General features: G+C 43.4%; 4 protein-coding genes and 1 pseudogene across 7 annotated transcripts; all 5 read right to left on the bottom strand.

Moving 5' to 3' along the window:
- Positions 1-6,018: 6,018 nt before the first annotated feature.
- LOC311606138 (vomeronasal type-1 receptor 4-like) lies at positions 6,019-32,173 on the bottom strand. Of its 3 annotated transcripts, none has more exons than XM_084797207.1 (2): positions 32,108-32,173; positions 6,019-7,369 (listed from the first exon to the last, which is right to left on the bottom strand). In XM_084797207.1, the coding sequence occupies exon 2, from the start codon at positions 7,293-7,295 to the stop codon at positions 6,396-6,398; it is 900 nt and encodes a 299-aa protein (XP_084653333.1). In that variant the 5' UTR covers positions 7,296-7,369; positions 32,108-32,173; the 3' UTR covers positions 6,019-6,395. The 3 variants fall into 3 exon arrangements, 2 of the variants coding, with proteins under 2 accessions (XP_084653333.1, XP_084653334.1); XM_084797208.1 differs by lacking the exon at positions 32,108-32,173 and adding an exon at positions 11,436-11,503; XR_014782224.1 differs by lacking the exons at positions 6,019-7,369; positions 32,108-32,173 and adding exons at positions 9,483-9,546; positions 11,436-11,500.
- Positions 13,924-14,838, bottom strand: LOC311605881 (putative vomeronasal receptor-like protein 4; the record flags this gene model as incomplete). Its single annotated transcript, XM_084796730.1, has 1 exon — positions 13,924-14,838. The coding sequence occupies one exon, from the start codon at positions 14,836-14,838 to the stop codon at positions 13,924-13,926; it is 915 nt and encodes a 304-aa protein (XP_084652856.1).
- LOC311606154 (vomeronasal type-1 receptor 4-like) lies at positions 27,202-40,953 on the bottom strand (the record flags this gene model as incomplete). The annotated part of the gene is made up of 3 exons (XM_084797231.1): positions 40,662-40,953; positions 29,402-29,887; positions 27,202-27,398 (listed from the first exon to the last, which is right to left on the bottom strand). The coding sequence occupies exons 1-3, from the start codon at positions 40,930-40,932 to the stop codon at positions 27,202-27,204; spliced, it is 954 nt and encodes a 317-aa protein (XP_084653357.1). The 5' UTR covers positions 40,933-40,953.
- Positions 36,646-37,561, bottom strand: LOC311605021 (putative vomeronasal receptor-like protein 4; annotated as a pseudogene). The gene has a single exon. The product of its transcript is annotated as a putative vomeronasal receptor-like protein 4 (transcript).
- A 10,979-nt stretch (positions 40,954-51,932) lies between the features above and the next one.
- On the bottom strand, positions 51,933-52,853 carry LOC311606153 (putative vomeronasal receptor-like protein 4; the record flags this gene model as incomplete). Its single annotated transcript, XM_084797230.1, has 1 exon — positions 51,933-52,853. The coding sequence occupies exon 1, from the start codon at positions 52,836-52,838 to the stop codon at positions 51,933-51,935; it is 906 nt and encodes a 301-aa protein (XP_084653356.1). The 5' UTR covers positions 52,839-52,853.
- Between the last annotated feature and the right edge of the window lie 938 nt (positions 52,854-53,791).

The raw sequence follows: 53,791 nt of genomic DNA, 5'->3' as shown, positions 1-53,791 counted from the left end.
GTAGGGAATTTTCTTAATTAGTGATTGGTATGTGTGTGTGTGTGTGTGTGTGTGTGTGTGTGTGTGTGTGTGTTGGGGGGGCAAGCCCATTTGTGGGTGGGGCCACCCCTTGGCTGGTAGTCCTAGGTTCATAAGAAAGCAGGCTGAGCTAACCATGGGAAGTCAGTCAGCAACACCCTCCATGGCCTCTGCATCAGTTCCTGCCCTGTGTGAGTGCCTGCTCTGACTTCCTCGGAGTCTAATTTATTGCCTATATGCACATGGTTGTGGGGTCATCCACTGGGGAATGAGTAGCTACTAGTGGCCACTCCCATCCCTCTTTCCCCCTCCCCCCATGCCCCCCCCCCCATGAGACTCTCCCATCGTGCTAGGACTGCAGCCTCTGTGTAGCTCCTCCCCATCTGTGCTGTGACTTGATCTTGCTCAGGTGATCACAGCTGCTGTGACTTCATGCCTTAGCCAGGAGACAGCATTTCAGGGCAGCCCCTCCCCCACCTTATCATCTCTTCTTAAGTTTTGATCCTTCTAACCAAATGTTCCCTCAGCCTCGGGGAAGGGGAATTACTTATTCTAAGTAAGATGGGTAGATAGCAAATGAAAGTGTAATCAAGAGAACGGCATTGGTAAGTCTAGCCATTGTACTAACTAGATGGATTCAAAACACATGTGAAAACATAGCACCTGTTTCCTTATGTACAAAGTGTATAAGCAGTAATAATTCCAGTCTGATGTGTGCGCACGCACTCTCTGCTTTTATTTTTTGGTGTCCATGGCAGTGTTGATTTCTAAAAGAGGGACTGGTATATACATATGAATGAAAATGCCAAGATGAAATGAGTGACTTCAGTCTCATCTGCTCTCTTTTGCTTTCGTTTTACCCTTCTTTTCTCTTTATTCTCACCTTGATTTCTTAGTTTTTCCTTCAGTGGCCAGGAAGGAACTCACCAGGAGAAACTGCATTAAATAGAGCAAACCTGGGATTTCGCTCACACCCTAGCAACAGGGAGCACCGAGTAAACCACAGCCTTAAAACCCGAACATATCGTTGTAAGATTTAATATGCTAGAACGAAGCCGACAGCCAACGCAAGTTAGAATTGAGTTCATGGCCTCATATACGTCTCTGGCTAGACCTGAATTTACAACTACACATAAAACTTCGATTTTAAATAAAAGACCCAACCGACGAGGATGGGATTCGAACCCACGCGTGCAGAGCACAATGGATTAGCAGTCCATCGCCTTAACCACTCGGCCACCTCGTCAGAACATGCTCGGGTTGTCACGTGGCTCGGCCAGAGTATTGAGGCGCCTAGGCACATTGTGGTGCTCCTTAGGGGCAACCGTGGATACGTGGCTTGTCCCCAGAGGAACGAACTAGAAAGGAAGAAAATGAGCGGCGCGAAAAAAACTCCAACGATAACAACAAAAGGAGCTGGGATGTGCGCAGCCACCTAGGCAGGAGCATCGGGAAGGAGCGTCTGGGAGGCCCGGAGGGCGTGGCCGTGCGGGGACGGCGGGTGGGTGGGTGGGCGGGGCGGCGGTGGGCCTGACGGAGGCGAGCAGGGCCTAGCTGGCCGACAGCGCCCCCTGGAACTCAGGGCGCATGCAGGTTCCCACCCCCGTGAGTGGACTGCGGACCTTTGCGGAGCCAGAACCTTAGGAAGTGTCGCTGGGTAAAGGGTACTCTGGATCCGATCTGTTTTCTACTTAGTTAGGACTTGACCCCTGAGCTCTTCTTCCAGGCTATGGTCACTAGAGGGAACCTGATTTCTAGTTAGCGTAGCCAGCATTGGAATATGGTGCTTGACAAAGTCCGAGTACACGCATGCACACACGCAGATGCACAGGCACAGGCATGGAGAGACAAACAGGCAGAAGGAGGGAGAGGAAGGGAGGGAGAGAGAGGGCGGGTGTGCGCCCGAGCTTCAAGATGGCTCTGGAAAGGAAAGAGTTGGAAATTACTATTTCACTTGTTTTTGTTTGTTTTAGGAAACGAATAATGAATAAAATAGAGATAAATAAACATGGATAGGGATTACTGACTAATCAAAGTCGTAAATGTCCACTTGGAAATGAGTTAAAAGCAAAGTGTTTTGCTTTGTAGCCTAGGCTGGACTCGTGTCTCAGACTTTCCAGAGCTGGAATTACAGGAATGAGCAACAGTACTCCTGCTTGAAAAGTATCTTTTCTTCCTTCCTTCCTTCTTTCCTCCCTCCCTCCCTCCCTCCCTTCCTTCCTCCCTTCTTTCCGTCCTTGTCCTTTTATTTTTGTTTATGTGTGTTGGGGTATGTATGCATGTACCCGTGGATACCTGAAGAGGCCAAACAAGGCGTGGAATCCTCTGGAGTCAGAGTTTGAGGCAGTTGAACCACATGACATGGGTGCTGGGAGCTGCATTCAGGTCCTCTGGAAAAGCCAGAAGGCTCTTAAACCGCACAGAATCATCTTTCTAGGCCAGGAAAGCAAGCTTTCTAGGGGAGAGAACTGAACTTTCGGAGGAAAACAGAACAAAGGTGACTAGGGAGTTGCGTCTACAGGTCAGCTGAGGACGGAGGGAGGATGAGGTAAGTTAGTAGCTGACCACCACTATCCTTCTGTGGGCAGAAGACATGCACACGGATCACATACTTACATGCCAATAAAACAATCATACACATAAAAATGTACATTGTTATTAAGGAGAGTTGGCAGTGGTCACGCAGCATCTGCAGGGGACAGCGTTTGAGCCCGTCACTGCGGGGACTCTACTGAAAGTCTGTGGATGATTCTGTTTTTCTAAATCTTCTTTTGAGGGGTAGAAACCCCCTTTCCTCTGTAATGGGAGTTTTGGTTTCTTTGTAAACTCATGTTATGTAAATATGTTTTCATTTTAATCCCAAGTGTGGGATTTTAGTTTAGGGTGCAAGGGCTGGGACTCTCAGGAAGAAGAGTCTGGAGAGCCTGGAGAGAAGCGTGTGGTGTGTAGCAGTTTGGAGGGACCGGAGACGGAGGGTGCGACGGCTTGGAGACGGACAGGGAGAAATGTTTCAACGAAGCGGCTCAGAGGAGATCATGTGCTCCGTTTGCTGTTGATGGAGATTAGCATCGCCCCAGAGGAGCACAACTGACCCTAGACAGCCCTGAGAAGTAAACCGGTCTGCGCCCGCTCTCCCCACTAACATTTTCCCTCATACCCAGTGCTGGGGAGCAGGAGAAGGGAGATAGAAGCTTCAATACCCCAAATAAGATGGAGGTTAAAAACAGATGTCAGATGTCAACCCTCCTCCCCTCTACCTCTATCGATCCGACCATTAATCCTGGGTATTTTGGGACACGTAATCATGTCCCTAGAGAAACAGCTGCAGTCACACTGAGTAAGCCTGTGGCAGTGTGGGGAGTGGTGAGTCTTGTTTGCATACTTGTTCTGAGGTATCTGTGTCTGGTCAACAGAAACTTCAAATGTGGAAGTAATGTCTGATCAACAGAGACTTAAAAATATGGACAAGCTATATTTGATCAATAGACACTTACATGGTTCTTGGAAAGATGGTATCAGGAATTGATAGGCACATACCAGGAAAGGTTGCTTGATGCAATGAGCACATCTCTGCCTGCAACTAAAAAGTATTGTGACAAAGAGGGTGCTATTTGGTGAACGGGCTCACACCCACAAATGGTTAACCTGCCTCACCTTGCATAACTGTGTGGGTGCATTTGTTCCCAGCTGGGGACGTGCTCATGTCCACAGGGCATGGCTGCCTAGACATTTGCTTTTGGCTTGCTGAAATTCTGTTTTATAGTACAAAATGAGGGTGGGGTGGGGGTGATTGACCCAGCAGGAGTTGGGAAGGAGGAAAAGAAACTATTGGGGGCTGTTTGTAACGAGGGGGGGGGCTTATGTAGGCTGAATGTTATGGTTTCTTTAAATACAATAACCAGTGATGTCACTGCTCAGGCGAGCAGGACTGTGATTCTATAAATAAAGATAGCTTGAGCTATTCGGGGACTCTTGCTTGAAAGTCAACAGGTGGTCGGTGTCTTCGGTTTGCTCTGACACCCTTTCTCTGTCTCAGGACTTGAACCTTTGCCACTGGAGCTGATCTCCAGCAGATAACAACCATACTCACCACGTTGCTTAATTAGCCTCGGGAGCGCATTCCTCGTGTCTAATTAACTTCCCCCTGTTCTTGGGCTTGAGCTAAGGGCCTTCTGAGTGGTAGGCAAGGGCTGCGCCTCTGGTCCTGTGACCAGTATCTCCAGGATCTCCCCAAGCCTGAGTCCCCAGGCCCAGTTCCTCTGTTTTCTTAAGAGTTTAAACTCTTTATATAACTGAGATCCTGCACTAATTTCCAGTGTCTGGCATAGTTCACTGAACACGCTATCTTCCTGGCTCCTCATATTTCTCCGAATGCCAGGGTTCTTGTTGCTTTGTCCTCCTCCCCTTCCCCCTCCTTCGTTTCGGGCTATTAAGAGCTGCTTTTATTTCTCTCATCACCACCTTTATTGTGGGTTGAGTGCTTTGCTTTTTTTTTTTTTTTAATTCCCCATGTTATAAATTCTTTCCCTTTTTTGGTGATGATTATTTTTTATGCAGTTGCTTATCTGGCTCAACTTTTTATTTCACCACGCAAAACGGTTGGCTTCATTATGGCATCTTAATACCTGCTCGGTTTTGGGTGATCCTCTCCCCGGCTCCTCCTCTCCGATTGCTCCTCACTTCCACTTCCCACCCAAACCCTTAGGATGTCTTTCCTTTTAGAGCTAAGTATTTCACTTAGTTTACATATGACAGTTTGTTTATTGATCTATTGATACACACTTAGGTTAAACTCATGTGATTAGTGAATGATTTTAGAACTAAACATGGGGTTGCAAGTATCTCTAACATTCTGATTCCATTTCCTTTGGATGTATATCTTAGTAGACTTGAAAGACCTTTGCCCTGGCTGTTCCTCACCTCCTACCAGTTTGACGTGTTATTTCTGTCAGGAGGACCACTGAACAGCACCATTTCTACACCTCTCAGTCCTTCAACCAGCCATCAAAATAAAATTTGACCCAGGCAGAGTGGCACATACTGATAATTCCAGCAGTTGGGAGGTTGGGAAGGAAGACCGAAAGTTCAAATCCAGCCTCTGTCTTCAAGAAAGTTTGAGGTATATCTCAAAAACAAAAAGAAAAAAAAAGAAAAACCTCCAAGAGCCAAAATGTTTATTTTTATTTATGTGTATGTGTCTGTGCAATTGAGTGTAGGTGCCAAAGAAGACAAGAAGTGCCAGATCACCCTGGACCTGGGGTCATAAGCCATTGTGAACCACTTGATGCACTGGGAATCAAACATGGGTCCTTTTCCAGAGCAGTATGTACTCTTTACTGCTCACCTAACTCTTCAGTTTCCTCATAATTAAAAAAAAAACTCAGAAAGGCAAAAGGAAGTACTTATTAAGCTCTATTTACCTAGTTTTCCCCCAAATGTAATAATTATTGGTAGGTTTACTTTTGCAAATGGAAGAAAATTCTAATTCATATAACTGTATTACATTATTTTCACATTTTTATTTTATTAAATTAAGACACCTTTGAATATCATTCCAAAGAAATAAATTTTTGAGCTCATTGATGATTTTATAGTATTAAAATCTTTAAAGTTTTAAAAGTTACATCTATTTATGGAAGAGGGCATGCAGGTCCCGTGGCACACATGAGGAGGTCAGAGGACAAGTGAAAAGAGTCAGTTTTCTTCTTCTGCCATGTGGGCCCGGGAGGCCGAGCTGAGGTTGTCAGTGGTGTCTTCCTGCAGAACCACTGCACCAGTCCTACGTGCAGTAAAAATCTGTGGATACTGGGGATGTGTTTTGTTTTGTATTTTTCTCTTTGTTTAGATTCTAAAGATGGAGCCTCCACCTTGTCCATAGAGGAAGTCACTCTGACACTGAGTTACACACAGCCTCAGTCATTGAATATTTTCAAGTAGCTATCAAATGCATATCTGGTTTGGCATTTAGGTAATGTGTTTAGGATGATGCACACTATCTTTAACTGTGTTTCTGTAGTGAACATGTGTATCTGAAGGATTAGTTCCTAGAAATGGGGTTCCACAGTGAAAGGGATTCACTTAAGTAACTTGTGCAGATGTTGACACATTGCTCTGCTGATCTTCCTGAAGCTTGGTAGGGAAAGCCCACCCTCTATGGACAGAGTTCACACCGAACGCTGAAGGATGAAGTGAGGACATGTGTCCCCCGGGCTTCCCTGCATCTTTGTGTCAGATGTAGGCTGCTTGCCTCCAGCTGTACTGTGTGAGAACCTGCTTGAGCTTTTATTACTTGATTTAAAAAAAATATACAAGGCATAGAAAACCACACCAGCCATTTCAAGCCCCCTTTTCTGAAGAGATCGAAGCAACGGGGCTTCTCAATATCTCTGAGCATGACAGCACTCGGCCAGGTGGCCATCCCTGTGGATCAGCACGAGGGGGCTGACAACTGCATAACCAAGGGTCAGGAATTCTTGAAAATGCACTGTTAAGGAGTCATTCTTTAAAGAGGAAGATAAATATAGAGAAACAACACAATCTGTCCAGTAGAAGACAACAAAGCAGAGCATCAGAAGGAGGACACTTTGAGCAGCTCTCAGCTCAGGGGGAGTTCTGTAGAGAAGCTTGGAGCTCTGAAGGTAGAGGACATGCTGGTGGTGCCTGTGGAGAAGAAACACCATGTAGCCACTGGCCCCTCCCATGGCGCCCTGGAACACTGCGTCTCTCAGGACCAGGAGGGTGAGAAAAATGTTGTTTATTTTTTGACTTTCTTTTTTGAAATAACAATATCTGCTATTCTTGTGCAGTGGTGATGTGTTTGTCCCTTTGTCTCTGAAGGAAAGGAGGATGTTCATGCTGATCAAGGGATTGAGAATCCAAAAGAGGAGCAGTGAGAGAAGCACATGCCATGCAGACGTCAGTCTGAGCCTTCCACAGCAGGAGGCTCTGGGGCTCATGATGATGGCCTGGACCACTGTGAGGAGACTGCTTGTGCAGATGGAGAGGCCACGGGTCATCCTTTCTAGATAAACACTAACGTGACAGCCTACCTCACCAAGGAAGTGCCTCATACCTAAAGCCGCTGTTGTTGTTGGCATTCCCTTGCAAAAAAGCATTATAATATTTGTCAAAGCCAAGTGGATGACAATTAGGTGTATAGACATATTCCCAGAACCCAAAAAAATGCATGTATAATTCACAAAAACATAAACATTTGCAACAGTGCCAAGTCCAGTTAGAAGAAGGAATATTGTTATTTCGCTAGTATTCAAAACCATTTCTCACTTCTTGGGCAGAAACCTTGAGATCTTGCAAGTAGAGTTGGAGGAAAAGTAACAGAAATTATATGTACCTGTAAAATAAAATTTATGTTATAGTGTGTTTCTCATATATAAAAGAAGGCCTTGACCTGTGCAATAGAACAGATATTAACACATCTATCTATATCTAAATATTTGCTTGTCTTTATGGGACACCTTGTACTGTAAGTGGTAACTATGGGAGAAGACTAAAAAATATTTGAAATTACCAAACAGGTTTAGCCTCCTGATTTTCATATTAGTAAAATTAAATTACACATTCAAATGTGTATATATCCCATGTATTTTGAATCTCAGAATGTACTGAAATGAACAGTTTACTAACTTGAAGGTCTCCTTGCATTTTCTATTTGATTTTGTTAACACTCCTGTCAGTCAATTCCTCAAACCTGCACCTTCCTTTGCCTCTCCCCTTCATCCACACTTAGTATGTAAACAATTATTTTTAAAAAATCGTGTTAAGAATGGTGATTCATATCTGTTATCCCTGCACTTGAAGAAGGACATGGAAGGAGGATTACTGTGAATTCATTACCAGCCTGAACTACATAGTGAGATTCAGATCAGCCATGGTAACATAACAAGACCCTATCTGAAGACCGCACCCCAAGAAAACCATAGGAAACCCTCCCAAACAAAACAAAAATCCATAGAAATGAAACCAACCCTACCTAACCACATCAACATCAGCATCTTTCAGAGTGAGAGACCTTTCTTCTGCAATGTGTTTGGTTACTATGTGAGTTTTCTTTTACAATGAAAAGAGCAAAGACCTGTTTTCTCTCTTGCCTCTAGTTACCATATCTTTGATTCATACATTTTTATACTCCATAGGTGCTTTAATACACACTGTTCTGTCAATTTCACTGCTTCCAAATTTCCCAAGGTTATCTTATACCTTAACACAAAACTCACCCACACAGCACTTCTCTATTGGTGCAGCTGACAAAGCTGAAGCAAACACTGTGTTAGTGAACCTGTTGCTGATTATGCCAGGAGCAACAAGAGCCCGGAGGCTCAGCAGGAGCCCAGAGCCCTGAAGCTCAGTGGTTCTCTCTAGGAGCATCTAGAAGTGGAGCAATGAACAGCCAAAACTATCCCAAGTCTCCAAAGGCCACGCCTCTTGTTTTTGGCTCAAGTTTAAGCATCCTTTCAGAATTTGTTCAAGGATGCTTTTCAGCTGGTTGATAACCTATGTCCCCCACATGGTGGTTCGACTTCAAAGGGGATAAACATCACCTGCTCTAGTACAAGTCTTTTTCTCATCCCTCACTTGTGATCTATACACAAAACATGTTTATCTCTCCTTCTGCCTGTGATCTGAACAAAGCAGGAACACTGACTGGATGCAGCCAGACTCTGCATGAGAGCTGCTGTGGGATATTGTCTGGAAGGGTTCCAGGAGGGGGCTGCCTTCCCACAGAATGACTTCAGAGCCTCTAAGGAAACCTAGAACAGATCTGGCTAAGCTGCTTTTGTTCAGGGAGAGAAGGATTCTCAGGTGTTGTGCGATGCTATGGGGTGAATGTGGCTCGTGAGTTAGGAATCCCTAGCAATGCTTATCAATGCACTGGGGCTCCAGGGCTAAGTGAAGTGTTTACCCTCAACCAGTTGTTACAGTACTGCAACTGCCATGAAACCATATTCCCCACTGTCATGGCAGCTAGATTTACCCACATCTGTTCTCTCAGCCTGTTAATACGTAGGTTTGCTTTGATTCATATCAGACTGACTTGAGTTTTTCTGTCTTATCTTCTTTGTTCTGTAGTAATAATTCTTCCAAGTTTCTAATTAATGGACCATGATCATATATTTGTAGAGTGCAGTGTGATATCTCAACACACGTATATTGTTTACTGATCAAACTAGAGTAGTTACTGCTATATGGTCTTGGGGGAGGCTGGAAATCCAGGGGTACCACTGTCATTACCATTTTAACCTTCTGATAAGGCTCCAGGCTCTTCTCCTGGAGCCATTCACACAGTGTGTCCTGCTATCATGAACAACTGTTGTCTGCTGGGCTGAGGGACATTAGGCCTTACTCTCCTAGGACTGTCTTTGGGAACTTGCTGACTTCCCTCTTGCCCAGTGTTCCGCTTTCAGAGTTCTACATTTGTGTGATCAGTTCTCACCTGTAGGACATATATCAAAGTGCGGTCCATGCATGCTCAGTTCTCATTGCTGCAGTAAACCTCTGAACAAGCAGCATCTGGAGAGAGACAGGGCTTGCTCTGGCTCACAGTATGAAGTTAGCCCAGCTGGGCAGGGAGCAGGGCAGCAGGAGAGTGGGGCAGCTGGTCACTTTCATCAGCAGACAGGATGCAGAAAATGCTGATGCTTAGCACCGTTTTCCTATTTATTCTGGGGCCCAGACCACGGGATGGTGCTACCCACATCCAAGGCAGGTCCTCTCACCTCAGTTAAAACCCGCTGGAAACTCGCGCTAAAACACCCAGAGGTGTGTCTCTTCCATGATTCTAAATCCAGACAGGTTGGCAATGAACTTTATGCTGTGCACACATTTCCCCAGAAGTGCAGAAGGCAGGATGGGGCCATGTTGAACGTGCTCTGAGTGCTCTATGTCCCTTCTCCCCTCCTCTACATCCTATCAGCCATTGGTGTGTGTGTGTGTGTGTGTGTGTGTGTGTGTGTGTGTGTGTGTGTGTGTGTGCAGGCTAACTTCATCTTTGCAGTTTAGAGTTCTTTGAAGCCCTGGGCCTCCAGCTTCTACTTCTGGAGCAGAAGTGTGTGGGTTACAGGTGTGTGCCACTGTGCCCGCCTGTGCTCTTTTCTCTTCAAGATCACTGGCAGAGAAACCTGTGTGGACACTGGTTTATATCCAAGTCTGGGACGATGATGCCCATGAGGAGGAACATCAGGCACTGCCTTTCAGCCTCAGTTTCCTTGACTGCAAACGAGGGATGACAATCTGTGCCTATGCACTAAACAAAGCATGCTGTGCTCTGAATTCACAGCCCGTAGTGCAATAAAGCCTCAGGCATATCAGGAGAAGCAACTGTAACTAATATATTGAATAAGAGTTGGTTAAAAATTTAGTCAGAGATCCAGAATCTGGTTTGTTTTGTTTTTGTTTTTAAAAATAATGTTTGGTGTTGGGGAGATAGTTCAGGGATTAAGTGCACTGACTGCTCTTCCAGAGGACGTGGGTTCAATTCCCTCACCCACACATAGAAGCTCACAACTGTCTGTAACTTCAAGATCTGACAGATATAGTTGCAAGCAAATTACCAATGCACATCACATAAAAATAAATATACTAAACAAAATGAGTGTTCAAAACATTACCTCATACCTTCATGCCATTAATAAACACTTTTATGTTTTTCTGATTTGGGTCTGGGTTTTTCTACCTTTTTGGGATCTCTGCTTATTAAAATGCTTCCAAGGTTTATTTATTTTTTGACTGAAAAATTTGAACAGTAGCAGTGGATTTTACCTTTCTAAATACATTTTGAATCATTATTGGAAATTTTTTAAAAGGGCATGCTTTACATTGAGCTATGTAACAAGTCAGACAGGCAACTGTGCCCATTTCAGATAGAGTTTTCTCAACAAAAAATGGCCCCAGTGCTTGCTGCTTCATAAAACAAATTCTGACTTTCAGTGGATTATATTAATTTATAATCTGGCCAAAAAAAGAATAAGTGTACTTTTCAATACTAATTGTGAATTGTTTTGTCCATTAATGTAGTATATAATGATGAAGTTAATTGGGTTGTATGTTTGTATTAGAAATCAACTGAGAATGAGTTCAGAAAACCTCAACGCATGTAGAGGGGAAAAGAGAGTGGAAAGGGAGGGAAGGGGGGGAGGATGTGAGAGACAAAGACACAGTGAAGATTTTGTTAAAAGTGATTTGGTGTCAGTCATGGTATAGGTGAAAGCAGAGGCTTAGAGAAGAGAGAGGTTGTGGGACTGTTTTCCTTGAGAAGACGGAAAAGTTCTTGCATCCTTCTTAGTCTCCCCCAAAAGAAAGAGAAAACACATACAAAGACTCTCGCTGAGCTCCCCAAAGGCCCTGGCTCCTCAGCATGGAAGCCTGGCACTTACCCATCTTCCCAGCCTGTGGTACATTACCTTTGGAGATCAGGCTCAGCAAGCCCTAAGCCTCAGGAAGGAAAACCAGCAAACGTGCTTCTGAGGGAAATGTTACAGCCCCAAGGAAGAACACCAAAGAGTGGTCAGGTACGCTCCCTGCGGCAGCTGCAGCGGAGGAGAAGCTCTGGGTTAGCCCTCTGGCCCAGTGAGCCTTCAGGGTTCTATTTGAACCTTCTGGGTTTGTAGAGTTCCTGTTTGCAGTAATCTGTCACTGGGCTTCAGTTGTCGCCGTTCTCAGTGTGTGGGGGAGAAGAAAGCCCTCTGCGGAACCTCAGTCCCTGGGGTACAACTCTCTCTCTCGCAATTACTACATAGGTTTGTTCTCGAAGCTGTTTCAGACTTAATTGGAATTTAATTACTTATGTAGGAAACTATAGAAATGATCCTTGGAGATATAGTCTTGAGTTTAGCTACTTTCCCAGAAGGATGTGCAGTTAGGATGCGAGCAGCAGCCAGGTTCTCTGTCTGCAGTCCTCTCTTCACCTTCAGTAAAGTCCAAAGCCATGAATGAGATGGGGACCTGCCCTATAGGCACAGAAAAAGCAATGTCCCGCTCTCTGCTTTGACCCTTTCTATGACAAATGCCATCCATCTCAGAAGATTGCACTTTCTGAGAAAGTCTCAGCCACAGTTAGGGGAAAGAGAGAGAGAGAGAGAGAGAGAGAGAGAGAGAGAGAGAGAGAGAGAGAGAGAGAGAGAGAGAACACACACACACACACACACACACACACAGAGAGAGAGAGAGAGAGAGAGAGAGAGAGAGAGAGAGAGAGAGAGAGAGAAGGGTTCCCCTTGCTGTAGGCTCTTGATGGTTCAAGGTCTCCCAAAGAGATTGTTTCCTTCTTTGTCTCTTAGACAGCAGCTGGGACCCCCAAGCCCAATGGAACTCATGTGAAAGACTCATCCTGTCCTAAAACTACTGTCAGTTGATATGTGAGGGTTATTGACTGGCTGATTGGTGCAGGCAATAAATTTACACAGGGAGATGACCTGTAATTTACAAAATGCTGCGCCCCTTCCTGATACTGACTTTTTCTACTGGATTTCTGCTGTATTACGCCTTATGTAAAATGACAATGAACCCACAGCATGCCACAGGGTCGTGTGGCAGGGTAGGCTACAGCTTGCCACAGGGCTGTGTGTAGGGGTAGCTTACAGCTTAACAGCCAAGGAAAGGTTGCTATGGCCAAATCTGGTGGCAGATCACAGTTCCCAGTGCCATTCTCTGGCATGTTGAATCAAGGCTCTTTGGATTTATTCCAGGGCTAGTGCTGTCTAGGTGAGCAAGGCGAGGAGCAAAGTGAGCCTGGAGCATCTCACCCTGTCAGAAACTCAGGACACACCCAGAGAATCACAGAGAGATCTTGGAGCTAACAGTTTCCTGTAATACCACCCCAGGGACAGTTGTTGAGGTCCAGGTATGTTCTGTTGAGTCAGTAACAGAATAGTAATTAATACTTAATTTCCCGACTTTTGCAGCTGTCTTGTGATGATGTCAGGGGATATCTAATTTTTTTTTGTAAGTCAATACTGAAGAGTTTAGAAGAAATAAGCGAGTGCCTCTGCAGGCTGATGAGGGTGCAGCAATGCAAAAGGTGTTAGTGGTTGTTTTAAAATTGTGATGCAGTTTCTTTTTTAACCTGGCCAGCACCCAAATAATTGAGACTGGACTATTGTATTTATTTGACAAGCTTTATGGCACAAGAACTGAACAGTATTTATTCATTTTAACCCTCTAAGATAATCTGGCTTTCTCCAACCTACAATCCCACTTGCTTTTCTGGCTTTCTCGGCGTCAGCCGCTCTCTCCGTGGCCACATCTTAAGGCTGAATGCCCACTTCCTCACTCTCCTTCCTCCTCCCTTGGCTGGCAGGAAGTCCAGCCCTATTCTCTCATTGGCTTTCAAGCTTCTTTATTGAGGAATCGAGGAGAAGAATTCAGGAGCAAAGTTTAGTCAAGATTCTCAGAACAAGGAGTGCAAGCAAAAATGGGGGTGGGGTGGGGACAGAAGTCAGTTCCCAGGGGCAGCCTCTGGGCCTCCCACCCACCCCCCATGCTCAACCACTGCTGAGAGCTCAGTGCTGGTCCCAGGTGAAGCACCACTGGGCTGTCATCCTCTGCTCCTCTGCTCAAAGAGCTGCTCCTTGGCCCCGGGGAAAGATGCTACAACGGAGCTTGCTCAGGGAACTTGCTTGGAGAAACAGATCTAATGGACCCTCAATCCCTGTATATGTGTGTGGGAAGTCACATATGTATGTGCAGCACATGTGTGCCTGGTACCCAAAGAGGTCACAAAGAGGTAGCAGATGCCCAGAGACTGCCATGGTTTTGCCCAACCATTCTGTACAGCGTTCTACTCTCAGAAAACAGTAGCAATTATGTTAGAAAAAGATGGTTTTTTTTTTCTGGGTAAAATATAAATTATAAACCTTTAGTTACTGGAGAGGTTATACAGAAGGCTATTTTCTAGACTTCTCGATTGTACCAGCAGCAAACCACATGGAAATCCTTTATTAGCAGGACAAAGGGGCTGACTGCAGCATAGCCAACACCTAGAAACATTTTAGCATCTGATATTATAGAATCAAATTTCAAAAGTAAACCAATGTAGAAAGAAAATATGAAATCTCCCAAGTAATAGAAGAGGAAACAGGTCATAAGAATGAGGACACTCCATGTGGCTTGGATTTCTGGGCTGGCACTATTTGATAACCTGGAGCTGTGAAGGTAGAGGACCCGGATGTGATGTCTATACAAGTGGACAGCCAAGGACCCACTGCTCCAGCTCATCAGACTCTGAAAGATGATGTCACGAAGAGCCATGAGAGAGAGAAAGAGCCACTTAACTGTAAACCTGGATGGTAGCATATAGCAATATCCATTATACGCCCCAGGTCTAGATCTATTCCAACTGCTGCCGGCTGCGATGTGATGAAGCAAGTTGGAGCTTATGAGAGCATTAAAGATCCAAAGGAGGAGGAGAATGGCAAGAGTTTGCCCTGCAGCCTGTGGTTTGAGCTTTCTCCACAAGGAGGCCCTGGGGCTGATGGTGACAGCCTGGAAGATGCTAAGGAGACAGGTGGTGCAGATGGACAGGCCTCGGGCCACCCTTGCCAGATAAACCACAGCTTTGCAACCCACATCCCCCAGAAAGTTTTTGAAATGAACTTTTGTGGCCACATAGCTGACCCCTGAGGTACAAATAATGATTACATTTGAAAACGCCAGGTGACTGAAAATAAGGTCTATAGGTTTTTTCTCTGAACCCATGATAAATGTATGTACATGTCTGACAAGTAGAAGGATGTTCCCTAAAGTTCCAAGTCCAATAAGAGAAAGGAAGATTATTCTCTGGGTGAGGTCACTCCTGTCGTCTTTCATGGTGAGAAGTAGAGATGTGCATTTTGAAGAACACAGATGAGTGAGACTCTCATCATCTGCATGGGCTGTCTCTGAAACATGGACGGTTCTGAAATATGAAAATATACAAGGGTCTTTTCTGGCAAGCACCTGATTTTTCATTCTTTATTCTTGTTCTTTTTTTCATTGTCTTATTTTCAATGACATGGCGGAGATAGTGATATCTGAGACATAAACTCCATGCTATGCATCTACTGACTTTGCAAACAGATCTTTCTTTGTGCCCCTCAGTGCTGAAGTTTACATTGTGATGGTGAGCATTACCTTTAGAGGGTGTTTTCTGTGCTGAGAAGCCTTGTGTCACAGCCAGAGAAGACCGTCACTCAACGCTGCAAAGGAAAAAAAACCCCGCTGATCATGAAGCTCAAACTGCGTCATGGCTGGGCAGTACTTGGCTTGGGAGAGAATGCCCACCAACCAAAGCATTATGTAGCCTTTATATGGTTGTTGTTGCTGGGCAGGCAGGAACAAGCTAGCAAGTTACAAGGGCCAATGAAAAGCAGTTAGCTTGGGCCAAACCACAAATTGAAAAGAGCAGACATGGTTTCAGGTGTGATCCAGTTTGAACGACTTGGAACAGATATATCTCCTTCCTGTTATTCCAGCTTCCTTACAGCACACGGAACCTGAGCACAGAACAAGGAGCCATGGGGGAACATTTTTCTTTTTGGAGAAGACTTCTTTTTCCTAGGTCTTATCTTGTAATAACAAGATAGTTTTAAACTCGCAAGCCATGAGGAAGCTACCCCTATCTTCTTGGACATATCTTGAGAGTTGGCCTGATGGACAACTCCCTATTGTGGTTGGGTTATTCTTCAAACTGCTGATTGCTGTAAAATACTTCACTGCCTCACGATTCCTAGAAGGTAATGGCTTACAAGACTAGCAGGCTAACTCCCAAGTTGTGCTTTTTGTAGGAAATGTTTGCTGGGATGGCAGAAGCACCTGCTGGATGCCTGCTGCAAAACCAAGCTTTGCATGTACCCAGACATCTGAGCTTACCTGTGTGAAACCTCCTTGGAGGGAGGCTCCTTAAACACAGGATGGTCAGAGGGAGGAAAATTACAGGATGTGTTTAGTGGGACAGTGAGAAACATCTCATCCTGCAGGGAAGCTCATTCTTCCGATGTAAACAACCCAATAGTTTCAGAAAGTTCCTGAAAGTGATTTTCCAGTCTCTACCCCTCCATATGTGCATCTAAACAGACTCCTGAAAGACACTTTCTGGAAAAAACTCAGTTGTTTGAAAGAAGCAGAGACCAGCCAAGTTGCTAGGAACAGGCTCAGAAAAACTGGGCGTCCTGGACAAGAAACGCCCTAACCTGTTGAGCTGTTTGCAGAAGGTGTAATATACTCCTGGTTTTCAGCTTTTGTGATCTGAAACTGCTGATTGCTGTAAAATATTTTGCTGCTAAAATGGGCTTTATTGATATAGTTGATTTTGAGTCATCCTTTTGCTCTAAATAACTCCTCACCCATTCATACATATATTAAGTAACCAAAATAAAACTTATTTGTAAAATGCAAGGATTTTCTATGCCATCCCTAGCTCTTAATAATGATACAGAGACCTTTATATTTATTGAAAGTTTCAGGTACTTTAGCTGGGCAGAGTTAACTATTCTACCCCAAAATTCTAGCCTGGGCTACTTTTCAGCCATATGGCCCTTTACCTGCCATTTTAGTCTCAGTCTGGCACCTCCTTCTTCATGTGTGTTCCAATGGTGACACCCTGGTCCCCACCTGAGACCATCGCTCTGTCCCTGGGCTCCAGAAGTCCCACCTTGGCTCTCATGCCCAGCTGTTGGCCATTCAGCTCTTTACTTGACCAATTGGAAGGTGACAGAGAACAATGTTTACAGCAGATCAAGAGAGGAGATGACGCAGCATAATGACAGTCCCAAAGTCCGGATGGCAACCAGATCTCTGGGTACTAGAATCAGCATCTGAATAAACAGCATACAAAAACACCCTCCAGAACTTATTGGTTTACCAAGTTGTGTTTGGTGGTATCTATACTATGGTCTATCCTTGGTTTCTTATTTTGGGCAAATATACAGTTGTTTACATCTCTCCAAGAATATTGCCCACCGACACCACCAAATGGATAACTTGTGGCTACTGGGTTGTTTAAGTGCTTCCAAGAGCCTTTCTACCATCCTGTGTTTAAGCCGTGGACAAATCACTTTTGAGCTAATAATAAATCGCAGCTTTTCCCAAAATGTTTACTTTGCTAAGTGGAGTTATGTTTTCAAATTAGGTACAGCATAGTAGGCCTCAATAAGGTTTTAACATACATCCTTAATTGAGGGTGAACCCACTGTATTAGTTTGCTTCTCCGTTGCTGTGATAAAACACTGAGAAAAACTATTTGGGGGGAAGAAAAGGGCTTATTTGGCTTCCACATCCACATCACAGCCCATTGTAGAGAAAAAATAGATCAGGAACCGAAGCAGGAACCTGGAGGGAGAACCGAAGCAGAGACCGTGGAGGAACATTGCTTACTGGCTTACAGCACTGGGTTTTCTCAGCTGCATCTCTTACAGAGCACAGGTGCACCTGTGCTGTCTGGTTTTCTATCAACCTGACACAAGCTAGAGGGTTCTTTGGGAAACAGAAAGTTCTTCCACCAGACTGGCCAGACTGGGCAAACCTGTGGTGCGTTTCCTCCGCTGATGATTACCGAGTAGCCCCTGTTCATTATGGGCAATGGGATCCCTGGGATGGTAGTCCTGGCTGCTATAAGACAGCAGGCTGAGCAAGCCAGGAGGGAGCAAGCCAGTAAACAGCACCCCTCCGTGGCCTCGGCTTCAGCTCCTCTGTCCACGTTCCTGCCTTGTGTTCCTGCCCAACTTCCCTGAATCACCAACTTCCCCTAAGTTGTAAGATAAAATGAACCCTCTGCTCCCCAAGTTGTTCTTGGCCACGGTGTTTTATCACAGCAATAGAAAAGTAACTAAAACACATGAATCTATTATTATTGGCTTGTTCTATTGGGCTGTCTTTGTCATTCCTTATGAATGTTTTCAACTTACCATCTTTCATAAATTCCATAAAATCTCTTAATAAAGATGCTTATAATATTCAAATTGGTCAAAACTTAGCTTCTAATGCTGGCACTTTAGTTGAATCAATGAAATAATGAGCCAACACTGCAATATTCTTTATATTGCACCTTTAAAAAAGCAAGTGTGTTGAATAATTATTAGTATTTAGTATTAATTCTTATAATTATTAAGGGGGCAGTTATTCCTTAATTTGTTATTATATAAATAAAAGGCACAAACACCGGTTAGATTTTTAATAAGCCTTAATGCACTGAGGTTGAAGTTGGGCAGATATTAACCCTGTAAGCTAACTTGTCTACTTCCCATCCCAAACCCCCGGAAAAACTTGCACATGTTTTCCATTTAGGCTGCTTCTCTCAATCATGACAATTCTCAGAGCAAGATCCTCTTGGCCACATGTTTCTAGTTCATGGTAACCCATGGCAACCTGCTCCTTGTTCCTCTTTCTCCTCTTTTTCTTCCTCAAGGTCTCTCTCCAATGCACAAAGCCCATAAACCTAGGCTACATGTCACAACCCCTCCAGTGGAGTCTGTGTGACAACCGTTACCACAGAACAGAGGCAACGACCCACGCTCATGGGGAGATCCTCCTGGAAATGGGTCTGATTCTCTGGCCAGGAGTAGCTAATCACTGTCCTCCTTCTTCTCTCTCTTACCACTCATTGTTGGGAACATTCTCACTGTTTTCTCCTTCTGTCTTTGTTCTTATTTTTCTTACCAGAGAACTTTTTAGACGTAACTGCGTTACTAGGCGACCCTTGACTTGAAACTGCAGCCCAGGGTTGTTCAGTCAAGTTTACTGCTAAGTCTCATTCCACTTGTTAATGAAAACATGGCTAAGAATTAATCCTAGCTCATATTATGACTCACAAATAAAAATTTGTGTAAAACTCCAGATAGTGGTGGATGAGCTAAGAAAACAAACTGTCCTGACTCACATAAGTTCAGCATAATGAGAGAACAATGACTTTTGATAAAGAGGGCCATGCACTGATAGCAAGCTAATGACTTATGAATGATTGTACAAGATTGATGACAACATAATTGCACTGCATCCTGTATTTTTGAATTGTATGAAAAAAATAATGTAACCATGAGAGACACCCCTGTTTTAGAATGTGTATATAAACCTGGCTTTCTTGTCTCCAAAATACACTCAGACTCAAACTTCCCCTGAGTTGGTCTGTTTGTCACTCGCCTATCTCTGCCCACCGACGCTTAGAGTACTTAAATATTGAATGTTACTGCTGGGTGTGGTGGCACACTCCTTTTATCCCACCAATAGGGACTCAGAGGCAGGAGGATCTCTTGAGTTTCAGGCCAGCCTGGTCCTCAGAGTGAGTTCCAGGACATTCATGACGACACAGAGAAACACACATACACACACACACACACATGGTGTATACATATGTATGTTTGATTCATATATAATATACAATATACATTACAAAGTTATTTTCTAAGGAGGTAACTTAAAAATAGAGAAAATGACCATGATCTATGCAAAAGAAACAATGAGCCAGATGGAGACCTCTTTGAGCATCTTTGAACACAATTTGGCTTTGCTCTCAGGGTAGAGGATATACCTATGGAACTACGCAGCTAGTGGCTTCCTCGCAGTACACCAAAGCATAATAGCTCTCTATACTATGCGCATGAGGAAAATGCCATTTATTTTCTGCTGTTGTGGAAATGAATTTCAAACATTGTTAATTTTACTAATTTGTTGTATTCATGCTGGCATTTCTGATGGAATCTTGAAGAAGCTCAGGCTCGTGTAGAATGTGAGAATACAAAAGGAGAGCGGAGAGAGAACGTTACATCATGCACACCTCAGCTTTTGCTTTCCCAAACTGGAGGTTCCAGGACCTGACAGTGATGGCCTGCGCCACTGTGAGGAGTGTGTGTGTGCAAACAGAAAAGCCCTGGCTTCACTGGCCATGTAAATAACAGTTCCGTAGGGACCTGAGAGATGGATCAGCAGTTAACAGCCCCATGGCTGCTGTAGAGAACCCTGGACCAGCACTTAGAGCCATCATGATGGATGACAACCAAGTGTATTTCCAGTTCTAGCTGATGAGGTGTGCCCTGTAATCACACTTGGAAATTGTGGGATGCTGGTCACAGACGTGCATGCAGGTGAAACATGCATACTCATAAAAATAAACACATCTTTAAGACAATAACAGTCTCACAGCCTGCGTCATCTAAGATATTTGTGAATGGTGAGAGGATGTGTCTTCTCAGCACCTGCCCCAAACCAAACATAAATCTCAAAAGGGATGTGTTTGCCATGGAACCTAGCTCTGCTAGAAAGGTTAGACTGTTCCCCTGACAGCCATGACCTTTGAACTCCTGGTTTCTTTCTTCCTGCTCAGAAATACTTGTTTCCAGCCAGCACCTTTTTGAACTACTCACCAGGAATGATGATATGTATCTGCAAACACTTTCATGTCATAGGTCTTTACTTCTATATGAGCAGAATCAAGACATATTGAATGATGGATATCTTTGTCCTAAGAGCCCCATTCGTATGTCGATGGGACTCTGTGGGTCATTGCACTAGTCCCAAATTCTGTCCTTAGGTATGTCTTCGTCGTCGTCGTCATCATCATCATCATCATCATCATCATCATCATCACCATCATCATCATCACCATCTTAGCAAAACCAATATACTTGTAGAAACTCTTATATATTTCACTAATAGTTTTAATATGGATGATTTGAAGCCAAATTCTGCCAACCAGAATTTTTTCTCATCGTTTCACTTCACCCTATCATATGCTCATTCTGAAGTTACAAATGTCCAGGGTACATGCTTCACCTGTCTCCCTCTCTACAGCAAACACACAGACACTTGGGAAACCCTGTTGCTTCAATTTCGACTTTTCACAGGTTTAGCCACATTTCATCTTTCCTACCGTCTCTAACATTGCCCATTATTCCCTTTGATCTTGCATTTGGAGAAACATAATTTTCAGAGTGGTTTTCTGAAACAACTCTGGGGGTGGGGAGAGTGGGGACGGCCTCTGACATGAGCTCTAGTGCCCATGATTTGATCACTTCTGCCTTGTCATTATTACCCCCTACTTATCAACTGACTGCAGCAGAGGGTTCTGTCCTGGAGGTTTCTGGACAGAGCTGCGTCCCTGCTTGCCATTAGGTAGCCCCAGGCTTTCAGTACACAAACTGCTCTTTTTGATCTTTGTCTCTCCTGACCAATTAAAGAGACTATAGGCGGGACCAGTGCGCTATGACAGGTCCAACTGAGGCTAAATCTCTCATGCAGTGCAGAATGTGACCAGCTTTAACTAAGCACATCTGTTTTAACTAATAAGTCTGGACTATAAAATGATTATTTTGTCACTCCTTATACCTCAATGCCCTTATGTACTAATCAACTATTATCTTGTGTCTTATTTTTTTCTGCCTTTTCTGGGGTCACTATCTTTTTATCTCTCTCATCCTTCCAACTGTCCATAGCTCAGGATCATATTTATTATTAACTTGAGATATCTAAGAAGTTACTGTTTCACTATCATAGAATAAAAATGAAGAACGTCAGAGAGGGAACGTCAAATATCACTGTAAATGTTTTCTTTGTTTTTCTTTTTGGCTGCTCTGGGGATTGAATCTCAGGCTTCATGCATTCAAGCCAAATAACACCTCTGAGCTACAGGCCCCATCCTCCAAATTGCTTGTGGAGCACTCCAGCACACTGTTTTTAGAAGAGATGCTTTGCATTCAGTGTATGCATAATATACCACCCAGACAACACTTGGCAGCACAGCTGGATAAGTGCACTCATCCCAGGCTCTAGAGCCTCAGATAAGTATGAGATTGGAGCTTCCTGGATGCAATACTGAGCTAAATTTAAGGGAGGTACCCTCTAATAATACTAAACAAACAACCTGGCAAAACAGCAAGAATTTTCAAAAGGACAGTTTCTTCACAACAGAGTCCTTAAGAAACACATGTAGCAAGTGAAGCTGATTTACATATGTGTCCTAATATGCATGGAGATAGGGAGATGTTAAGAATGGACGCCCAAATAATACCTCAAATTAAACACAATGCACATGGACTTAGGAATATAATAAGAAAAATATGGTCCATTCAAAACATGGTGTTACCCCAAAGGTCAGGTGAAGAAATGTATGTAACTAATTCAGGAAACAGAATCATGGCATAGGCAAAAGGCTAAAATAGACTTCTACCTAGAAACCCAGACCAATCGTCTATCTTCCAAAAGAACATATGGTGAGGACCTAGGACAAGATCCCAGAGCTCTCTAAAGATACTTAATCTTGGACTTGGACAGAGATGCTCAAGCAATGGTGGGGTGGGTGCTGGGTGCTGGAAGTGGTCTCCTTCATTTTTCTTGGCTCAGTCACCTATATTTAGATATAGGTAGTAGAGCGAAGTTAGTAAGCCTTTCACACCCTCTCTTGACTCCCTGGCATACTAAAAAGAGATTAACATTCACACTTGAGGGGGAAATTTATGTGGCACTTGTGTAAAGCAGAGAGCCCTAGGTCTACTCACCTTGGCAGTCAGGTTCTGAGTTTGTCCTGGAAGGTGAGCCTTCTCCCGTTGCATTTGTATCTCTAGGGCTGTGGAGCCTTAACTGTTATAAAGAGTCTCTGGGACCTCACTTGTCACAGTTGCAATGCTGCCACAGAGAAGGGTGTCTCTACAGGACTTGTGCCTCCATAATTACTTTACTACTTTGTCTCAGGAATCACTTCAGTATTAATTAGGGTTTAATTGTCTTCATAGAAGTGTGTGAATTCAGACAGCAAACAATGTCTGAAGTTTCTATACCCAGGCTTTCCCATTTCTCTAGACCTGTGCATAAGGATACTTGGTCGTCCACATTCAGGTGCCACATGGACAGAGGGAGACAGGTGAGGGCGTGCAGGATGGGGAGAGCTGAGAGTCAGTCAGGACAGCTGAAGATGTCTCACAGATGTAACAGGCTGGGTAAGGAGCCACTGCCCTGGGAAGGACGGCTACCGAGGTGGTATGGCATTCACAGTCAGGAAAAGGATGTAGAGGAAGTTAACAAATGTACAGGCAAAGCATCTTTTTGCTGTTGCTTGGTAGACAGCACTGCACCTAAGGATGGCCTGCGTCACCCTCCTCCCTGCTTGACAAGTGGCTGGGACAAGTGGCTGTCAGTCAGTGATATCTCAGAAGGAAGTGAGACAGCTGCATCTGACTTGATCTAGAGTTCAGTACATGGGTCCCCACCTAAAGGGGAGTGATGCTTTCTTTTATGCTCTTTTCGCTGCACTTTGTGAGTTGTCCACAAACTGCCTCTTGCAAGTCTGAAAACACACAGGGCAGCTTTCTGCAAGCCAGGGAACACACTGATGTTGATACTTGAGTGCTGTAAAACCTCAAACCGTTCTTCATTCCCCCGTTACAGCTTCCCACTCCAGTGTCTATTCTTGTGTATTCAGGCCATCGAGAGGTCGCCAGCACAGATAAGCATCCTCCAAGCACACCACTGGGGCCCAAGTCCATGAAATTTCAAAAGTAGCATTTTATGACCAGGTGGTCCCTCATGTAAAGCAGTGGGGCTACTAGTGCTTAACTAACTTAAGTTTTCAGAACTTCATCCTAGGATCGGGTCTGGTCCCACAGTTCTGCCAGGAGCAGCCCAGCCAATTAAGCCTCCTTTCCATTGCTCTCCACTGAGGACGACTTTCGTATTCCCTTAAAAAGACATTGTCATTTGTACTTTTTGAAGACTTTCATAAGTGTGTACACTGTCCTTAACACAATTTCCACCCTTCTCTCCTTGTTTTCATTCCTCCATTGCCTGTAGCTTAGCTCTTCACCTAGGGGCGGGACCTGGTGAGAAGCTTCCTCAGACTCATGCTGTCATGTCTCCTGGTGTGGTCATTGTACAGATCTTGTGTAGGCAAGCATATTGCTGAGGTTTCACAGGTGTACTGTCTTTGTTAGGCTTAGAAGACACTAACTGTCGGCAGATGTACCCCTCCTCTGTCTTTTGCAATATTTTGGCTCCCCTCTTCTGCAAAGTTGCATGAGCCTTAGGCATAGGGAATATATTGTCTATGTACCAACAGAGGCTGAACAGTCCACTGCCTCACGTCCTATGTGTTTGACCAGGTGTAGATCTGTTGGCAGCAAAGGGAACAGGATTTGTTGGGTGAGGTGTGTCTTAGGGTCTTATTGCTGTGAAGAGACACCATGACCATAATGACTCTTTCTAGGAAAATCTGTGATTAGGGTTGGCTTACACTTGAGTGGTCTAGTCATTACTGTCATGGTGGGAGTCATGGGGCTACACAGGCAGCTCATACATCAACTTACAATACTATCTAGAGCTAGCCCTCAAGGAGGAGACTTCCAGGTCAATACCAGCTTGATTCCTTCCAGTCCTGGATGTAAAGTTTGAGATATCTTCAGCAATAGGCACCTGCCTCCAAGTTCAGGGAAGTAACCTAGGACAATTGCTAGAGCCTATGTTATTTTGGGGATCTTTGGACACCCTTGACCAATAACTCAAAGGGTAGTGTCCTTTGTTAGGCACCAGGGTTTCTGTTAGTGCATTGCTTCTGGGAGGAGTATTATCCTCATGTAGGGTCTCTCTCTACTTCTCTTTCTCTCTTTACCACTCCCCTCTGTAAATATGGAGGTTGATATCTGGTGTCATCTTCCATTATGGCTCCCTCCATTGTCTCTGATTTTAAAAATTACATTTGTGTGTATGCGTGACATGCACATGGAGGCCAGAGGAAAATGTATAGGCGTCAGTTCTCTCCTTATACTATTTGGGTCCCAAGGACTGTGTCATCAGGCTTGATGACATGTACCGTTCCTTAGTGAACCATGTCACCCAACCTCTACATCTGATCTTTTGAAACACAGCCTCTCAGAGTTTGTAGACTTGACAGACTGACTGGCCAGTGTCCTGCCAGGATCTATCTTTCTCCACCTTCTCAGAGCTAGAGTTACACAGGTCAGTACGCCTGGTGGAGCCATCTACTAAGCTCCTTCTCCTCCTCTTCCGCCTCTATCCCTCTTTCTTCCTTTCCTCACCTCCCCAGGCCTGGGGTTGTAGGCAAACACACTCACACCTAGAAAATTGCCTTGATCTCGATATCCATGTCCCAAATTTCAAACTTTTTTTTTCCTGGTCATCATTTGTTTAAATACTATGGAACGTTTCCTAGGCAAAAATCACTGCAGGATTTGTGTCATAATTTTACTTTACTGGCAACAAAATCTATGAAGAGAAGAGAGTGAAAGTCCATCGACGAAACTACTATAAATTCCACATTTTCATATTCTGTTCCTTACACTCATGTAGATTTACAACACCTTTAACTTAGATTCCTTCAGTTTTATTTATTTTATGCATCAATTAAATGTTTCCATGCATTTAAGGTCTATGATTCGAGGCAATGGATTCTGTTGACTGAAATTGCATAGCACTTGTTCTGCATATTTATTAAATCCATTTTACTTTGGACTCAATCCTACTGATCCAGGAAGAAGTCCAGAATAGCACTACTGTCAGCTGCTCAAATTCCAATCTGTCCTTTCTCACGCTGTCTCAGCTCATGCATCTCCTGTCTGTGCTTAATGCTCAGTGATCAACTTCTGAGGTTCAGGTTTAACACATTGTTTGTTCTCCATCCATCCCCAGGTCTTCACCTCACTTCCTTTTGAGCCAAATCTCAAACACTGTCTTAGAAAGTGCTCGGTTGGTCTGGCCCTTTATCTTAGACACTTTTTAAGCCTTTAACAAAGAAGCTGAGAAATTAAGAAAAATACACTCATATTCACATTGCAAATTTGTATTTATATTGGAAAGCCGAGCTACTTAAGGAACTACGACATTAAATCATGACACAAAATGATAACTTTTTTTTCATTGTGTAACCAAACAAAAACTAAATAAGTATTCACCATTGTAAAGCAGAACCAGGATGTACCCAGATGTGTGCATGGGTTGTTGGCAGGTGTGATAGAAATGTTATTATTAAGTAGGCTACAAATAAGTCTCTAAAAATTCTAAACATTTTGTGTGTGTGTGTGTGTGTGTGTGTGTGTGTGAGAGAGAGAGAGAGAGAGAGAGAGAGAGAGAGAGAGAGAGAGAGAGACAGGGTTTTTCTGTGTAGTTTTGGTTGTTCTCTTTGTAGACCAGGCTGTCCTGAAACTCACAGAGGTCTGCCTGCCTCTTCCTCCCTGACTGCTGGGATTATAGGCATGTGGCACCATGCCCAGCTAAGATTTATTTTCAAACATTATATAGTAAGTTAAATCTCAGTAAGTACTTTTAAAGGATGAGTTTATCTGGTATATGATAGCTAGAACCATATTCTCTACCTGGAAACTTATTATGTAGATCCAATTGCAGAAATTTTCAATTAAATTAAAGCAGAATCAGACCCTTTTGCCATTCTTTGGAGACAGAGAGATGGGTAGTGTTATGAGCCAGGATACCAACAAAGGGCAGCTACAAACAAGCCCTTTCTGCTCACAAACACATTTATCTATTCATATTGGAAAAAGAGGAGTTCACGTTTATGTCAACACAGAAATTCTAGGATATAAAATGGAACTTTACTGTTCATTTGTTATCTGTTCATCCCACAGTCACATTCCTGCAGAAAGTCTTCATGCATTAATTAAATATTTGTATGCAATTGAGTTCTGAGATTGATGTCAATGGATCCAGTTGACTGAAATTGCACAGTACATGTAATTCTAGATAAAGAGATTTTGAGTCCTCATCATTTTCTGTAATTCCATAAACTATTTTCATATATTTTTGGTTGTGAGCCTAGACTTTAACGGATTTAAGCAGCCCAAAATTAGCTTTTTGTGCTTATGTTATTGTGGTTAGGAAACAGCAATCTTATAATATATGACATTTTCCCTAAACAAGTCTAACTGTGGCTACAGATCAAAGATAATAAGTTTCTTACAGAAAGAAAGTTATACTAGTTCTTTTGATAAAATTTACCAAATTTTTTCTCGTGCATCCTACTGCTGAAATCACGGTACTGAGAAAATCGGTTTCACAATCTACAATTAAAGCCACTTCTGAGGCCTTCCTTTATATATCTTTATATGTCACTGTGATTAGTCACCATCTCACTCAAGCCAAGGCTGAGGCCAGGATTGCAAACAAAGAAAAACAATATGTTTAAAGTGCTTTGGTGGATTTTGTCTTACCTACAATATTACAAAACTGAGAATGCTTTCACATCTATTGAACAGATAAATGAGAGACAGATTTTCTCAGTTTCTCCCACTGAATATTCCAGCACTCAGCCAGAAGTCCACCCCTGTGAACCAGCAAAAGAGGGCTGAAGATTGCATAACCAAGGATCAGGAATTCTTGAATAATTACAATCTCAGAATTGCGCCCTGAAGAGAGAGTTAATAATAGAGAAAAGGCACAATCTGTCCAGTAGAAGAAAACAAAACAGAGCATCAGAAGGAGGACACTCTGAGCAGCTCTCAGCTCAGGGGGAGTTCTGTAGAGAAGCTTGGAGTTCTGAAGGTAGAGGACATGCTGGTGGTGCCTGTGGAGAAGAAACACCATGTAGCCACTGGCCGCTCCCATGGCGCCCTGGAACACTGCATCTCTGGACCATGAGAGGGAGAACAATCCATTTTATTTTCTGACTTTCTAGCATAAAATAACAAGAATTCTCACCACCCATATGTTGTGATAAATTCAGCTCCTCTTCAGTTACCTCAGCAGAGCAGAGGAAATCCCTCCCCTGAAAGACCTTTGCCCTGGCTGTACCTCACCTCCTAGCAGTTTGACGTGTTATTTCTGTCAGGAGGACCATTGAACAGCACCATTTCTACACCTCTCAGTCCTTCAACCAGCCATCAAAATAAATTTTGACGCAGGCAGAGTGGCACATACTGATAATTCCAGCCATTGGAAGGTAGGGAAGGAAGACTGAAAGTTCAAGTCCAGCCTCTGCCTTCAAGCAAGTTTGAGGCAAATATGGGTTACATGACAGTGTATCTCAAAAAGAAAAACAAAACAGAACAAAACAACAACAACAAAAATAGAAATCCCCAAGAGCCAAAATGTTTATTTTTATCTATGTGTATGTGTCTGTGCAATTGAGTGTAGGTGCCCAGGAAGACTAGAAGTGCCAGATGACCCTGGACCTGGGGTCGTAAGCCATTGTGAACCACTTGATGCACTGGGAATCAAACATGGGTCCTTTTCCAGAGCAGTATGTGCTCTTTACTGCTCACCTAACTCTTCAGTTTCCTCATAATTAAAAAACAAAACTCAGAAAGGCAAAAGGAAGTACTTATTAAGCTCTGTTTATCTAGTTTTTCCTCAAATGTAATAATTATTAGTAGGTTTACTTTTGCAAATGGAAGAAAATTCTATTTCATATAACTGTATTACACTATTTTCACATTTTTATTTTATTAAATTAAGACACCTTTGAATATCATTCCATAGAAGTAAATTTTTGAGCTCATTGATGATTTTATAATATTAAAATATTTGAAGTTTTAAAAGTTACATCTATTTATGGAAGAGGGCATGCATGTCCCGTGGCACACATGAGGAGCTCAAAGGACAAGTGAAAAGAGTCAGTTTTCTTCTTCTGCCATGTGGGTCCGGGAAGCCGAGCTCAGGTTGTCAGTGGTGTCTTCCTGCGGAAATACTGCACCAGTCCTACATGCAGTAAAAATCGGGGGATGTGTTTTGTTTTGTATTTTTCTCTTTGTTTATGTTCTGAAGATGGAGCCTCGATCTTGTCCATAGAGGAAGTCACTCTGACACTGAGTTACACCCTCAGTCATTGAATATTTTCAAGCAGCTAACAAATGCACATCTGGTTTGGCATTTAGGTAATGTGTTTAGGATGATGCACACTATCTTTAACTGTGTTTCTGTAGTGAACATGTGTATCTGAAGGATTAGTTCCTAGAAATGGGGTTCCACAGTGAAAGGGATTCACTTAAGTAACTTGTGCAGATGTTGACACATTGCTCTGCTGATCTTCACTACCTGAAGCTTGGTGGGGAAAGCCCACCATCTATGGACAGAGTTCACACCGAACGCTGAAGGATGAAGTGAGGACATGTGTCCCCCAGGCTTCCCTGCATATTTGTGTCAGATGTAGGCTGCTTGCCTCCAGCTGTACTGTGTGAGAACCTGCTTAAGCTTTTATTGCTTGATTTAAAAAAAATATACAAGGCATAGAAAACACCACCAGCCATTTCAAGTCCCCTTTTCTGAAGAGATCGAAGCAACGGGGCTTCTCAATATCTCTGAGCATGACAGCACTCGGCCAGGTGGCCATCCCTGTGGATCAGCACGAGGGGGCTGACAACTGCATAACCAAGGGTCAGGAATTCTTGAAAATGCACTGTTAAGGAGTCATTCTTTAAAGAGGAAGATAAATATAAAGAAACAACACAATCTGTCCAGTAGAAGACAACAAAGCAGAGCATCAGAAGGAGGACACTTTGAGCAGCTCTCAGCTCAGGGGGAGTTCTGTAGAGAAGCTTGGAGCTCTGAAGGTAGAGGACATACTGGTGGTGCCTGTGGAGAAGAAACACCATGTAGCCACTGGCCCCTCCCATGGTGCCCTGGAACACTGCATCTCTCAGGACCAGGAGGGTGAGAAAAACGTTGTTTATTTTTTGACTTTCTTTTTTGAAATAACAATATCTGCTATTCTTGTGCAGTGGTGATGTGTTTGTCCCTTTGTCTCTGAAGGAAAGGAGGATGTTCATGCTGATCAAGGGATTGAGAATCCAAAAGAGGAGCAGTGAGAGAAGCACATGCCATGCAGACGTCAGTCTGAGCCTTCCACAGCAGGAGGCTCTGGGGCTCATGATGATGGCCTGGACCACTGTGAGGAGACTGCTGGTGCAGATGGAGAGGCCCCGGGCCATCCTTTCTAGATAAACACTAACGTGACAGCCTACATCACCAAGGAAGTGCCTCATACCTAAAGCCACTATTGTCATTGGTATTCCCCTGGAAAAAAGCATTATAATATTTGTCAAAGCTACATGGATGAGAATTAAGTATATAGACATATTCCCAGAACCCAAAAAAGTACATGTATAATTCACAAAAACATAGACATTTGCAACAGTGCCAAGTCCAATTAAAAAAAGGAATATTGTTATTTCGCTAGTATTCAAAACCATTTCTCACTTCTTGGGCAGCAACCTTGAGATCTTGCAAGTAGAGTTGGAGGAAAGGTAACAGAAATTATATGTACCTGTAAAATAAATTTTATGTTATAGTGTGTTTCTGGTATATAAAAGAAGGCCCTGACCTGTGCAATCAAACAGATTTCCCCCCTCTTCTATATCTAAACATTTGCTTGTCTTTATGGGACACCTTGTACTGAAAGTGGTATCTATGGGAGAAGACTAAAAAAATTTGAAATTACCAAACAGGTTTAGCCTCCTGATTTTCATATTAGTAAAATTAAATTACACATTCAAATGTATATATATTCCCTGTATTTTGAATCTCAGAATGTATTGAAATGAATTGAACAGTTTACTAACTTGAATGTCTCCTTGCATTTTCTACTTGGTTTTTTTTAACACTCCTGTCAGTCAATTCCTCAAACTTGAACCTTCCTTCGCCTCTCCCCTTCATCCACACTTAGTATATAAACAATTATTTTTAAAAAATTGTGTTAAGAATGGTGATTCACATCTGTTTTCCCTGCATTTGAAGAAGGGCATGGAAGGAGGATTACTGTGAATTCATTACCAGCCTGAAGTACATAGTGAGATTCAGATCAGCTATAGAAACATAACAAGACCCTCTCTGAAGACCCCACCCCAAGAAAACCAGAGGACACCCTCCAAAACAAAACAAAAACCAAGAGAAATGAAACCAACCCTACCTAACTGCATCAACATCAGCATCTTTCAGAGTGAGAGACCTTTCTTCTGCAATGTGTTTGGTTACTATGTGAGTTTTCTTTTACTATGAAAACAGCAAAGACCTGTTTTCTCTCTTGCCTCTAGTTACCATACTTTGAGTCATACATTTTTATACTCCATAGGTGCTTTAATGCAAACTGTTTTGTCATTTTCACTGCTTCCAAATTTCCCAAGGTTATCTTATACCTTAACACAAAACTCACCCACACACTGCATCACTATAGGTGCAGCTGACAAAGCCGAACCAAAGACTGTATTAGTGAGCCTGTTAATGATTATGCCAGGAGCAACCAGAACCCGGAGCCTCAGCAGGAGCCCAGCAGAGCGGTTCTCTCTAGGAGCATCTCGAAGTGGAGCAATGAACAGCCAAAACTATCCCAAGTCTCCAAAGGCCACGCCTCTTGTGTTCGGCTCACGTTTATACTTCCTTTCAGAATTTGTTCAAGGATGCTTTTCAGCTGGTTGATAACCTATGTCCCCCACATGGTGGTTCGACTTCAAAGGGGATAAACATCACCTGCTCTATTACAAGTCTTTTTCTCATCCCCCACTTGTGATCTATACACAAAACATGTTTATCTCTCCTTCTGCCTGTGATCTGAACAAAGCAGGAACACTGACTGGATGCAGCCAGACTCTGCATGAGAGCTGCTGTGGGATAGTGTCTGGAAGGGTTCCAGGAGGGGGATGCCTTCCCACAGAATGACCTCAGAGCCTCTAAGGAAACCTAGAACAGATCTGGCTAAGCTGCTTTTGTTCAGGGAGAGAAGGATTCTCAGGTGTTGTGCGATGCTATGGGGTGAATGCGGTTTATGAGTTAGGATTCCTAGCAATGCCTATCAGTGCACTGGGGCTCCAGGGGTAAGTGAAATGTTTACCCTCAACCAGTTGTTGCAGTACTGCAGCTGCCATGAAACCATATTCCCCACTGTCATGGCAGCTAGATTTACCCACATCTGTTCTCTCAGCCTGTTAATACATTAGGTTTGCTTTGATTCATATCAGACTGACTTGAGTTTTTCTGTCTTATCTTCTTTGTTCTGTAGTAATAATTCTTCCAAGTTTCTAATTAATGTACCATGATTATATATTTGTAGAGTGCAGTGTGATATCTCAACACACGTACATTGTTTACTGATCAAACTAGAGTAGTTACTGCTATATGGTCTTGGGGGAGGCTGGAAATCTAGGGGTACCACTGTCATTACCATTTTAATCTTCTGATAAGGCTCCAGGCTCTTCTCCTCAAGCTGTTCACACAGTGTGTCCTGCTATCACGAACAACTGTTGTTTGCTGGGCTGAGGGACATTAGGCCTTACTTTCTTGCGACTGTCTTTGGGAACTTGCTGACTTCCCTCTTGCCCAGTGTTCAGCTTTCAGAGTTCTACATTTGTGTGATCAGTTCTCACCTGTAGGACACATATCAAAGTGCGGTCCATGCATGCTAAGTTCTCATTGCTGCAGTAAACCTCTGAACAAGCAGCATCTGGAGAGAGAGAGAGCTTGCTCTGGCTCACAGTATGAAGTTAGCCCAGCTGGGCAGGGAGCAGGGCAGCAGGAGAGTGGGGCAGCTGGTCACGTTCATCAGCAGACAGGATGCAGAGAATGCTGACGCTCAGCACCGTTTTCCTACTTATTCTGGGGCCCAGACCACGGGATGGTGCTACCCACATCCAGGGCAGGTCCTCTCACCTCAGTTAAAACCCGCTGGAAACTCCCGCTAAAACACCCAGAGGTGTGTCTCTTCCATGATTCTAAATCCAGACGGGTTGGCAATGAACTTTAAGCTGTGCACACATTTTTCCAGAAGCGCAGAAGGCAGGATGGGCCCATGTTGAACGTTCTCTGAGTGCTCTATGTCCCTTCTCCCCTCCTCTACATCCTATCAGCCATTGGTGTGTGTGTGTGTGTGTGTGTGTGTGTGTGTGTGTGTGTGTGTGTGTGTGTGTTCTAACTTCATCTTTGCAGTTTAGAGTGCTTTGAAGCCCTGGACCTCCGGCTTCTGCTTCTGGAGCAGGAGTGTGTGGGTTACAGGTGTGTGCCACTGTGCCCGCCTGTGCTCTTTTCTCTTCAAGATCACTGGCTGAGAAACCTGTGTGGACACTGGTTTATATCCAAGTTTGGGACGATGATGCCCATGAGGAGGAACATCAGGCACTGCCTTTCAGCCTCAGTTTCCTTGACTGCAAACGAGGGATGACAGTCTGTGCCTATGCACTAAACAAAGCATGCTGTGCTCTGAATTCACTGCCCATAGTGCAATAAAGCCTCAGGCATATCAGGAGAAACAACTGTAACTAATATATTGAATAAGAGTTGGTTAAAAATTTAGTCAGAGATCCAGAATCTGGTTTGTTTTTGTTTTTATTTTTATTTTTTAAAAGAATGTTTGGTGTTGGGGAGATGGTTCATGGATTAAGTGCACTGACTGCTCTTCCAGAGGATGTGGGTTCAATTCCCTCACCCACACATAGAAGCTCACAACTGTCTGTAACTTCAAGATCTGACAGATATAGTTGCAAGCAAATTACCAATGCACATCACATAAAAATAAATATACTAAACAAAATGAGTGTTCAAGACATTACCTCATACCTTCATGCCATTAAAAAGACTTTTATGTTTTTGTAATTTGGGTCTGGGGTTTTCTATCTTTCTGGGATCTCTGCTTATTAAAATGCTTCCAAGGTTTATTTATTTTTTGACTGAATAATTTGAACAGTAGCAGGGGATGTTACCTTCCTAAATAGATTTTGAATCATTATTGGAAATTCCTTAAAAGCGCATGCTTAACATTGAGCTATGTAACAACTCAGACAGGCAACTGTGCCCATTTCAGATAGAGTTTTCTCAACAAAAAAAATGGCCCCAGTGCTTGCTGCTTCATGAAACAAATTCTGACTTTCAGTGGATTATATTAATTTATAATCTGGCCAAAAAAAGAATAAGTGTACTTTTCAATACTAATTGTGAATTATTTTCTCCATTAATCTAGTATATAACAATGAGGTTAAGTAGGATATATATATATATGAATCAGCTGAGAATGAGTTCAGAAAACTGTAACACATGTGGGGTGAAAGAGAGTGGAAAGGGAGGGAAGGGGGGGAGGATGTGAGAGGCAAATACACAGTGAAGATTTTGTTAAAAGTGATTTGGTGTCAGTCATGGTATAGGTGAAAGCAGAGGCTTAGAGAAGAGAGAGGTTGTGGGACTGTTTTCCTCGAGAAGATGGAAAAGTTCTTGCATCCTTCTTAGTCTCCCCCCAAAAGAAAGAGAAAACACATACAAAGACTCTGAGCTCCCCAAAGGCCCTGGCTCCTCAGCATGGAAGCCTGGCACTTACCCATCTTCCCAGCCTGTGGTACATTACCTTTGGAGATCAGGCTCAGCAAGCCCTAAGCCTCAGGAAGGAAAACCAGCAAACGTGCTTCTGAGGGAAATGTTACAGCCCCAAGGAAGAACACCAAAGAGTGGTCAGGTACGCTCCCTGCAGCAGCTGCAGCGGAGGAGAAGCTCTGGGTTAGCCCTCTGGCCCAGTGAGCCTTCAGGGTTCTATTTGAACCTTCTGGGTTTGTAGAGTTCCTGTTTGCAGTAATCTGTCACTGGGCTTCAGTTGTCGCCGTTCTCAGTGTGTGGGGGAGAAGAAAGCCCTCTGCGGAACCTCAGTCCCTGGGGTACAACTCTCTCCCTCTGCAATTACTACATAGGTTTGTTCTAGAAGCTGTTTCAGACTTAATTGGAATTTAATTTCTTATGTAGGAAACTATAGAAATGATCCTTGGAGGTATAGTCTTGAGTTTAGTTACTTTCCCAGAAGGATGTGCAGTTAGGATGCGAGCAGCAGCCAGGTTCTCTGTCTGCAGTCCTCTCTTCACCTTCAGTAAAGTCCAAAGCCGTGAATCAAAAGGGGAACTGCCTTATAGGCACAGAAAAAGCAATGTCCCGCTCTCTGCTTTGACCTGTTCTATGCCATCCATCTCAGAAGATTGCACTTTCTGAGAAAGTCTCAGCCACAGTTAGGAGAGAGAGAGAGAGAGAGAGAGAGAGAGAGAGAGAGAGAGAGAGAGAGAGAGAGAGAGAGAGAGAGAGAGAGAGAGAGAGAAGGGTTCCCCTAGGCATCTGATGGTTTAAGGACTCCCAGACTGTTTTCTTCTTTGTCCCTTAGACAGCAGCTGGGACCCCCAAGCCCAATGGAACTCATGTGAAAGACTCACCCTGTCCTAAAACAACTGTCAGTAGATATGCGAAGGTTATTGACTGGCTGATTGGTGCAGGCAGTGAATTTACACAGGGAGCCAAATTACCAGGTGAACCGAGATGACTTGTAATTTACAAAATGATGCGCCCCTTCACGAAACTGACTTTTTCTACTGGATTTTTGCTATATTATGCCTTATGTGAAAGGACAATGAACCCAAGGCATGCCACAGGGCTGTGTGTAGGGGTAGGCTACAGCTCAACAGCCAAGGAAAGGTTGCTATGGCCAAATCTGGTGGCAGATCACAGGTCCCAGTGTGACCTTTGGATAAATCAAGACTCTTTGGATTTATTCGAGGGCTAGTGCTGTCTAGGTGAGCAAGGCGAGGAGCAAGGTGAGCCTGGAGCAGCTTGTCCTGCCAGAAACTCAGGACATGGCCAGAGAATCACAGAGAGATCTTGGAGCTAACTGCAATACCTGTAATACCACCCCTGGGACAGTTGTTGAGGCCTGGGTATGTTCTGTTGAGTCAGTAACAGAATAATAATTAATACTTAATTTCCTGACTTTTGCAGCTGTCTTGTGGTTACGTCAGGGGACATTTAATGTTTTTGTAAGTCAATACTGAAGAGTTTAGAAGAGATAAGTGAGTGCCTCTGCAGGCTGATGAGGGTGCAGCAATGCAAAAGGTGTAAGTGGTTGTTTTAAAATTGTGATGTAGTTTATTTCTTAACTTGGCCAGCACCCAAATAATTGAGACTGGACTATTGTATTTATTTGACAAGCTTTATGGCACAAGAACTGAACAGTATTTATTCATTTTAACCCTCTAAGATAATCTGGCTTTCTCCAACCTACAATCCCACTTGCTTTCATGGCTTTCTCTGCTCCAGCTGCTCTCTCCTGGGCTTCTTCTTAAGGCTGAATGCCCACTTCCTCACTCTCCTTCCTCCTCCCTTGGCTGGCAGGAAGTCCAGCCCTATTCTCTCATTGGCTTTCAAGCTTCTTTATTGAGGAATTGAGGAGAAGAATTCAGGAGCACAGTTTAGTCAAGATTCTCAGAACAAGGAGTGCAAGCAAAAATGGGGGTGGGGTGGGGACAGAAGTCAGTTCCCAGGGGCAGCCTCTGGGCCTCCCACCCACCCCCCATGCTCAACCACTGCTGAGAGCTCAGTGCTGGTCCCAGGTGAAGCACCACTGGGCTGTCATCCTCTGCTCCTCTGCTCAAAGAGCTGCTCCTTGGCCCCGGGGAAAGATGCTACAACGGAGCTTGCTGAGGGAACTTGCTTGGAGAAACAGATCTAATGGACCCTCAATCCCTGTATATGTGTGTGGGAAGTCACATATGTATGTGCAGCACATGTGTGCCTGGTACCCAAAGAGGTCACAAGGAGGTATCAGATTCCCAGAGACTGCCATGGTTTTGCCCAACCATTCTGTACAGCATTCTACTCTCAGAAAACAGTAGCAATTATGTTAGAAAAAGATTTTTTTTCTGGGTAAAGTCTAAATTATAAACCTTTAGTTACTGGAGAGGCTATTTTCTAGACTTCTCGATTGTACCAGCAGCAAACCAGGTGGAAATCTTTTATTAGCAAGACAAAGGGGCTGACTGCAGCATAGCCAACACCTAGAAACATTTTAGCATTTGACATTATGGAATCAAATTTCAAAAGTAAACCAATGTAGAAGGAGAATATGAAATCTCCCAAGTAATAGAAGAGGAAACAGGTTATAAGAATGAGGACACTCCATGTGGCTTGGATTTCTGGGCTTGCACTATTTGATAACCTGGAGCTGTGAAGGTAGAGGACCCGGATGTGATGTCTATACAAGTGGACAGCCATGGACCCACTGCTCCAGCTCATCAGACTCTGAAAGATGATGTCACGAAGAGCCATGAGAGAGAGAGAAAAAGCCACTTAACTGTTAACCTGGATGGTAGCATATAGCAATATCCATTATACGCCCCAGGTCTAGATCTATTCCAACTGCTGCCTGCTGCGATGTGATGAAGCAAGTTGGAGCTTATGAGAGCATTAAAGATCCAAAGGAGGAGGAGAATGGCAAGAGTTTGCCCTGCAGCCTGTGGTTTGAGCTTTCTCCACAAGGAGGCCCTGGGGCTGATGGTGACAGCCTGGAAGATGCTAAGGAGACAGGTGGTGCAGATGGACAGGCCTCGGGCCACCCTTGCCAGATAAACCACAGCTTTGCAACCCACACCCCCCAGGAAGTTTTGAAATGAACTTTTGTGGCCACATAGCTGACTCCTGAGGTACAAATAATGATTACATTTGAAAACGCCGGGTGAGTGAAAATAAGGTCTATAGGTTTTTTCTCAGAACCCATGATAAATGTATGTACATGTCTGACAAGTAGAAGGATGTTTCCTAAAGTTCCAAGTCCAATAAGAGAAAGGAAGATTATTCTCTGGGTGAGGTCACTCCCATCGTCTTTCATGGTAAGAACTAGAGATGTGCATTTTGAAGAACACAGATGAGTGAAGCTCTCATCATCTGCATGGGCTGTCTCTGAAACATGGAAGTTTCTGAAATTTGAAAACATACAAGGGTCTTTTCTGGTAGGCACCTGATTTTTCATTCTTTATTCTTGTTCTTTTTTTTTCATTGTCTTCTTTTCTTTTCTTTTTTTGTTTTTTTGTTTTTTGGTTTTTTTTGTTTTTCAAGATAGGGTCTCCCTGTGTTAGCCTTGGCTGTCCTGGACTCGCTTTGTAGACCAGGCTGGCCTCGAACTCACAGCGATCCGCCTTCCTCTGCCTCACGAGTGCTGGGATTAAAGGCGGGCGCCACCTTGCCTGGCCATTGTCTTATTTTCAACGACATGGCGGAGATAGTGATATCTGAGATATAAACTCCATGCTATGCATCTACTTGCCTTTGCAAACAGATCTTTCTTTGTGTCCCTCAGCGATGAAGTTTACATTGTGATGGTGAGCATTACCTTTAGAGTGTTTTCTGTGCTGGGAAGCCTTGTGTCACAGCCAGACAAGACCGTCACTCAACGTTGCAAAGGAAAAAAGCCCCGCTGATCGTGAAGCTCAAACTGTGTCATGGCTGGGCAGTACTTGGCTTGGGAGAGAACGCCCACCAACCAAAGCATTATGTAGCCTTTATATGGTTTTTGTTGCTGGGCAGGAAGGAACAAGCTAGCAAGTTACAAGGGCCAATGAAAAGCAGTTAGCTTGGGCCCAACCACAAATTGAAAAGAGCAGACATGGTTTCAGGTGTGAGCCAGTTTGAATGACTTCCAACAGATACATCTCCTTCCTGTTATCCCAGCTTCCTTACAGCACACGGAACCCGAGCACAGAACAAGGACCCATGGGGAACATTTTTCTTTTTGGAGAAGAATTCTTTTTCCTAGGTCTTATCTGGTAATAACAAGATAGTTTTAAACTCGCAAGCCATGAGGAAGTTACCCCTATCTTCTTGTACCTATCCTGAGAGGTGACCCAGACGGACAACTCCCTATTGTGGTTGGGTTATTCTTCAAATTGCTGATCGCTGTATAATATTTCAATGCCTAAGGATTCCTACAAGGTAATGGGTTACAAGACTAGCAGGCTAACTCCCAAGTTCTGCTTTTTGTAGGAAATGTTTGCTGGGATGGCAGAGGCACCTGCTGGATGCCTGCTGCAAAACCAAGCTTTGCATGTACCCAGACATCAGAGCTTACCTATGTGAACCCTCCTTGGAGGGAGGCTCCTTAAACACAGGATGGTCAGAGGGAGGAAAATTACAGGATGTGTTTAGTGGGACAGTGAGAAACATTTTATCCTGCAAGGAAGCTCATTCTTCCGATGTAAACAACCCAATAGTTTCAGAAAGTTCCAGAAAGTGATTTTCCAGTCTCTACCCCTCCATATGTGCATCTAAACAGACTGCTGAAAGACACTTTCTGGAAAAAACCCAGTTGTTTGAAAGAAGCAGAGACCAGCCAAGTTGCTAGGAACAGGCTCAGAAAAACTGGGCGTCCTGGACAAGAAACCCCCTAACCTGTTGAGCTGTTTGCAGAAGGTGTAATATACTCCAGGTTTTCAGCTTTTGTGACCTGAAACTGCTGGTTGCTGTAAAATATTTTGCTGCTAAAATGGGCTTTATTGATATAGTTGATTTTGAGTCATCTTTGTGCTCTAAGTAACTCCTCACACATTAATGCATATATTAAGTAACCGAAATAAAACATATTTGTAAAATGCAAGTTTTTTCTATGCTATCCCTAGCTCTTAATAATGACACAGAAACCTTTATATTTACTGAAAGCTTCAGGCACTGTAGCTGGGCAGAGTTAGCTATTCTACCCCAATGTTTCTAGTCTGGGCTACTTTCCAGCCATGTGGCCCTTTACCTGCCATTTTAGTCTTGCTCTGGCACCTCCTTCCTTCTTCATGTGTGTTCCAATGGTGACACCCTGGTCCCCACCTGAGACCATCGCTCTGTCCCTGGGCTCCAGAAGTCCCACCTTAGCTCTTAAGCTTTTTGTGCTTATGTTATTGTGGTTAGGAAACTACAATCTTATATAATATATGACATTTTCCCTAAACAAGTCTAACTGTGGCTACAGAACTAAGATGATAAATTTCTGGCAGAAAAGAAAGTCACAGTAGTTCTTTTGATACAACTTACCAAATTTTTTCTCGCGCATCCTACTGCTGAAATCACGGTACTGAGAAAATCGGTTTCACAATCTACAATTAAAGCCACTTCTGAGGCCTTCCTTTATATATCTTTATATCTCACTGTGATTAGTCACCATCTCACTCAAGCCAAGGCTGAGGCCAGGATTACAAAGAAAAACAGCTTGTTTAAAGTGCTTTGGTGGATTTTGTCTTACCTACAATATTACAAAACTGAGAATTCTTTCCCACTTATTGAACAGATAAATGAGAGACAGATTTTCTCAGTTTCTGCCACTGAGTATTCCAAGAGTCAGCCAGAGGTCCATTCCTGTGAATCAGCACAAAAGGGGCTGAAGATTGCATAACCAAGGATCAGGAATTCTTGAGTAATTGCAATCTAACAATTGTTCCCTAATAAGAGACTTAGAAACAGAGAAAAGGCACAACTTGTTCAGTAGAAGAAAACAAAACAGAGCATCAGAAGGAGGACACTTTGAGCAGCTCTCAGCTCAGGGGGAGTTCTGTAGAGAAGCTTGGAGTTCTGAAGGTAGAGGACATGCTGGTGGTGCTTGTGGAGAAGAAACACCATGTAGCCACTGGCCCCTCCCATGGCGCCCTGGAACACTGCGTCTCTCAGGACCATGAGAGGGAGAACAATCCATTTTATATTCTGACTTTCTGGCATAAAATAACAATACTTATTATCCTTCATATGTTGTGATATATTCAGACTTGTACTTGTGATAGAATGGATTAGGTTAGCCACACTTATCAAAGCACTGAGTGTCCAAAAGACTGAGATGAACAGAAAGATGTGCCATGCCAATGTTAGCACGAGCCTCCTCCACCCACATGCTCTGAGACTGATGATGATGGCCTGGACCACAGTGAGGAGACTGCTGGTGCAGATGGAGAGGCCACGGGCCACCCTCTCTAGGTAAACAGTGATCTTACAGCCTATGTCATCCAGGAAGTTTCTTAAACCAAAAGCTGCTATTGTGCTTGCCAATCCTCTTGCAAGAATGTGTATGATGTTTGTAAAAGCCAAGTGGATGAGAATAAGGCGTATGGGTTTCTTCTCAGGACCTCTAAATAAACTGAACATATAGTTCACAGAAACAGACATGTTTCCCAGAATGACAAGCATGGTCATGAAGAGAAAAACTATTTCGTTAATAAACTTCAAAACCATTTCTTTCTTCCTGTGAAGAAAAACTTGCTTCCAGGATGCAAGGGCGCAAATACCTTTTCAAGAAAGCATTAATAAGAACAGATAAACAAACAAACAAACAAACAACCCCCCCAAAAACCAATAAGGACAGATATGGATCTGAAAGTCACATTTTGCATAGTATCACTTTCTGCTGTGCAAGAGACAATGGTGGACACATGTGGTGTTGCAGATTAGGGCCCTGTGGACTTTTGAGCATTGTCTGTGCTCTGACAGGTGAGTTTGGTAACTGCAATTCAACTTTAAAGTTTTAAGGAATATATTTTTTTAGATTTTATACTAAAATTGACTTGTTCAAATGTGTTATCTCTCCATCCATCTGTCTGTCTACCTTTATGTATTATCCTTCTCACCTCTCAGCATAGTTGAGCTCCAAGTTTCTCCAGCCAAAATTTCTCCCTGTTTCTCACTATTTCATCATATTTCTCTACCCAATTCCCAAAGTCTGATTTACTAACTTTACCTTCCACATCTCTTCTCCTTTGTTTAATATTCCTTTCTTGTCTGTATCTTGATTTCCAAGTTTGCATTTAGATTCAAAGCTTTATATCTTGGATTTCTCTACTTAGATATTTAATTTTTTGACATTAACCATTCTATGATTTTACTCCATATAAATACTTGCTGTTTAAAAAAAATAGTTCTCAATATCAATTCAAATTGAATAGCCTTTCACAATAGGATCCAACAGTATTGAATCATCAACTCACATCCTGTAAACGACTTCTGTTAAAAATTCATGTAATTACCATGTTGCAACCAGGGAGGATGTCTAGAGGAAACTTGGGGGTAGCACAGGGCTGTGACCCCATTGGTTGACTGCAGGGAAGAAGGGGATTGATGAGGTGTTAGGTGCTGCCATGAGATGAGTGTGGTTTGTGAGCTATGAGCCCTCACTGTGGGCTGCATGCAGCACAGTAGGTTGGGGCATGCCACTGTGAGCAGGGATTCCCTCATCTAAGAGGTCATGGTGGCATTTGCCTCTGCAGGGCATTGTGAGCAGCAGCGATGTCACTTTGCTTTGCAGCCTGCTTCTCCTCCTGTTTCTTTCCAACCTGTTTGTCAGGCGGATTCTTCTGTTCTACATCAGTCCAAGCTGATTCCAGAACTGAGACCTCGGCAGGATGTTGTTACTCGTGTCTGGGAGCTCCACTCTCATTCCTCAGGGGTCTATGGTAAACACTGGGCACCATTTCTAAAATAAGAGGAATCTGGATGCTTCCTGGGTTTGTGTGTGTTCTCAGTTCTTGGAATGTTTTGTTCACTGCTCTCTGTCCTGCTAAACACACAGGATTATTTAAATGTGTATGTCTTGATGATATCACATGTGACCTATATGAACTGAGCCTGGTGGGCTCATGTTGCCTCAAGACTCTAGAAATGTCAGTGCCTGCTATTCAGTTGCTTCTCTGGCAAAGGAGTAATTATCTGCTGGACTATTGCATCCTAGCAAGCACTGCTCTATCCTAAATATCTGTGTGTAATGAAACATGCCGTGGACATTAACAGCAAGCACATTAGCATTACTACATTCATCACTATACTTGGAATAATCATTAAATATTTACTCAGCAATTGGAATATGTAGAAATCCTTACAATCTTTTCACTTCTAGTCCTGATGGAAAAAATATTGAATGTTTTCCATGTGTTTAATGACTAGGGATTCCCACATTTTAAATCCTCTTTTCTTTTCTCCAAATTTTAAAAGTCTGAGTCCTAATTTGGGCCAGCTTCTGGGACATCTCCTAAGTGATTTCTCTTTTCTAACTGAAGCAAAGAATCACAGGGAGGTAGAGATGACCCATCTCCTAGATTATTGTGTGAAATGCTTTAGAAAACTAGTTTAAAAGACATGATTTCTATTTACATATACAAAGAATATACATCTTTGCTAACCCCAGGACCTTAATAAGGTCCCCTAGGACCGTAGTGCTTTCTTCCACAACAACTTTAAAAGTTAGATTATTGCTCTTTGTTGCTTAGCACTGGGACGAAGTTAAGATGAGCTGTTTCAGGATGTGCTAGTTCACAGCCTGGACCCTTCACAGCAGGGATTCTCAACACACAGAAGGCAATTTTAAGAAGATTTATTTATTTATTATGTATACAGTGCTCTACCTGTACGTATGCCTACACACCAGAAGTGGCTACCAGATCTCATTGTAGATGGTTGTGAGCCACCATGTGTTTGCTGGGAATTGAACTCAGGACCTCTGGAAGAGCAGCCAGTGCTCTTAACCTCTGAGCTATCTCTCCAGCCCAAAAGACAATCTTTTAAGCTTTAATTGTTTATATGTCTCTTTATCCACCAGCCATTTAATGATTGGAATGTACTTACCTACAAGTATGTACAATGTTACGTGATAGAATCAGGACACTTTAGCAAACAGCTGCAAGTTCATCGTGAATGTGATTAAAGATCTCCAACACATTGTAAAAGAAAACACTTGCCAACACTTGCATGAAAAATGGAAAAGTAAAAATGTTATAAGCACGAGCAGGAGTAAAAGGTCTGAGTCATGATGCTGACAAAGCTGGAGACCGAAAACAAACAATGTTTTGTATTAGTTTTGCCTTTGTGTTTCTAAGATGAGGTCTTCCTATGTAACAGGGGCTGGCCTTCAGCATGAACGTTTCCTGACTCATTTCCCTAGTGTGGGGTCACAGGAGTGGATCATCCTGCTCCTCTCAAAGGTTTTTGTTTTGTTTGTTTGCTTGTTTGTTTTACTAGTTTCTTGTGTGTGGGTGTTTTGTCTGTTTGTGTGTCTTCTGAGCACTACATGTATGCCTGGTGCCTGAAGAGGCCAGAAGAAGCCATCAGATTCCCTAAAACTATAATTTCAGATGGTTGGGAGGCATAATGTGGGTGCTAGGAGAAACTCAGGTTCTGTGGGAGAGCAACGCGTGCTCTTAAGCATTGAGTTATCTCTCTAGCTCCTGTATCAAAGTTTTGATAAACTCTTGAAATTTTTATATATCTTTTTTTGATAATTTTTTTATTAATTTATTCTTGTTACATCTCAATGGTTAACCCATCCCTTGTATCCTCCCATTCCTCCCTCCCTCCCATTTTCCCCTTACTCCCCTCCCCTATGACTGTGACTGAGGGGGACTTCCTCCCCATTTATATGCTTATAGGGTATCAAGTCTTTTCTTGGTAGCCTGTTATCCTTCCTCTGAGTGCCACCAGGTAATGTATCTTATTGATGATTTAAAAAGGCAACCTTAGGCAAAGACACAGCCAGAGCTCTGTCCTGATACTTCAGCCAGAGAGGATGGGCAGCGATGCCTCAGCATTTCTGTTCTATTTCCCTATCTCCAGTAACTCATCTTCTTTGATCTTTCTGGAGCCAGGAGCCAGTCTTGTCTGGGTCAGAAGGAAAGTGGAGGACCCAAGACTCACAGAGCCTCTCAGCTATTCCCTGGCTTAGTCAGAGAGAGGCTTCAGCTTTAATGAATCTTTCCAAGGCACAGCTGAGGGGATGGAAGATCTTACCTACATACACTCACCTGGACCTTTGTGGTGCACAAAGGCTCTGAGGCATCTCTGGGAAGGTGACATTTACCAGGTCACATTTGTACTGTCTGGATCTGTGGGGCCCTTGGTGCCACCAGGTATTGCAGATGTCAAGTTTCATGTTGTCACAGTGTCAGGGGAAGCAAGGGCTCTGCAGGGCCTCAGTCCCTGAAGCACAGCTTCCCTCTCTCCCCACAGTTACTACATCTGTTTTGCTCAGAAGTTATTTCAAGCTTAATTAAGGTTTAATTATTTTGAGAGGAAGGATCTGAGGTGACAAAATGAACAAGTAAACAGGTTTATTCTGTGTAGAGAGCATTCTGCATCTCCAGACTGATTTTCACCTTTCTGAAGTGCCAAGTTGTGGTGGCCTGGGACCAGATTCTGACACACAGACTAAATCTCTTCCTTCTCTTTTTAAATCCCTCTTTAGGCAGGAGTAGAATAAATGATGCTCAGCACTGGGGATTCTGCTTCCTGAGCATGCTCCAAAGATAAGTTTCTAACCCCTTATTCTACTATGCCCATCAACTGTATGACAATAGGTCTTTGCCATAACGGATTCTCTCATCTCTGTACATTAAATGTCACATGGCCCTTGAAATATAAATGCGCCCTATAATGGCCTCATTCTGAAAGTATTCCTTACTTATAAAACTTTAAGGGCATCTGAAACTTTTGTGTGCCCAAGTGGTCCTTCCAGATACTTTTCATTCTAATTCTTAGGAGGATCTTCCTATCCCAGATGCAAAATGATGTAAATAAATGTGGTTTCAGGACTGAGATCAGAAACGATGGTGCCATCATTTTGTTCTTGAAGAGAAATCACCCCTGGTTTGCCTTGGGAGATGAGTTTGAGGTCACAGCTCTCGTTCTGCCCTGTGTGATGGTGTCTCCACACATGTGGGTGAAGCTGACACATGGCAGAAGATAAAAATACTCTATCTGTAAGTGAAAGGACACTTTTTCAAGAACACTAGATTTTCCATAACTGCCTATATTTGAGTGGGGAACCCAAGCACAGAGAAGCTAAGTTGTCCATTACATATGCCAGATGAAAATGTAAATATAAGAGTTGTTGGCCACATGGGCCCAATGGGAATCCCCAAAAAACCCAGGCTGTTGCCAAGATTATAGGTTTATCTCTACAAATGATAACAGGGACCATTTGCTGAAGACAACATGTACAGAACTCATTAAAATGGAGATGTTGAGTCGGTGCCAATATAGAGCCTTCATGACTATGTTTTAGTGTCTTTGGTGCAGGAATGTACTCTGCATGCTCTCAAAAGACAAACACAAACAAACACCAAGCCAGTAACAAACCCTTTATCTACAATGGTGTTCTACCTGCAAGATGTGCTAGGGCAATGGTGGCAGAAGTCTTTTGGAAAAAGCAATGAATAGCTGATTTGACTTAAGGCACCCATGAGATGAAACGCACACCCGACGCTGCCTGGGTGGCGAAGAACCTGAGACTAGATAGCCCAGGGACCTAGGGTAAAATTAAACAATACTGATCTACCCTGCTTACAAGATGTGCAGGGATAAAAATAGAATAGAGATTGAGGGAGTATCCAATCAATGCGTGACCCAACCTGAGACCCACCCCATGGGAGAGAGCCAACCCCTGACACTATTAATGGTACTATGCTATGCTTGCACACAGGAGCCTAGCATAGCTGTCCTCTGAGAGGCTCCACCCAGCAGCAGATTGAAACAGATGCTTACAGGCACAGCCAAACATTGGATGAAACATAAGGAGTCTTGTGGAAAAGTGGTGGGAAGGACAGAAGGACCTGGAGGGAACAGGCGCTCCACAAGAAAGACAACAGAGTCAACTAACCAGGGCCCAGAGGGGCTTGTGGAGACTGAAGCACCAACCAAGAACCGTGCATGGACTGGACCTAGGGCCCCTACACAAATGTAGCAGATAGGCAACTCAGGCTTTATGTGGGTCCCCTAGTAAGGGGAACGGGGCTTTCTCTGACATAGAATGTTGCAAGTTGATGTTGTGGGGTAGGTTGGTGGTGGGGGCTCCTCTGTTCTGAGGAGTAGTGGGGAGGGATAGGGAGAAGAGGGAGGGTGAAATTGAGAGGAGAGGAGGGAGGGAGCTGTAATCGGGATGTAAAGTGAATAAAATAAAACGGAACTTGAGAACTTGTTAGGGGGTTCTAGGGACTATTTGTATATCCTAACCAAAGACCAGTCCTCCTTTATTCAGGGAAGTTAGTCCTCTTTCATGGAATCCAGCTTCCAGAGGGATGAACCTGGTGTTGTGAGGTAGGAAGAGGACACTGCTTAGTCAGCAAGATCAGCTGAGTCAACCCCAACTATCTATGGGGTGACAGATGTCAAAAAAAAAAAAAAAGGGAGAAAAGCTCGGTGATGGTGATCCATGCCTTTAATCCTGGCACTAGGCAGGCCAAGGCAGGCAGATCTCTGAATTCATGGCTAGCCTGGACTACAGAGCTAGTTCTGGAACAGCCAGGACTGTTACACAGAGAAACCCTGTCTTAGAAGCAGGAGAATGAGAAGGAGAAGAAGGGAAAGAAAGAAAAGTAAAGAAAAGAAATGTGATAAAATGTCTCCTATTAATATTCTTCTATATTCATAGATTGGTGCCTTGTTCAGCAGAGAAGCTTCCTCCTGCAGCTGATGGGAAGAAAGCCAGACTTGGCAAAGAGAGTGAGTGACTTGGAACACTCCGCCTATAAATAGGATGTCTCTGTCACACCCATCCACCCTCAGAGCTCAGGGAACCCCAAGAAGAGGAGGCAGGAAGAGTGTAAGAGCCAGAGTGGATGGAGGACAACAAGGAAACAAGGCCCTCTCAATCAACACGAGCAAAGTGCACATGAACTCACAGAGACCGAGGCAGCAAGCACAGGGACAGTGAGTGTCTGCACCAGGTGTTTGTGTAGGATGCCTGAGTGTGTGAACGCATTGGTCTCTGATTCTTCTCCCTTAACTTGGGTTATTTTCCTTCTGTTTTTCTTGTTCAACTTTGATGTGAGAGTTCTTGTTTTGCCTTATTATATTAAGAAATTTAAATTTATTATAATTTATTCAGATTACATTCCAATTTTTATCCCCTTGCTTGTATCACCCAGTTACACCCTCCCTCTTCTGCCCTATTCCCCTCCCCTAGACCTCTGACAGAAGAGGACCTCCTCCCCCGTCATATGACCACAGCTTACCAGGTCATCCAGATAGCCAGCTTCCTCTTCCTCTGTGTGGCTGCTCGGCCTCCCCACCAGGGGGAACTGATCAAATCAGGGACACCAGAGTTCATGTCAGAGGCAGTCCCCACTCCTCCACAACTTTGGAAAGTGAGCTGTTCATTGGCTATACCTGAACCTCTCCTAGGTACTCAGCCCTTTGATTTGTCTCAAATTAATAGTCTCTGGGGCCTTTTTAAAAACATGTGTGTGTGTGTGTGTGTGTGTGTGTGTGTGTGTGTACAAGTGTGTGTGTTTTAATTATATAGATATAAGATGCTTAGATTATATAGTGTTACTTGTATGTATGTGAGTTCAATGCTGCTCATGTGGTAGAAAATATTTAATATTAATATGCTCTGAGAGATATATAACTGGGTGTACTTTTATTCCCAGAACTTGGGAGGCAGAGCCAGGCAAATCTCTGTGAGTTCAAGGCCAGACTGATCTACATAGTAGGTTCCAGAATAGCCAGAATTATATAGTAAGATCCTGTCACAAAAGTAAAACAAAATTAAATAAAAAATAAAAGTAAAGATACTCTGAGAAATATTGGCCTTTGGGATTAAAGCTGAGTTTCCTGTTTCTTCAAAATATGACAGGGTTTGTATCCTTTCCTCTAATATGTCCATTTAGTTATTTGCTAAATAAAATGAATCCACTGTGCCAAGGGATATAAAGGAAGGTTGTTGGAAAAATAAAAAAAAGAATCTATCCTTTAGGCTTTGTAGGCTCCTTGCTCAGTCTTATATTGCCTAGGACAGATAAATAAAACAATACAGACTTATTTTACAAAGCCTGGATTACCTTAATGATTTGATGTGATAGAACATTAGGGCCCAGCAAAATTATCCTGGAGAAGAGGAGAACTCAGTATTTCATTTGGTCCTTGAGTCTGGGCCCGTTGTCAGTCAGAGTAGTCTACCATAGCTACTCTGGCCATATACGGTAGCCCACAGGCAGGCACCTCAGGAGTCGAAATCTGGCTCCAAAAACCTGAAAGTTTCCTAGAGAGCTGTTGGTTCTGCTCTCAGCAAAGGAATCAGCCACAGGAGCAGCAACAGAGCAAATCAATTCAGAGACAAGAGGGAAGGCCAAACAAGCACAGGGCAGGATGGGCTTCCCTCACACACACTTTTTAATCTGGGATCTTACCATTAGAGGCCACCCACAGCCAGGGTGGGCCTCCTTATACCAATCACGACAGAACATTTCTTCAGGTGGGACTCCCTACTCAGGCGATTGTAATATGTGATTAGTTGCCTGCCATGGTGGTGCATGCCTTTAATCTAGGCACTCTGGGAGGCAGAGGCAAGAGGATCTCAGAGTTCACGGCCCACCAGGTCTACACAGCTAATTCTAGGACACACAGGGTATTGCATAGAAACCACCCCACCCTCCTTGCCCTAAAACTAACCTTAATAGTTATTTTTAATTTATATCATCAAAACATTGAGAACCTAGTTTGTCTTAAGAGATCCACAGCCTGGCCTATCTCTTGCTTTACTCTGGAGAGTTTCATCTCCTGGACCAGGGCAGGCGCACAGGCAGCCCTGGCTCCCCTCCAGGCACAGTGCTCAGCTGCAGAGAGAGCGGTTCAACCCCACTCCCTGAGAGATCTGGATTTTTTTTCTGTTGATCCTGGGGAAGAGATGAAGTAAGCTGACGGACAGCTTTGGTGAACAGCCCTCCATGGTCCTGCATCCCTTCAGGAGTGGCATGCACACAGCTCAGAGCAGGCACAAGGACTTCATGTCTAGGTACTTTCTGAATTCTGAATTCCAGATTCTTTTGTGCCCAAAGCTGTGGAGTTACCAAGGACCCCAAATGTTGTTTGCAAAGGCTGTGCCAACTGGCGTCCATCAAGCAGATCCCCTCTGTGTCCTCACTACTGCAGTCTTCTCGTCTGCAACTCAATAGGATGAATGCTCCAGGTATAGACCTGTTCAAACCACTGCCTGCTTTGAATGTAGCAGAGCAAGTTGCAATGTGTGAGAACATTAACAATCCAAAAGAAGAGGAGAAGGGAAGAACTTGCCATGAGGTCTGTGGTTTGAACTTTGTCTAAAGGGTAGTTCTAGGACTGATGGTGATAGCCTGGACCACACTGAGGAGGTGGTGCAGACAGAAGGACCCAATGCCATCCTTGTCAGATTATCTACAGCTTTTCAATAAATATCTGTTAGGATGTTTCTGAAAGAAAACCCTGTGGCTATGTCTTTAATCCTGTGCTACAAAATAATGATCTTATTAGAAAACACTAGAAGAATGACAACAATTTCTACATGCTTTTCTCAGTCTTAAAGGTAGAAGTGTCTACATGTCTCACAAATATTAGGCCAGCCCCTCTCCCTAAGGTTGATTTTAGTCTAGGTGGACATTAAAATTTGGCAAAGAATCATCGCTATTTCAAAAACTCCAAACCAGGACTGTTTCACATGTTCTTTTGGAGAGGTTCAACTTTTGAGCAGTGGAGGGGGGTAGCCTTGGTGCCCTGCCAGGTGCTCTTTGGTTCCTCTCAGTCACTGTTGGGTTGTTCCATTTCTTTCATGGAGCTGATGACAGCTTTGGTCAACCCTTTGGCACACCATGGCACATCACAGGGCACACAGAGCACTAACAGGAGCCTCCTTAGGAAGCCTGCAGGATGGGTAGCATGGATGATGTGGGGTCAAAGCTATATCTGGACCCTTGGTATGCTGCTGGGCTGGAGGCTGTAGAGTCCTCATGTCCCAATGTCCTGTTGCCATACAAGGACACACTGCATCAGCTTCAGCAAGCAGCTCCCCTGGGAGCCTTCAGGTCTGCTGCCCCTGTGTCCATAGCTGAACCCCATGTGCCTGAGCAGCATTCAGAGAATGGAGCCCTAATTTCTGAGTGCATGGCTGGCATAAGGGAGGCAAATGCCAAATGTTCTGTGTAAGCCCTAATGAGTGAACATAAGTGTAGGCTCAATTTTCTTAGCAAATATATTTTATTACAAAGTTATTAACTGAGAGTACATCACTTATAACCCAACTAGCCTAAACAATAGGAAAAGGAGATTAAAGAATACAATGACAAAACCATAAGGATATCAGTTCCGGGAAACAATTCTTATAGTGTAATCAGCAGAGTTTCTTCTGCTAGAACCTGGAGTAACCAGAACCTGGAACCTCAGCAGGAGCCCAGAGCCCTGAAGCCTTCTCTTGAGTGGTTCTCTCTAGGAGCTTCTCAAAGTGGAGGGATGAACAACCTAAACTATCCCAAGTCTCCAAAGGCCCCGCCTCTTGTTTTTGGCTCACATTTATACCCTCCTCTGAGAATTTGTTCAAAGAAGTTTTTCAGTTGGTTAACAACCAATATCCCTCACATGGTCGTTCGACTTCTACGGGGATAAACACCACCTGTTCTCTCAGAAGTCTTTTTCTCATCCCCCACTTGTGATCTAAAACAAAACAAAACAAAACAAAACAAAAACCAAACATGTTTCTCTCTCCTTCATATAAATGAAAGCCAGTAGCTGTGGTACAATGTTCTTGAGGTATTTTTACACAGCATTGTGCACAGGAGTGAGATTTTCATGTGGCGCTTGCTTTTCCAAACCTTGATGACAATCTCTGAAATATGGCACTTCCCCTGTGCTTTCTTTCAATGTCATGAATGTGTTTGAATGCCGTATAGTGTTTATTTCTTACCTGTTGTTTGGTGAGTGGTACCCTGCAATGCCAAGCATTACTAGCTGTAATGAATTAACTTCTCTCCTTGCTCATCTCCACTTCGCAAGAGTCTTTCAGAGAAAGGATGCTTCCCAAAATCCTGCTTCCTCACTTAGTGTCTGGGACTTTGTGAATAAGCAGAGGATTCGGTGTTTAGGGAAATACATTGGAAGGAACAAGAAGGCAGGAAGTTTGTGGATCCTTATAAGAGTTAAACTGTAGCATGTGGATGAATAACACTCTAGCTTTGGGTGACTGCATGCCCTCCTGCATTTCCTGATGACAGATGCAGCAAGCTAGACCTCATGGTAGCAATGGTGGAATGGTTGGATAATAAGAATCCCTGCCAACTTCCTAGAGATTCAACCAGTCTTGAATGACCTAGGACAAGCTGTCTGTAAAAGAAATAATCTACTCTCTCAATCACTTTACTGCTGTGATACATTAGAATGGCAAAGCACAGCAATTCCAATGTATCCAGCATTAGATCATAGAGCACTGCACTGGAAGAGGAACTTATTTCTCATGGGACACAGCTGGGTTTAGCAACACAGACATCTCTGATGATCAGGACAAAGGGACTGAGAACAGCATAACTAAGCACTAAAAATGCTTTAATATTTAGTATTATGGAATCATGAGTCACTGTGGAACCTACGTAGAAAGAAAAAATGAAATCTGCCCAATAAAAGAAAAGGAAACAGGTCATGAGAGTGAGAACACTCCGTGTAGCTCTGATTTCTGGCATGGAATTATTTCCAGAGCTGGAGCTGTGAAGGTAGAGAACCCGGATGTGATGTTTATACAGTTGGAGAGCCATGGACCCACTGCTCCAGCCCATGAGACCCTGAAAGATAACATCACGAAGAGCCATGAGAGAGAGGAAAAGCCACTTAACTGGGTTCCTGGACGGCATCATATAGCAATATGCAGTATATATCCCAACCTCAGATCTGTTCATGCTACTGCCTGCTGTTATGTAGTGAAGCAAGTTGGAGCTTATCAGGGAATTGAAGATCCAAAAGAATAGAAAAAGGGCAAGAACATGGCATGGAGTCTGTGGTTTGAGCTTTCTCCAAAGGCTGGTCCTGGGACTGATGGTGACAGCCTGGACCACACTGAGGAGGCAGGTGGTGCAGATGGAGAGTCCACGGGCAACCCTTTCAAGAAAAGTTATAGTTTTACAGCCAACATCACCTAGGAAGTTTCTGAAATAAAAAATTGTGGCTATGTCTCTGACTCCAGTGCAATAAATAATAATTGTGTTTACAAAAGCCAAGTGAATTAGAATAACATCTGTATTTTTCTTCTTAGGACCCATGAAAGCATACACGTGTCTCACAAATATGAAGATGTTCCCTGAAATGCCAAGTCCTGGGAGTGAAATGAAAATTACTCTCTGGATGAGGTTAATCCAAATTGTCTTCATGCCTAAAACTAGGAAAAACTTTCTAAGAAACATAAGGAAGTAAACATGGTATAGTTTATGCCTATGGATTTTCTGTCTTATTTAGTGAAATTAGCAGCATAGTATGTAAATGCACAGAACTCACTGTTTACAGATACATGACTTTGTTCTCGCATCTTCTGTTCTTGCTTCCCCTGACATGGAGATGATGATGATGACAATTGGACATGAACACCATGCGGATGCGTTCACTGCCTTTTCAGAAGAGTGTTCTTCATATCCATCATCTCTAAACCTTTCTCCATGAGAACAACCAGAGGACAGCATCACTAAGGTTGTAAGCCATAATGGTGAGTACCAGTTTAGATGCCTCTCTTCTCAGGTCCACTTTGCCATCCTGTACACACTCATCTGTCCAGTAAGTACTGAGATAATAGAAAGTTGTAGCTTCTCAAAGAAGTATACTTGCCCAAATGGGGTTGATTCTCAGGGAACATCATGGGCTTTTCTTTGTCTCCAACGCTGAATTGACCTTGGCAACCAATAACATGTAGACTGGTTAGGTGGAACAGTAGTTTCCCATCTCCTTGCCTTGAGTGGGATGCTGTAATTAACTTCTATCCCCTATCATTTCATGTGTGGGATTAGATTAAAGATAACCTACCCCCACTATTTTTGTGCTTTGCTCTGACCACTCCCTAAGAACATGCTCCAAGGAAACATCAAACCTCAGTTCTTAGATTATGCATTTTTTTAATTCCAAACAAAGGCACATTCTATTTGATTTCCAAAGTTTATCAAATCAGTTTATCAGTTAGTAACTCTATCCACTATAAATGACAAGTAACCTAATACCTCATACTGATTTGTGTAATTTTACACATGACACCCATTTTTTGTTTTAAGTTAAAATAGGGATTAAACTGTAGGTGAATTCGTTTTGGTTTCATTTCTACAAATCCTAAACTGTTTTA

The sequence above is a fragment of the Acomys minous genome, assembly GCF_964271855.1.
Source record: "Acomys minous genome assembly, chromosome: 9".
NCBI classification, from domain to species: Eukaryota; Metazoa; Chordata; class Mammalia; order Rodentia; family Muridae; genus Acomys; species Acomys minous.
This window is presented reverse-complemented; position numbering and strand designations above follow the sequence as displayed.

What these genes read in the sequence shown, in the direction of transcription:
- LOC311606138 (XM_084797207.1), bottom strand. Translation starts at nt 7,295, where the DNA reads ATGGTTTTGAATACTAGCGAAATAACAATATTCCTTCTTCTAACTGGA.